Source organism: Anabrus simplex, chromosome 10, assembly GCF_040414725.1.
Source record: "Anabrus simplex isolate iqAnaSimp1 chromosome 10, ASM4041472v1, whole genome shotgun sequence".
Classification (NCBI taxonomy): domain Eukaryota; kingdom Metazoa; phylum Arthropoda; class Insecta; order Orthoptera; family Tettigoniidae; genus Anabrus; species Anabrus simplex.
Genome location: NC_090274.1, coordinates 77,319,079 through 77,390,054, shown reverse-complemented (window position 1 = coordinate 77,390,054; position 70,976 = coordinate 77,319,079). Strand labels below are relative to the sequence as shown.

General features: G+C 40.0%; 2 protein-coding genes across 2 annotated transcripts; one reads left to right on the top strand and one right to left on the bottom strand.

Annotated features, from left to right (window-relative positions):
- Nucleotides 1-12,328: 12,328 nt before the first annotated feature.
- LOC137502386 (transcription factor Adf-1-like) lies at nt 12,329-14,565 on the top strand. The gene is made up of 2 exons (XM_068229442.1): nt 12,329-12,473; nt 13,867-14,565. Exons 1-2 carry the CDS (start codon nt 12,329-12,331, stop codon nt 14,535-14,537), a joined length of 816 nt encoding a protein of 271 aa, XP_068085543.1. The 3' UTR covers nt 14,538-14,565.
- Nucleotides 12,488-35,235, bottom strand: LOC137502385 (putative nuclease HARBI1). The gene is made up of 3 exons (XM_068229441.1): nt 35,063-35,235; nt 30,979-31,106; nt 12,488-13,529 (listed from the first exon to the last, which is right to left on the bottom strand). The coding sequence occupies exons 1-3, from the start codon at nt 35,201-35,203 to the stop codon at nt 12,608-12,610; spliced, it is 1,191 nt and encodes a 396-aa protein (XP_068085542.1). The 5' UTR covers nt 35,204-35,235; the 3' UTR covers nt 12,488-12,607.
- Nucleotides 35,236-70,976: the final 35,741 nt, after the last annotated feature.

Sequence of the window (70,976 nt, the reverse complement as noted above, 5' to 3'; positions counted from 1 at the left end):
AGAGCACGTAGAAGTTTTCAAATTGCCGCCACCACATTTCAACTAAAGAGTGCAGCACTGTGCTCTCTTGATTAAAGATGGCTGCTGTCACGTGGAATTGCTGCCACCAGATTGCTGCACGGTGCTCTGTCGACTAAATATGGCTGCTATCAAAAAGCATTTTTCAAATTATCCGCCACCACATTTCAAAGATATGTAGCTAAAGAGGGCGGTATGGTGCTCTCTTGATTAAAGATGGCGGATGACAGCTGTAAAAAATAGCACGTGGATTTGTTTACCGATTCAAATCTCGCGCTAGTTAGGTTAAGTTGGTAGCACTGAGGTTTAGGCCCGTCAAGATGGCAGTACTGAGGTTAGCGATGCGTTGTTGTCTGTCAAAAAGTACGTGGCTGTCAAAAAAGCACGTGGCTTTGTTTACCAATTCAAATTTCCCGCGGGAGGTGGAGCAGGCCCCTGGGAAGGCCCCTCGGGAGGAGGAGGAGGAGGCCCCTGCGAGCCCGAGGAGTAGGAGGCGGCAGAATCCCTGTATTATACTACTCCGGCACATAACTCTGGTAGCTGTTTTCCTCGTTCATTCCTTTCGCCTAGGCCATAACGACCAATCACAGATCTGATGTCAGTGCCTACAGTGGTGTCCCCAATCTTAGCATTGAAGTCACCTTGGATTATTACTATTTCCCTCTTTGCAAGCAGATTGATGGTAGGTTCTAATACTTCACAGAACTCTTCTCTTTCAGCATCTGATGCTGTAGCTGTGGAAGCATAGACCTAGATAATATTAAGCCTGCAATGGGAGGCATTCAGTTTGATGATAACGATTCTATCACTGATGGGTTCATATCCTAGGAGAGTATCGTTCAGTTTTTCAGGAGCAACAATTGCAACACAATTTGGACTCATATCATCGCTTGCTGAAAAGTATACAGTATTCCTTCCATGAGTTACAAAATGTCCATGTCCTTTCCAATGAGTCTCACTAAGGCCACATCATGTGAACTCATTCCTCTTTTTATTATTGCAAGTTTCCCTGGCTGTACGGCACCACGGACGTTCCATGTTGCACTCCTACTAATAACTCTCATAGAGAATTTACTTTGACGGATGAAAGTAGGGGTAATCCTTTTTCCCCCGGAGATCCAACTGCGAGACTTACTCCGGAACATTTGGAATTAAGCAAAGCCATCATGGGGTTATACGGTTATGAAATGCTGCAGTTATGTAGGGATGGGAATATCGGATGAAGACAAGTATATGTGCAGAGTTGGGAGATGGTCCAAGGAGACGAGACCCCACAGGAGTTGAAACGCATGTAATTTTATGAAGCATTTTGTATATAACGTATATTATTATTTTGAGCATCCGGAGTCCGCCCCAATCCACCGCTCGTACTTCGAGCCAAGGACACTCATTTCCTTATTAGGTATTCTATACCACATAGACTCTCTGGAAGGTTGGACACCTATCAAAATAAAATAATGTATGAAAACCTACCTTAATGGGCATCCCTCCAAACTGAAATACTGGCTACGCTAGTTCTATTAGCATTTTGTATCCATTAGATCCCCTGGCCCGCCAACCCCATCGGCCGATCCAGGATACGCTACTGAGAAATTGGTACACGTCGCAAGGAAGCAGAAACGGAGGGAAAACAAATGATGATGAGATTTTTTTAAGAACTACTTATTTTCCATGAAAGTAAATGGCACAATTATTTGAAAGGTTACAAGTCATTAAAAATAATACTGTAATGTGGCCACTGTTTCGAAAACTGCGTGTTATTGTGTGAGTAGCATTGTTCCTGGGAGGAGGAAATTGAACATTCAAGGTTTAAAAAGACCGATCCGCCCGGGAATCGAACACGGCGCCGTATGAAACGACGATTACACTGACGATTCAACCAAACGGACATTGAAAATGATGGGAGCTAAAGATAATTTTGAATGTTCCAGTCTCACCTAGTGCTAAAAATAATATATTTCCGAGCGAACTTTGGTACTGTTACTATCAGTAACGTTCTGTAAATTAAGTGTAGTTCTAATTGAGTAAAACGTTCCTCAGCCCGATTACTGCCTCTATTATATCCGCTCTCTTTGCATCCACAGATTACCGTTCTTAATCTTGTATACAGGATTAAACATTTTTCGAGGGGTTGATTTTATCCACCCGCGTTATGTGACCTAAGATTTTAACTCTCCTGTTCCTGGTCCTATCAGACATCTTTTGAGTTTTCTGAGGTGCTTCATACTTCCTGTGACTGAACTCCCCATTTCAGTCCTTAATGCGCCCCACAATTTTCTTAGAATCCTTCTTACCTCTTCCTCCAGCTCTTCTGTTTCTGCTCTTTTCATCGAGAACATAGACTCTGCTTTAATTACCGTCTTGTAGTGCCTGATTTTAATTTTGATGGAGAGTCTCTTCGCATTACAGGTGTGCTTGGTGACACGGTTCTAAGTTAAAGTCCCCGATGTGTGGAGTTATGTTTCCCACCGAGCACGCTTCTCCTGCAAGCGGGGAAGTTGGTCTAGGCTATATTGCGTCAGCCGATGGAGTTTTCGATACTTTTCTATCATTAATTTTCTCTGAGTGAATTAAGATATGAAGAAGTGAAATACTTGAACGTGTTGCCAAATTTTTTGTAATCATGACTCCGAAGTTTGAAAGAGTTCTGTTGAAAATTATGGAAGATGTTAGCACTTACAATTTCAAGGGGAAACCGAATAAAAAGTCAGGCATTTCGCTTGTACCACAGCCGAGAACGGACGGCCGGCTGTTGGATATTCTGCTGCCATAATGTAAGTCGTCAGTTCGACCCTCCGCGAAAGATTAAGATCGCGTACTACGACGCATTATAAGACTATTTTCAGTGTCGTGCGTGTGGTGATAGAAACTGCGCCTAAGTTGAAATGTGAACAGTTGAGGAGTTTTACCATTTACGAGAACAGTGTGCATGAAACTTACATTTTCTAACCAATACGATGTTACGCTAATATAATCTGATATTCGTATTTGAACGACAATGATTAACTTCACAGAGTTATTTAACATTGAATACTGAAAGTGTTGAAACGTGATCATTATTGAAACGTCAAAACTGTCCATGATTTTATCTTAAATCTTGACAAATGATAAACTGTGCTAGTAGTGAAACATAATCCAATATTTTCAGACTGTTGAGGTTATTGAATTTACGGCAGTGAAGCATCGCATTGCATAGTTACTCAACCAAAGGTGTTGGAGCAGTTTTTTTCAAACTGTACGGCTATGTTACGAACGACTGATACAATTAATCGTATTTAACAGTGTCGTCGAACTTAGATTTTATTTTACAAGTGACCAGACTCTTAACTGAGCTTAAACTCAGTACTGTATTTAAACGACCTGGTGCATTTAGCCAAGGACGGTTCCAGGAAGGACATTATTTTCTTTTGCCATTTTCAATAGTGAACGGGACTAAATTCACGAAACTTATTCTTTTTCCTTTGATGTTGCGTGAAGTGTTAAAACGGGATTTCTGGTTTTCTACGTCGTTATTCGGACAATGTTCTCAGACTCAACTTTAATAAGGTGACATTTATTTTACGTGATTGATACACCACAAGTTTAATTTTGAGTTCATTTTAATCCATCAGTAATGACTGTGTTCTTCTAATTAATTAGTGAAATCCCTCTGTGAAGACAATTGATTGCCGTCCGTAACTCGTTAAAGATCGCTTCTAACAACAATCGCATTTGTGCAGATCAATTACTTTGAATCCATTTCGTTTCCCAGTGCAGTGTTACAACCATGACCACCAGTGCTCCTAGGTCATCCAGACCTACTAGATATTCTAGACCTTCTAGATATTCGAGACTGGCTCGGAAGATGGTGGCACCATTAAAAAACATTGCGACCCCGCAATGTACGCGGACCAGTTCAGTCCCAGGAGAAGTACTCATTGTAAGTCCTGTGCTGAGGTGATGTTAAAATCTGACTTTATTTTATGAATAAACCTTAAACGAAAATTAGCATTCCATTATACTTATTAAACTTCCCTCTCCGCTGCAACAAGTCAGATAGATACCGGACCCCCCTGTGCCGAGTCTCGTGTTCAGCTAGCCATCGAAACAAACTTTTACGGTTACAGTAGGCTTATTTCAATATCCTTGCTCTTGATTTATTTGCTTCATAGTATAGACCAGGGGTCGGAAACCCGCGGTCCACAGGGCTTACACAGATTTTGTCATGATATAATGAATAAAAGTAGCATGAATATTGCACTGAATAAAACACTTCAGATGCCCTGCGACGTCAGGGAATCAAAGAACATGTCTCAAACTCCACCAAATCGGCGAAGTTCAATAACTCAAGACTGTATTAAATATTTCATTACTTATCGAGTTTAAAATGTGATAGATTACCAGTGAGAAAGGAAACTGATGACTAATTTGGTACATATTCTCTTTCGCGGTGTTCATAAGAGCATGCGTGACAATTGCCTGGCATGTACAGACAGTGGCTGGAGGTTGTGTGAAAACAGCAGGTAATAAGGTGCCAACCCTAACAGAAGTAAGTAAGCCATCATCATTATTCTTATTCTTATTATGATTTAAGCCCACTAAGGAGCGCTGATGACTAGTTCTTCCTCGATGCTCTTCTTCGTTCCCAATATCTCTTGAGCCCTGCTGATAATTTCTCCTTTCTCTCCTGTGAAAGGGGCTTCCGATTTCTAGGAACTCTAGGTGGTGGGGTCCAAGACTGTACCATAGCACAAAATTTGGAACGATCTTCTATATCAATGTCTGAAATCCCAGCCGAATCCAAGTCCCTCTGTACTTCATTAAGCCACAAGCTACCAGTCTTGTAGCTTTTAACCAAAGAAAAGATCTTCTTGGTAAGCCTGTTGCGGTCCATTCGTTGTAGGTGTCCGTAGAACTTAAGCCTCCTACGTCGCATGCTGATATTGGCTGATTCTAACTGTCGATACAGCTCAGAGTTCGATTTAAGTCTGTAGGTTCCATCTGGGAGCAATCTCGGTCCATGAATTTTTCTGAGGATACGTCTCTCGGCTTTCTCTAGATCATCCATGGTACCTTTTTTGTTCATCAGGAGGGTCTCTGAGGCGTACAAAAACTGTGGTCTGACAACAGTTTTGTAATGACAAATCTTTGCATTTTTCGAAATGCACCTCTTATTATAATGGTCGTGGACTAGTTGGTACGCTGCATTGAGTTTGTTACACCTTTCTAGGATGGATGTACCGTCTCTACCATTGGGGTGGACCCATTCACCAATCGTTCCATGTATGGTCGTCAGAGGGGGGTTTCCGGGATGCCGAGTCTGAAAGTACTTAGTTTTGTCGTACGATATGTGTAATCCTGCCTTCACGGCTATCTCTTGCAGGGCTTCAATATCAATGACAGCATCCTTAGAGTTGTTGGTTAGGATTGCAACGTCATCTGCGAATGCTAGGCACCTGATTTCAATCTTTCGGGTCCCGGCTCCAATGGCAACTGGTTTGATTTCTAGATTCCTCAGTGTACATTCCCAGTTCTTGATGACTTTATCAAGCACTAGATTAAACAGAATGAGTGAGAGGCCATCACCCTGTCGTACTCCAGTTCTTATCTTGAAACTCCGAGATAGTTCTCCCCTGAACTTCACCTTAGATGTTGTATCCGTAAGAGTCTGTTGGATGAGGGTGCGTGTGTTGTAATCAACACCTCGTTCTTGCAGTACGGAGAAGAGTGTCTGGCGGTCGATGGAATCATAAGCTTTTTTAAAGTCGACGAAAACCACAGCGATGTTCATACTCCTTACTTGTTTTAGTTGGAGAATGGTTTTTAGGTTGAAGATCTGCTCGGTACAGGACCTTCCCCGTCGAAATCCTCCTTGATATTCACCAATCGTTCGATCACATTGGCTTTTTACATTGTCCAGTAAAATTATTATTATTATTATTATTATTATTATTATTATTATTATTATTATTATTATTATTATTATTATTATTATTATTATTAAACGTATGTTAGAAATAAGGCCTGCTAGGCAGGTTGAGGAGAATTTCGCAAACACAAGTTCTAAAATATGAAACATGTCATTCTTTGTCCGGCTCCATGGCTAAATGATTAGCGTGCTGGCTTTGGTCACAGGGTTCCGGGTTCGATTCCCCGCTGGGTCGAGAATTTTAACCATAATTGGTTAATTTCACTGTCACGGGGACTGGGTGTATGTGTCGTCTTCTTCGTTTCATCCTCATCACGACGCACAGGTCGCCTACGGGTGTCAAATCAAAAGACCTGCATCTGGCGAGCCGAAGTTGTCCTCGGACACCCCCGGCACGAAATGCCATACGCCATTTCATTTCATTTCATGTCATTCTTAGTTTAATAATGTGGTATGTCGTAGTGTAATATTTATATTGAACTTGACTGAAAAGATTTAGGTTACATTTAAAGCTGCACTTTTCATAAAATTCTTTTTTTTTTTTGCTAGGGGCTTTACGTCGCACCGACACAGATAGGTCTTATGGCGACGATGGGATAGGAAAGGCCTAGGAGTTGGAAGGAAGCGGCCGTGGCCTTAATTAAGGTACAGCCCCAGCATTTGCCTGGTGTGAAAATGGGAAACCACGGAAAACCATCTTCAGGGCTGCCGATAGTGGGATTCGAACCTACTATCTCCCGGATGCAAGCTCACAGCCGCGTGCCTCTACGCGCACGGCCAACTCGCCCGGTTCATAAAATTCAACTCACTCTTATATGTTAGATGTTTGTAAAGAAATTACTGATCAACTTGTAATTTATAGTTGACGTTAAGGATCTACATAACGTACCTTGGGGGAGAAACTCAGAAAATTCTTGCGACGAGCAGGACTTAACTCTATCTGTTACGAAATTTTTCAGTTCTCATGATGCTGTATTTTAAAAAAATTGAAGTCAGCCAGTACTTATCGTAAATTAAAACCAAAATCATACCCAGAACATTTCAGCGAATATACTTCTCAGTGAATGTGGTTGTTCATAATCCTAGTGAAAACTTGCTTTTCTTAAAGTCCAGCATTAAATGTACTAGGTAATAGATACAAGTGAAAAATATACGGCTTAGTTAATAGGAAGTTTGGGTATCTAATGCGGAGTACAGTCTACAGTGGTGGTGAGCTCAATGCCATTGCTTGTATTATACATCAGCAGCAAAACTGTTGTGGCATTTCTAGTGCCTCTTCATTTGGTTCATTTGAGTAAATTGTATCCCATACTCCCGTAAATAATTTCTCGGGTACAGACCTAAAATCCTGCACAACTGAAGCCTGTTGAAACATGAGAGTTTAAAATGTGTGTGATAATTGCAGACAATAACAGAGTGAATCCTGTAATGTCAATATCTGACAGTTATGAAGGTCATCACTCAAATTATTTCAAAACTTTTGTTTTTGACAGTGTATATATATCCTAAAAATTATCATAATCACCCGAGCTTAACCAAACAGACTCTGAAAAAGCTTCAATGTTTCCATCATTGTATTAACATGACAAAATAACAGTTGCCAAGTTCTCAGATATCAATAGCATATACCGTACCCAAAGAAAGTCCACGTTTGCTGAGAATGGCTCCCAAACTAAACCTTCGAACGGTTTTTTCACGTAAGCACACTTGAACAACAACTGTTGTACAGTTAATCTGTTCTAAGAAAGTTCATTAGCTGTGAGCAAAGAAGAGTGTAGTACTGATTCAAGAACTGCACATTTTCTGGAAATGGTTACTCACGAGTGGAAAATAACGAGTATTTAAAAAGTTATTAAATTCCTCTCTGGTAAAATCAAATGTTCATAAATATGCCTTTCAGTAAAATATTAATAGTAATCTAGCAACTGTGCAGGCTGTGATGTGAAGTATTGATGGAGAGCCATAACAAAGAGATCTATTGCTTGTTCATCCCTCTTTATACAGATCCATGGCCTGCATAACTCTCAAGGTAGCAAATTAACATAACGTCACCAATTTTGAGATGGAATTAATGTGCAGCAAAGCTTATGCAGTGGAGCAGTTGAGGAGTAAGCTATTGCTTCGGCGCCAGTCAAACCTATGATATGGTGGAGGTATGTTGATGATGCATTTATGGTCTGGACAGAAGGTCCTGAGAAACTTCATCTATTTCTAAACCACCTAAATCTGCAACATCCTTCAATTAAATTCTCTATGAGGACGGAGTCGGACGGATGCCTTCCTTTCTTGTATGTTCTAGTAAGAAAGAAACCGGACGGCTCCTTAGGACATATCGTCTTTCGTAAGCCTACCCACACAAATCGTTATCTTCATGAAGATTTTCACCCCCATCCAGCACAAAACATGGCATTCTCACGACACTCGCCAAGGGAGCGAGACGAATTCGTGAGCGATCAAATATCCAGGTGGAGATGGACACGCTCAATGTTCTGTTCAAGGGTATTGGTTACAGCGATTTGCAGATTCATAGAGCCCTGCATCCCAGAGAAACGACCAAGGAAAGCTCACAGAGGGAAGAAGTGAACGGAACTGCCTACTTGCCTTACATTCATAATACCACCGTCCGACTCGTTGGCTGAATGGTCAGCGAACTGGCCTTCAGTTCAGAGGATTCCGGGTTCCATTCCCGGCAGGGTCGGGAATTTTCACCATCATTGGTTAATTTCCCGGGCACGGGGGCTGACTGTATGTGTTGTTTTCATCATTATTCCTTCCTCATCACGACGCACAGGTCGCCTACGGGCGTCAGATAAAAGACCTGCACCTGGTTTTAGTCTGTCATTTCAGCATTTCCCCGGTCAGTCACCTTCTCTTGACCAGATACGCCTCACATACTTAGAAAGTCATGGAGACACGGCAGTAGACGTCCCACGATGAAGCTGAGGTGTACATTGTCGAAGAATTATTCATCTTGATGTGCACTGCGATCTCCGGGATGACTTCTGTCGCGTTCCAGACGTGTAAGCTGTAACTGAGACAACAAATATTAATATGTGCACACACACACACGCGCGCGCGCGCGCGCGCGCAGAATTACTTAATGTTCTCCTGGATAAATGCACTTAACTTGGGTTTTATAGGTTGAGTTTACTCCATAAGAGTTAGAAAATAATTTCCACTAAATTTTGGCAGAACGGACGTCTGCTCGTACGGCAAAGTTCTCTCCCACGTGGTCACGATGAACACCAGAGTAACGTAGATCAGCGTCGAGTAGAGTAGAGTAGCACAGGGAAGAGCATAGAGAGTGATTTACTTAGAACATGGCTTTTTATATCCTTGGCTTGGGAGGCGTGTACTCTCCGAAGACGATAATTGGTTACCGGGGTCTCTTATAATTGGTTCTGACGGTTCGAGGAGCTTGCTGGCAGTCAGGCCATTCTCGCGTGGCAGGTTAGCACACGGGCTCGTGACGTGATTTACCTTGCCCTGGTCGAAGTTGGATCAACACATCGCCCTTCTGAATGAAGAAGAAAACTGGTTCGCAGCTCGCCGACTGCTTCCCAAATGACAAAATACAGCTCCCAGCGGACAACAAAACTTTTAATATTAACTTCTTGTCAATATTCTCAAGATCACCAAATTTGAAGGGTACAATACGAAGTTGTTTTACGTCGCACCGACCCAGATAGCTCTTATAGCGACGATGGGATAGGAAAGGCCTAGGAGTGGGAAGGAAGCGGCCGTGGCCTTAATTAAGGTACAGCCGCAGCATTTGCCTAGTGTGAAAATGGGAATCTACGGAAAACCATCTTCAGGGCTGCCGACAGTGTGATTCGAACCCACTATCTCCCGATTACTGGATACCGGCCGCACTTAAGCGACTGCAGCTATCGAGCTCGGTTAAGCAAGAAAAGAAGTGTACGTCCGAAGAAACTGACCGCAAGAGAAGAAAGGTTCGTAGTAACCACAATTAAAAGAAACAACCACACACTACATCTTCGGCGATAGCATCGCAGCGGGCAGAATATTTCCATCATGCAGTGTCAAACAAAACAGCAAGGAGGGTCCTTCATTGTGCTGGGTATCGATCTAGGGTCCCAAGAAAGGAACCGCACATAACGAAAGTGAATCGACAGAAGAGACTACAATTCGCAAAAGAATATGTGACGAAAGGTAATGCGTTTTGCTCGACAGTGATGTTTACAGATGAGAGTAAATTTAATAATTTCCGAAATGATGGATGCATTTTAGTGTGGAGACGCCCTAACGCAGAGCTCGATGAGAAGAACCTCGTTACCACTGTAAAGCACGGCGGGGGTGGGGTTATTATGTGGGGCTCAATGGCCGCTTCATGTGACGGGGAGTTGGTATTTATGGACATATTTTAATATTTGAACATCCTGAAAGAAAACGTTCGCAAAGGCGCCGAAGTGCTTGGGATTGCTAATGAGTTTTTCTTGCAACACGACAATGACCTCAAACATATGGCGGAAATTTTTCGTCTGTGGGTACTCTACAACACGCCGCACACATTAAAAACACCTCCCCAATAGCCGGATACCAACCCCATCGAACATCTATGGAGTGAATTGGAGTCCAGACTAAGAAAACACCACATAACAAGTAAAGCACACTTGAAACAGTTACTACAACAAGAATGGGGGAACATTTCATCTGAACTAACACGGAAACTGGAGTTATCAATGCCCAGCAGATTAAAAGAAATTATATACAAGAAAGGCAAACAAATGCGCTACTGATCGAGTTGGTAATATCTGTTTCCTCATTGAGTTGTGAACTCTTCTGGAATACGGTATTAATACTTATGTCCGGATGAGTAGTGTCATGGACTACGAATTTGTTGCTTTGTTATGTACTATTTGCGCACTTTTTGGCGATAGATTTACACCCTAGTGCTGAATCGGTCGAGTTCGGTTATCTTCGAGATTCGTATTGGCAACCTTTGAAACACAAACTAAGAATCGCTTATCATCGCTGTGCGACATCTGGCGTACACTTTATGTACTCGTTCTATTGTTGTTTACACAGCAAAGCCAAACTATAGAATTCATGCTAGGACCAAATTTCACATCAAGAAATGTTGTATAGTATTATATATTGTGTGTGTGACACAGTTGTTTGCTTAAGATGATAAAGGTTTCGAAAATTCATATGGATCGATCATATTATCGATTCAATTCAGATGTCATTTCCATTCAGTTGGCAGTATTACTGAAACCGGCAGTGCTCCATTCTCACTCCTCCAACGAGTACAAAAATCTATCACTAAAAAGTGCGCATACTATACGGTTATTTACTTCCAGTTATTTTGTGCATTTTAATGCACACTCCTGTACAAGGTATACGTCGGTGTTTGTAATTTTGACCTGTACTCCGTATTGGCCCAGCAATAAAGCAGTTTGTTTTGGATGAGTTGGGTAGGAATACTTTTGTCCATGTCTGTATACACTGTGCATAACAATCTTGTTTGTGCACCAACTTGCCGCAATGAAATAACGGTTAAACTTTTGTATACAATTATTGTGTTGTATTTTATTGCTCATATCGAAATAGATACCCTAATAAACAATTTAAATAATTAAAAAAACAGATCTGTGATCTTACAATTCAACACAAATACAAGCAATGTACCAAAACCAGGCATTTCAACGCGCAACAATCTTGTTTGTACACTTACAGAAGTAAATGAAAAGTTAACAGAAAAACATTTGTTACCTTGGATTTAATACTCCGAAGAGTATTCTCTGGTCTCGAGAACTGCCTTGCACCTTCGCCGTATGGAATGAACCAGTCTCTCCCATCTTTTTGGGTCGGTTTTACCCGGTAGATATGATGAAGAGTTCGGTGGCCAAAACCGCCAACGGCTCTCGGCAGAGACCACCACCAACACACGATCTCGGGAGAGCCCTCCTCCTCACGCTGGCTAAGAGCGCGACCCTAACCTCACATCCGCCATCTTGGAGGGGCTTAACCTACCTTTTTATGCTTAAGAGAACTAGCCTAACCTCACGGAGGGGCTTAACCTTAGTTTTACAGCCAGATGCCCTTCCTGACGCCTAAGAGCGCGACCCTAACCTCACATGCATTATCCTGGAGGGGCTAAATCTAACTCCTTAGGCAGGCCGCACACCGGACGCGTCAAGTCACGTCAGCGACACAGAGACATGACGCATCAGAAAGGAGCACAGTGATAAGCAATGGAAAAACACAAATCGCCGCACACCGGTCTGCGTCTTGATGATATCATCAGCATCCTGCTGCAGACACGAGCGATAAGACACTGCATGTTCCATTTCTATGCGTCATGTCTTAAGCAAACACCTTCTCGTATAGTTCTGTTCCTGCTTTTTCTGAGCAGTGCCAGTGAACACAAGTGCCAGCATGAATGAAGAACAAATCAACATTAAATTAGTGCAATCCGTGGAGAAATATCCAATAATATATGATTATTCGCTACCAGGACATTCGAATAAGAACGAGGTGGATAAAGCGTGGCATGCAGTGTCCAAAGAATTAAATTTAAATGGTAAGTAACTTACATTCAGTAACATATTTATTAATTAGGTCCATGTACAGTAATTACATGTTTAATTATGTAAGAATAAACATTTCTTGCGCAACCAGAATTACTGATAATGTATAGTGCAGCTATATTTATATTTATTCTATAGCGTACTTATTCTGCCAAGAAAGGGCTACGTTTGGTTTCATAAAGTAAGAACACAAGTGATTTCTTAATTCAACAGCCTCAACTGTTGCTCTTCTGTTGCAGGGTTGCAATCTCTGCAACACACGCATCGTATTGTCAGTATTTTCATCCTTATCTGTTACACTCGGTTCACTAAAAACGCCGTCTTTTAGTCTAATGAAGTTATGCAGAACACAAATTGCTCGTATTATGTTGTCTATTTTATCAGGTTTGCAGGCTATAGCTGTACCGAGAACTCTAAATTTAGAAGCAAGCATTCCAAAACCACATTCTACACTCTTTCTAGCTCTGCTAAGCCTATAATTAAAAATCCGCCTTTCATTTGTAAGTTCTCTTCGCGGATAGGGTCTCATGATATGCTTCTGTAATGGGAAAGCTTCATCACCAACGAAAAAATAAGGAAATGGTGAACAGTGATCATCATCTTTCGGTAGCCTCTTGGGATCAGGTATATTCAGTGTGCCCTGCTGAAGGTTTCTTCCTAAAGCTGAGTTTCGCAACACGCCACCATCACTGTTTCTGCCATAGTCACCAGCTTCTATAACAATGAAAAGTCCATCTGCATCAACCAAAGCTAATAGAACAATAGAAAAATAGCCCTTGTAGTTATAGAAGGATGAGCCACTGTTTCTCGGACACTGGATACGAACGTGTTTCCCGTCTATGGCACCAATGCAGTTAGGCATATTCCAGAGTTCCAAATATCTTTCGGAAATATTCTCCCATAACTCCTTTGAGGGTGCAGGCATAAACTCAGGTTGAAGTGTTGTCCATACTGCCGAACACACTTCATCCACAATTTTGCCGATTGTTGTTTCTCCTCTTTTAAACTGAAAGCTCAAGCATCTGAAGCTGTTGCCAGTAGCTAAGTACCTGGAAATAAAGGACCATGAATACTATTACTGCAAAATTAAATTTTAAAAAGCTTGTAAAAAATTATTTTAGCCAAATTAAACTATTGACAATTGCACTCATATACACACATTCTATAAATTTAATATCATTGAACTGCACTGTTTTTGTTATAAAATGTTTGTTGTGAATTTATTTTTTATGTGTTAATAAGCATTCATTGGTATAGCTATTGTGTGTATAGTCCTACTATAGGGCTCTGGCCTCAAGGACATCCTTTATATGAAATAAAATAAATAATAATAATAATAATAATAATAATAATAATAATAATAATAAGTGTATTTTCTCATTGCAGTGGCCACCTGTAAAGACAAATGGAGAAACTGTAGGAACTGTTGGTCCAGATACTTAAGGCAAGCTCCTACCAGTGGTTCAGCAGCAGTAACCAAAAAGCCCTACTATCTTGCAGACTACTTGGCGTTTTTGACACCATTTACGAAATCAAGAAGACAAGTGGGAAACGTAGAAAATCCGTATGAAGAGGAGCAATCTGCTACAGAGGAACAACCATCATCAGTGGCCATGACAAAAGAAAACGACGAGGAGAATAGTGCTCAAGAAATTATGCAGCCGCTACCTCGAACACGTAGAAGAGATACAAAAAGAAGCGCCCTTAAAATGGATATTGACGAAGTTTTCTCTTCATATATTCAGATGAAAACAAAGCGTACGGCTGAAGCGGAGTGTAATAACCCTGATGAGTTGTTTTTCAAAAGCCTGCTACCAGATGTGGCTAAATTATCACCTGCAGCTAAAAGCTCATTTAAGTTGTTTGTGCAGCAAAAATTAAATGACATGCTGTACGGATCAGCCAGGAATGTTCAGTGTAGTGATACTCATTCCCATCCATCAACTTCCGTATTGCATTACGGTGGTCAGACGGGCTCCTCATATACTATCTCACCATTCTCGTATGCAGAGAATTTACCAGAAGAAAACGAGGAAGAACGTGATCACTCATACTGATAAGACGTAGTTACAAAGACAGCACTGTATGGTATGAAGTTATAAGTGAAAAAACCAAAACATTGCACACATATTATTTATATACTTTGTCAATATGAACAATTTCGCAGCTGTGTTCATCATCTAATAAATAATTTAAATATTTTAACAACAAATTATTATTCTAAGCTTTGAAATTACCTTAGTGTTATAAGTAGCTTTTCATCAGGACTTATAGCCTTACTGCAGTTTGTGTCTTGTTTTCTTAATAATGGAGAAATTTTCTGAAGAAGTTCTGTGTAGCTTTCGGGGTACATTCGGTAGTATGACTGGAATTTTACCGGATCTTTTAGTAAATCATGCGCTAAGGTATAAGCACCATGTTGAGCACACGACATATTAAAATCATGAATCCATTTTCTTTTCCTCTTGTTACGCAATTTCAACCACATGTACAGCAAAACATCATCTTCACTCGAGGAGGCCATGTTAACAGCTGATAATGCGTAGCGTATTGATGCAGACACATGCTTCTCCGGTGTGCGGCTACAAGTCTGCATCACGAGTGCGACAAACAAGCGAGTCGTTTTTCATGTTGCGTTGCAGATGTTGACGCGTCCGGTGTGCGGCCTCACTTACCCGTAAGAGAGCTAGCCTAACCTCATAGAGGGCTTGACGTCAGCTTTAGGCAGGCTGCCCTTCCTGACGCCTAAGACTGTGAGCTTAACCTTACATCTGCTATCTTGAAGGGGCTTAACCTAACTTTTGACGCACAAGACAGCAAGCCTAACCTCAAGGAAGGACCTAACCTCAGTTTTCCGCTGGATGCCCTTCCCGACGCCAATTGCACAATATGGCGGCTATACATGGCTCCTTATGAGACACCGCCTAGCCTCACATCCGCTATCTTGGCGGGACTTAACCTAACACAAGACAGCAAGTCTAACCTCATGGAAGGGCCTAACCCCAGTTTTACGGCCGGATGCCCTTCTCGACGCCAATTACACAAGATGGCTGCTATACATGGCTCCTTATGAGACACCGCCCAACCTCACATCCGCTACCTTAGAGGAGCTTAACCTAACTTTTAACGCACAAGGCAGCAAGCCTCACCTCATGGAGGGGGCTTAACCTCAGTTTTACGGCCGGATACACTTCCCGACGTCAATTGCACAAGATGGCGGCTATACATGACTCCTTACGAGACGCCTTAAGGGTGCTTGCGCAAGAAGGTGGCTGCAAGATGGCTGTTACACATAGGGTTTTATGGGACGCCCTTCGGATGCCTGCGCAAGATGGCGGCTATACATTGCTCCTTATGAGACTCCTTAATGGTGCTTGCACAAGATGGCTGCTGCTCTTATGAGACGCCGTAATAATGCTTGCGCAAGATGGTGGCTGCAAAATGGCTGCTGCTCTTATGAGACAACCTTGGGATGCTTGAGCAAGATGGCGGCTACAAGATGGCGGCTATACATGAGTCCTTATGAGACGCCTTAAGGGCGCTTGCTCAATATGGCGGCTGCTCTTATGAGATGGCTTAAGGGTGCTTCCACAAGATGGCTTGAGACGCCCTAATAATGCTTGCGCAAGATGGCGGACAAAAGATGGCGGCTATACACGGCTCATTATGAGACGCCTTAAGGGTGCTTGAGCAAGATGGCAGCTGTTCTTATCAAGAAATCTAGCTTAGAGGCTAACGTGCCGTACTGGTTAGATTTTTTAAATTTGAGGCTTGAATGCAAACTGTTAAATATCTCGAAAACGGTGCGTCGAAGAGCAAAACGGACAAAATATTTCTGCCAATTACCCAGGTTCGCAGTATGAGGAACATGATAGTATAAGAAAAAAGTAGTCTAATGATGAGATAACGGTTCGATTCTTTCTTAAGCCTTTTGGCATTTCGTCTGTTTTAGCTTGCATTGAAGCAAGTCTTCGTAACTTGATTAGGTCTTGCTATGTTAGAGAGTATAACGTACCGTGCTGGTTCGATTCATTAAATTTGGGACTTAAATGCAAAATGTTAAATATCTCGAAAACGGTGCGTCGTAGAGCAAAACGGGCAAAATTTTTCTGCCGAATACCGGGGTTCGCAGTATCAGCAACATAATAGCATAAGAATAAAGTAGTTTAATGATGAGATCAACGGTTCGGTTCCTACTTAGGCCCTTTGGCATTGACAGCTATCTAATTCTACAAGATGGCGGTTATACATAGCTTGTCATGAGGCAGCTTAAGGGTGCTTGCACAAGATGGCTGCTGTTCTTATGAGACTCCCTAGGGATGCTTGCGCAAGATGGCAGCGACCAGATGGTGGCTATACATAGCTCCTTATGAGACAGCCTAGCCCTGCTCGCACAAGATGGCGGCTACTCTTATGAAGAAAGCTAGCTTAGAGGCTACTTCGCTAGATGGCGGCTGCTGTTATGCAGGCGCTGGAGAGAAATTTGAAAATCCTCGTGCTTTTTATGACAGCGGCTATCTTTAATTAATAAAGCATCGTGCTGCCATCTTTAGCTACTACAATTGAAATGTGCTAGCAGGCAATTTGTGACAGCTCTCATCTTTAATCAACAGAGCATCGTGCATCTATCTTTACAGCACTAAAGCTCATACCTTTGAAATGTGGTGGTGGGTAATTTAAGAAATCCTTCGTGCTTTTTTGACAGCTATCAGCGGTTATCTTTAAACAATAGCGGTTATATATAAGCTGTTAAGGCCTCCTCCTATGTCAAGGCATAGCTCTATCGAACGAGTTTAAACCTGCCTCGCGAAGGCAAGAGTGTGCAGCGATAACATCATTATGCATGTTTAGACTTGCAGATGACAAAATAAGTGATTGGGACATAACAAGACTAGAATCAAACGCTGTACTCAATACAACATGTGTTTAGAACATTGTTTGATGTGTTCAGAACACTAAATAAGTGATCAAGACCAGAATAGAACACTGTACTCGATACAACATGTGTTTAGAACATGTCAGGGGATACCGTTGTTCTAAGAAGATCAGATTACAAAAGAAGTGATTGAAACATTACAAGACTAGAATCGAACACTGTACTCGATGTCGTTAACTTCAACATGTGATCAGAACTTTGATTGATGTGTTCAGAACACTAAATAAGTGATCAAGACTAGAATAGAACACGATACAACATGTATTCAGAACATGTCAGTGGATACCTTTGTTCCAGGAAGATGGATACGATGAGAGAAAAAAAGAAAATAATAAGACTCGAATTCTGAACAGCTTGTGCAAGATAGCGGCTGTTACAACGTCCTCCTCCACATCCCGCTCGATTAAGGCATATCTCTATCGAACATACGACACAATCTTATGCATAAAGCAGTGCACATACTGCGTAGCCACCTCACTCAGTAAACGATAATATGAATACAACAAAAGTACAACTTCAAATGATTTGCCTGCTATGATTTGTATTGTGCGAAAAGCAGTCGAACAAATTATCGCATAAACATGTAACGTGAAATATCAGTTCGAAAACATATTGTTTCAATCTGTTGGCATGTAGCTCATGCGGAAAGTAAAATTAAATACAACGCTTAGTGCTATAAGAAATACACTGCTTACGTGTAAGTCCCTAGCAGTTGAATAACTTATCGTATAAACATGTAACATAAAATATCGGTTAGGAAACATATTATTTTAATCTGTTGGCATGGGTTACAAGCATGTAGCTTGTGCAGGCGAGGGCTACTATGCAAAATACTGAACCGAAAATTAATCGTGCTACACACATGATACGGAATGGAACCCAGGGGTTACGTCTTATCATAAGGGCAAAAGAATGAAGGTACTGTCCCTCCACCTCCTCCTGACTGCGCCCTCCTCCTCCTCCTCATAGGGCTAATGCGCTAATGGGCTAAAGTGCTAATGGGTTAAAGGGCTAATGGGCTAAAGGGCCAAAGGGCTCCTCCACCACCTGACCAAGCCTTCCTCCACTCCGGAAAGAGTTAGCTGAAGTGCGTACATTTTTAACAGCAGCAATACCCACATTGTTGTTATAAGCAAGAACGCATCTACTTTGTTAAGTGTAGCAAATTAATCTTTATTGGTAAATAGTTTTGTGTTCAGAACCGAAGAAAAGCTACACATGACAAGGAATGGCTTGCAAGTTACTTCGGTTGAGCTGCTCGTCTTCGGCTTCTTCATGACTTTAGATCTTCATATTTGGATTGTGTTGTGACTTTGTGCCTGACGGTGTATGCAGTCTGGCTCATTTAACTGTTCTCTGCTTTTCGTGAACATTGTGAGACAGTGCCAAACATTGCGTGTGCCGTGCTGATGTTCGGAAGATTACGCATTACTTCTTTTAAGTGATTTACATTCCACTTCGTCTGAATTTTACAGTGCCTACCACCGTCATTTTTATATCGCCTCTTCAACTGATATTGTGTGGACTTGACCGTTAACTTCTTTCTTACTTATGCCTTGTTTTTAGAGTTATAATCCGCTGATGATGACCCAGACTGGGGTCGAATCCGATACCATTTCCACTTTTAATTAAATAAGAATGTAATTTCTACATCTCTTATTTACTTGTATTGAATAGGTTGAACTCCCATATTTATTATTTCAATTTAACTGTGATACTTTTCAATACGGAACAATGAAATTTTTATCTTCAAATGGATTCCCTAGCAGAAAAGCAGGTTCTCGTAGATGGTAGTGCTCCAGACCAACAAAATATTACTGAGGTGAAATACCTGGAAGAACTTGGTACTATTACAGGAAGTCCAAGGCCTGCACACTGATTACAGATTAAGGAGAAAGAATTCAGAGTGGGTGAGACAGAAGAAAACCTTTTCCTTAGGTGCATGAACCTTCAATAATGCTGTGGCTAATACTCTTAAATTTTGCAGTAATCTGGGTCTTGAAGTGTTTACTGAATGTGAAAGTACAGTTCAGTTTGCAATGTTCCTAAACCTTGCGTTTGATTTAATAAATTCATGCCATTTTACGTGTAAGCAAACCAAGGCTGCAAACAGATATTCCAACAAGGCCAAAATCTGTACTGAAATTGAAAAATGCATAAGTTATACTAATAACATTATGTTAACTGATGGTTCGTCCCTCTGTAACTCTAACAAAATAACTGCAATGAATGGTATCAATTCTGATTTGTTACATGTGCAAGGTCTTGCAGAAACATATGTCTGGGGAGAGGATTCTGTACTAAGATACTTCCTCACATGAAGTTTAAGCCAGAATCAACTGGAATTGATCCTCTCATGTGTGAGGAACAGAGATGGATATAAAATTCTGGTCAACTCAAAGCTGCATACAGGAAATGTCTCAATGGTCAGATTGTCCGACTCCATGACTAAATGGAGTCGGACAGGTGTCTCTGGTTCGATTCCCGGCAGAGTCGGAAATTTTAACCTTAATTGGCTATTTTAGCTGACATTGGGGCAGGGTGTATGTGTCGTCTTCGTCATCATTTCATCCTCATCAAGACGCGCAGGTCGCCTACGGGGGTCAAATCTAAAGACCTACATCTGGTGAGCCGAACTTGTCCTCGGACACCCCAACACGAAAAGCCACATGCTATTTCATTTTTTTTACCGGTCAGATTGACCTAGCTTGTAATTCTAATACGTGATTTTGAAATGTACTGTTTTGTTGAACCCTGGTCTTGTGCAGACAATTCAACAAGAAATTGATTTTGACAGTATTGATCAAGATTAAGTCACCAATTATGTAGTCCTTTCTTTATATAGTGGATATGTTGATTATATTGCAAGCAGTGTGTAAAATATTAATAGATAAGAATTTCATAGTGTTCTTCATTGAGGTGAGTTCACTATTAAGTTTAATTTTTACATTCATACTTAATTATAATTGGTACCCGTTTCCACCATTATTCTTGGTCATCATCAGCCGATCATAAATAAGTATAAAAGACAATGCACAGGTAAATAAAATGTGAAGTTTAAATAATTCTTTCAGTTATTGTTTGTGAAGCATTGAAACAGTTTAGGGAGCACTTAGCATTGAAATTTCAGCCGATCACTAAAAAGTATAAAAGACAATGCACAGGTAAACCACATGTGAAGTTTAAAAAATTCAGTCAGATGCAGTCTAAGAAGCAACTTAATTATTTAGGGAACAATGCGTGTTGGAAATTCAATCTTATGAAGAAGTCTAATATCAAATACGTATTTTTAGTTGTGGTTCGTGATGCACTATATAATTTTAGGGATCAGCGCTGCGTGTTGATGGTTCCAAAATCATGATGAAGTCATAGATCAAATATGTAAATGTAGTAAGGAGCAAATTCCTGAAGAGCAGCCAGACATACATGCAGATCGGCACTGTGCTTCATGAACTACAACTAAAAATACATATTTGATCCTAGACTTCTTTGTACCATTGAATTTCCAACACACAGTGAGCCCTAAAGTGCTATGGTGCTTCTTAGACAGCATCTGGTGGAATTTTTTAAAATTCACATTTTGTTTACATGTGCATTGCCTTTTATACATATTTGTGATTGCCTGAAATTTCAACATACAGTGCTCCCTAAAGTGTTTTAGTGGTTCACAAACATCAAGTGATGGAATTGTTTAAAATTCACATTTTATTCACCTGTGCATTGTCCCTCATAATTATTTGTGATCGGCTGATGATGACGAAGAATAATGATCGACAAGGGTACCAATTATAATTAAGTAGGAATGTAAAAATTACATTTCTCATTTCAATAGTGTTGAAAAGTTGAACAATCATATATCTTCTCTTAACGTAATAGTGTGTAAAATATACCACTACATCAATTAAATATGTGCAGTATTTGCATCTTTTGCAGTGTTACTTATCAGCTTCATATCCGTAATGGCAGTACTGAATTATACACCTACAAGACTTTATTACATCCTCTTAATCAACACAAACTTCTGGCTAACTTCACTGATAACTTCAGGCCATGCTGCCAATGGGCAAAGACACGGACTGCACTAATGCAATTTTTATCTTGTATTTTATATGATCCAATAGAGTCCTATAAAGGTATAATTCTTTTGAAGTGCACAAGCACCGACACATGTGGATTGGTGCAGTGTAATGAGTCTACAAGAAACATATCCTTTTCTTATGATCGTGGTTGAGATACAAAGTATGAAAGATACGACACATTCATTGTACTTTGCCTCAGTGCTTAGACATTCATGTTTTTCTATAGGTGTCAGTTCAAAAAATCTGCAACAGGCCATTATTATTATTATTATTATTATTATTATTATTATTATTATTATTATTATTATTATTATTATTATTATTATTATTATTATTATTATTATTATTATTTCTGAATGGCTAAATTAAGAGTACAAGGACAATTCCTTGAAAATTTTGTTTCATTCTTATTCTAATACCAACACTGTACCTTAATGGGGCTGACTGATCAAAAATCACCATCAAGGAGATGAAATAAAAGTGAACCAACACTCAAATCAGATAGCATTTTTGTATATCATATAATAAGGCAATGAACTGATGATCGTGTGTAAGAACGCATTCAGTGTTTTGTACTTATTTTGTCTTACCTAGTGACATCAATTTAGTCTTAGAAAGGCTGATTTGAATACCATACTCATTGTACCTATTTTCAAGTTCCAAGACAGCAGACTGCAGGCTTCAGGCAAAATCTGCCATTAAGAAAAAGTTGTCAGCATATGCCAGATTGCTTACCAAATTTTCACCTTACTGAACAACTTCCTGCCAGTTTATACCTTTTAGCAGAAGATTTATGTAAACTAAGAAGATATTCAAACATTCTGGCGAATAGAGGAAATACAATCCTGACAGCCACTTTATGGTCTGAAACCACACTGCTTTTCATTGTACTTCCTCTGAACCACTGATCTCACCCTCCCTCCCTCCCAAGATGACAGTGAACACCTTGCCTGGTATACTGATTATTAAGATTAAGATATCTTGATAAGAGTTACAAAAGTTCCTCTTTATCTGCTTATAGGTAGGTGCAATTACAGCTTCCATCCAATCTGAAGGTACCTTAATAACACTCCATGTTAATATTATTTCATTAAGCCATTTCAACCCTTCCTTCCCACTATACTTCATCATTTCAGGTCGAATTGCATTTATTCCTCCTGCTTTGTGACAATGGAGTATATCTACCATCCTTTCCTATTCCTTAAGAATAATTTCACCAACATCATTGCCCTCTTGACACAAAAGTTGAGAAACAATAGGGATTGCAAGTAATATATAAAACAGTGATGTTGCAGAAGGAAGACGGTATTCTATGCCTGAGAAAAATATTCGTGAGTATTAATTTGATGAGTATGATGCTGTAATGCAAGAATGGGCTAAAGATGGTATTGTTGAAGAGAGACATTATGAAGGGGCTAGAGGCAAAGGCTACATTCTACTTCATCAGGGTGTTTTAAGGACAGTGCAATGATGCAAATTAGGCACATATGCGAGGCATCCAGCAAAAGGAAGAGGGAGCTGTCACTGAATGATTGTATGACAAAGGTCCAAACTTAACGGAATGTATTCCCTCTGTTGTGGTCAGGTTTAGAGAGAGGTTAATGGGTGTTGGAATATTACACGTTGGCACTCGCATGTTACTGTTGCACTTGCATGAAACATTTTCAGTTACACAAGGTCGAAGGAGAAGCCAGACCATGCTATCAAGATGTGTGAAATGAAAAATGGCACAAAGCTAAGAAGGCGGATCCTGATTCTGGAACTCTATCGGAAAACAGAAAAAAGATGCTGTGGAATTTGAGGTGACAGATTTCGACCTTGCTGGACTCTTGATACTGAAATTAAAAAGGAAGGGGTGGATTATGTTCTTTACATTTGTTGTGTATAGGGCAGTGCACATGGAACTAGTCAGCAATTTCATTACGAATGGATTTTCACTGAGTTTTCGACGGTTCATCACTCAATGACAAAGACCAAAAGTGTTTGCAACAAAATTGGATCAAATTTCACTGTTACAGATAATTTGTTTTGAACTGTCGACTGAAACCACACAGAAAGAGAGTCCACAATGCAGTGAATACAGTAGAGGATTAACCCTCCCACAGCAGGATGGTGGGGTGGTTGGAGGCAAAAGTCAGATTCAGATAGTGAAAATACATTTGAGATGTGTCCTTGGGGCAGCTTCACTGTGTTGCGAAGAGATGATGACAATACTGCGCGAGTGTGAAACCATCGTTAAATCCCTTCCTCTTACCTACTTGCCTGAAGATCTCAACCAACTTTCACCTTCAAGTATTATGCAAGACGATATTTGCATGGGAATACTAGATTTAGATCAACTGGATTCTGTAAACTTATCACGGAGATTTTGATTTTTACAACAGATGCAACTAGAATAGTACCTATGTCAGTTTATCCAGAAGCAGAATAAGATGTCTATAAACACTGGAGAAGGGGATGTGGTGCTGGTTGCAGCTGATGGGTAGAACTAGATCGACGGGCCATTAACACGGGTGCTGGAAGTGTATCGTGGGAAAGAGTTGGAAGCATTGTGAGGTTGAAAACATTGTCAGGTGAGGTGATTAGTCTACATCAGTGACTTCTGAAACTGCAAAGAAGGATGCTCATGACTGTCCCAGTAGCTTTCACTCTCATGAACAGTCTGACTCATCACTCCTCAAAGTGGTATTTTGACGGCTCGTCTACTGTTTCATGTGAATATAAAAAATGACTAAATGTAAGTGACTTACAATAAATGTGAAGTTCCTCTCAGGTAGAAAGAAAATTTCTCACAGGCTATGTCCTTTAGGAATTAAGAATGTAAGGCATTCTGAAAAGATATCTGCCTCATGAATCCTCTTATCAAAATAGTGTACATGAGCAGAATAATTTCCAATAAGGTTGGGAGATTTCAAATTATTTTGGCCATGTATATTTTCTGGCAGAGTAAAATCACTGTTTCAGTCTTCACATAAATCTCCAGTCAATTCCTGGAAGCTGAAATGATATTAAACCTAAAAACTATCCACGAATAAGATAATTCTAAATGTGGGTTAAAATACATCCAGTATTTTTCAGTTACAAGAACTCAAACAACAACAGAAAGAAAGACAAGACCCCGAAGCTAAAAATATTTAGGTATCATTATTACACCTGAAATGGTTAATTAAAAGAAAATTCTGCCAAAATAATCAATATATAGATACACAGTTGATACAGATTATAAATACAGATTACAGTAATTACTAATATGCATGGCGTATCAATCCAGGGAGTAGAATGATGCAGCTTTCCATGTAAATTTATCCTGTCCTACCAGCCTAACTAGTGCAGTGTTCTCCCTATAAATTTTGTTAGCTGGGTATCAGGAATGAGTGGCTAGGTGGGGAATACTACGCACTAAAATGGATATGAAAAATTTAAATTTATTCCCCTCATGACATTCATATTAATAGATGGGTAGCAGTAACTGCAAAATTGAATTATTTTAGTATTTTTACCCTGAACAAGACAACAGCGGATTTTGAACTTCTAGTGTTCTACTGCTCATTCATAATCATTAAATACTGGGGATTACTATTCCATTGCTGTGGAGTGGCATATGGGTTTGTGACATCATTTAAAATTGCTAAACATTTTAACTCCTATGTAGTTATGCTGAAAATACTGATTGATCATTTAACTATACAGTTTCACACTATCTAATTAGCGCATATCTAGATCATGTTAGCTGGGCAGTCTGTAAACATGGCAGGCCACTTCAATCATTAAGAGGTCTTACGGAGAGCAATGTAGTTGATCTAATATTTACTACAATTCCTTTATCACATTAACATCGTGGCCTGCCCTATCACTCTAAACCTCTAGACTTGCTTCTAAACTAAATTAATGACATCCTGCAGGAAATTCTTTCTAAAAAGGTAACAATAATAAGGTTGTTTTAACATTCCTTCAGTTGTGCAAGATTTCATAGAACATTAATAAAGCTGGCCCCGTGGTTTAGGGGGTAACGTGCCCGCCTGTCACGTTCGGGTTCGATTCCCGGCTGGGTCAGGAGCTATTAATTGTAAATGATTAATATCCCTGGCCTGCGGACTGGGTGTTTGTGTCATCCTTAACGTTCCTTTTCCTCACATTCAACACTCCACACTTCCTCCATTTAAATTACATGCAGGTTCATATTACATGGTGCAAGTAGGGGCAAAGATCTCTATAGGTCGACGCCTCGAACACACAGCATTAAAAAAGTAATAAATAAAGCTGTTGCAGTACCTACAGCCACACAATCAGGTCAGGTGACACCAGTGTTGTAATATCATGGTGGGAAAAGTGGTGGTAACTCTTTTGCCATTAACTGGTTTTAGAATGCAGTATAAGGTGACCTTTCATTTCAATGGAATACTTAACCATATCACTATGCACATGAGTCCTGTAAATTCCTCACCCTAACAGCAAATAAGTATAGTGCTCCCCTAGATTTATCCCTCTGTGCAATCACAAAAGCAACACTTCATGCAGCTTTAAGAGTATTGTGACAGTGGAAAATCCAATTATCAAAGTTGACCAACAATGTTATAAAACATTTTCAATCAGGATAAAAGATGAGTAAAAATCATAAATGAGCAAGCTCTCCATATGAGCCTAAATTTTAATATGTCCATTCCAAAGAGGATAATATAGAATTATCAATACTGCATTAATGGACTTGATACCCTCATGAATTGAAATGAAAAGGAAGCGACCAGTCACAATCAGTAATTTTATTATGGACAGTGACCTAAATTTCACTACAGTAGTGTTACCTAATGAAAAAAGTCCATAACACTGATAGGACCCAGAATCAGCACTAAGTTTCAGGTACTGATATCTCAAGTTCATTGGAAATCTTACTGGGGCCTTGTAGGTAAGGCAGAGGTGCTCATTCATTAAAGAATAGTTAATTTACACTGAAAATAATTAGTGTTATGTAACCAATCATGAAACTATCCATGGGGAAAAAAACGAAAGCAAGGTTCCAATGCCAACAATTATCCACTATTTCCAATAACAATGAATGACATCCAGCACATAATATACTACAGGTGATGGTGTGGTCTGCCCTGAAAATATATTATCAGTTTTGAATTACGTACAATTATTTCACACATACATGTTTTGGGAGCCCCAACTTACTTCATCAGTGATTTCTTACATCATAAATCAATATTCCCCATATCTGAAGGTCTAAAATTATTCATCTATACATAAGTCATCATCAATATATACCATCATTTTTAACACACACACATAATGACCATTCCTTGATAATGTTTGTTGTAATGGAACACTTTAAAACATTCATAAAAAGTTCAACTATTTTTTCTTATGTTATGTAACACTTTAAAACATGTATTAAATCGTCAGATTGTTTTCTTAGAAAAATCAATCAGTGATAAAATGTTTCTTGCTACTGTTTGTTCTGTTGTAGCCCACATAAATGTAGGCCTATTAAAACATTAACTATTATACTACCAAAGATAATATTTTTTCCTTGTATTCTTAGAACACTTTCTAGAATGAACTGGTTCACCACTGAATTATTTGACTCCTTATGATCTAAACGTGTAATTCATTATATCGTGTCAGATGGCATCTTTCTATGTTGGTGTTGGGCTGGAATTTTGACAGAGCATATCAAACGTCCCATCATGTCCTTGAATTTATGGCTTTTATTTGCTCTTCAGCTGTAAATTATCGAAGCGGAGGAACACTATCTGCTCACTATCTGCTATCTGCTCACCAGCCTAACACTTATTGATTTCGAAGGTTTCGAAACACTAAGATGACGGAAATCCTTCCTGCAAGAGGCTAATATATTTGAGCACCTTCAGTACCATCAGGGTGATATAGGATTTAATATGCCAACTTGAAACGTGAAGGCAAGCCCTCCACAACCTGAGCTACTCAGACTGCCATTTTTCCTGACAATAACTACAAAGCAAACAGAGATGAAGAGAAACCCACTTCTTCTTCTCCTTTCAGATATGCTGTGGAAAATAGGGGGTTGATGTTGCTCACGTCCCTACACGTGACCTCTGGGTGGTGCTAAGCGAGCAACAAAATATTTGGCAGACAGTCTATCACTGCGATCTGGCAATTACATACAATGACATATCAAACACGTCTCAACAGCTCTTTTAAGAGCTCCCTAACAAGAAACATTGGACCAACGATTCGACTCCTCCAACTAAATGTCGAAAGTATCAGCAATGCAAAGTGTGACTATCTATCTAATCTTTTATTGGACAACAATATTGATATTGTCGCCATTCAGGAAACGCATGTTCCTAATGCAGATCAGTTTCGAAGCAGAGGTCGTGTCCCTGGTTATACTGCTCTTGGAGTGACATATCACGATGTGTATGGAATAGCCACCTACATCCGTAAGAACATAAATGAAGCCTCGCTTATTTCTGAAAATACAGATGGAAATATACATACAGTTGTCACACAGTTGCATGGCATTACTATAACAAATGTCTATAAACCACCTAACATTCTTTGTCCTGAACATGTCTTACATACTGCAAAACATTCTGCAATTTATGTTGGGGATTTTAACAGTCACCACGGACTCTGGAAGTACCCCAAAAATGATGAAAATGGTAGAATGCTCATGAAATGGGGAGAGGAAAATGACCTCCATTTAATTTTTGATGCTATAGACAAGGCCACATTTAGATCAGCTACATGGATCAAAGATACAAATCCAGACCTCTGTTTTGTAAGCTGTAATGAAAGTGGTTTTACTGAAAACATTACGAGAAAAGTGATTGGTGAATTTCCACATAGCCAACATAAGCCCATCCTAATTGAAATTGGTATCACAATCCCTGTAATTAGATTAACACCACATTCTCGTTGGAATTTTCGTAAAGCTGACTGGACCAATTTCACAGCAGAACTTGATTAGTGCATCCGATGGATTCCTCCTAAATATAACAACTATAGGCGTTTTGCTGGTGCAGTTATAGAAACAGCTAAGAAGTTCATTCCAAGAGGTTACCGCAAAGAATATATCCCTTGATGGAATGAAGAAAGTGAAGCACTATATCAAGACTTTCAACGATTTGGAGATCCTAACAGAGCAACCAAGCTTCTGTCCAGTCTGGACTCATCTCGAAGGCATAAGTGGATAGAAACAGTTGAGAGGATAGATTTTACTCGCTCTAGGAGAGAAGCTTGGAGTCTTCTCAGAAAATTAGGAGGAAGTCCACCAGTATGCAGTGAACAGCCTGAAGTTACATCAGATCAAATTGCCTCTCACATAATTGCAACGTCACGAGTTCCAGGTGACAAGAAACACGCCAAATATATTCGACGACAACTTCAAGTCTTGAAGTCAACAGCACCTCAGTCTTCAGAATATGCAAATCCCTTCACAGTACCCGAGATTGATACAGCACTGAAAGATGTAAAACAATTTAAAGCTCCTGGCTTCGATGGAATTCATCCCGAGTTCTTGATCAATCTGGGACAAAATGAAAAGAAATGGCTGGCAACATTTTTCACAGACATCTTACTAACTGGACACATGCCTTTGGAGTTCAAAAAAGCTAAGATAATTGCGATTTTGAAACCTGCCAAACCCAACAACAAGCCAGAAAATTTTCGCCCCATAGCGCTCCTTAGCTGTTGCTACAAACTGTTTCAAAGACACATATTTAACAGAATAAGCAGCACCATTTTACAGCACATTCCCATGGATCAGGCAGGCTTCAGACCAGGTCGCAGCTGTTGCGATCAAGTTTTGGCACTTACAACATTCATAGAAATGGGATTCCAAAGAAAATTGAAAACATCTGTTGCTTTTGTTGATCTCACTGCTGCATTTGATACCGTGTGGAGGGAAGGTATGGTCTATAGACTTCTCCGGGTCATACCATGCATAAAGATAGCAAGACTTATTAACAATATGTTGAGTGATAGGAGGCTTCAGGTTATCATCGGGAACAATGTGAGCAAGGAGAGGAAGCTTAAAAATGGTTTGCCTCAAGGTTCAGTCCTATCGCCACTCCTGTTCAGCTTATATATATATCTGATCTTCCTGAAGTTACATCATGGAAATTCTGCTACGCTGATGGTATGGCATTAGCTGTGCAACACAAAGAACTGGAGAGAACTGAAGAGATTTTAACAAGGGATTTTTCCATTTTGGAAACTTACTTCAGGAACTAGAGACTTAAGCCCAACACCAAAAAAACGGAGGTGTCTTGTTTCCATTTAAACAATCACTTAGCAAATACTAAATTGAATGTAAGTTTCTGTGGCAGGATACTTCACAACTGGAACCCAAAATATCTTGGAGTAATCTTGGATCGAACACTTTCCTACAAGCAACATCTGCTGGGCTCTGCACAGAAACTGAAAACACATAACAACATCATTCATAAGCTTTGTGGAACTACCTGGGGTTCTTCGGCAAGCGTTTTACGGTCTTCAGCTTTAGGTTTGGTATATTCAAGTGCTGAGTACTGTGCTCCAGTATGGATGAACAGTCATCACACAAAACTCATTGATACTGAATTGAATTCCACTATGCGCAAAATAATTGGCACAATTCGATCTACACCAACTCATTGGCTCCCGCTTCTATCTGGAATAATGCCATCTGATTTACGCAGATCCACCGCTCTTATCAAGGAATTCAATACAATCTTAAAGAACCCCGATCTACCTGTACATGGAGATCTACGAAATATGAACCAAAACAGATTACGTTCACGCCATCCAAATTTACATAACGCCTTAGACATGGTTGCTAGGAGCTACAACCCAACTACAGAGTGGAAAAGACGGTGGGAAGCAGCAACGGAGACGCACCTGCACAGTATGTTCTCGAATGCCAAACTTCCAAGTGGATTCCAACTACCACGTAAAACATGGTCTGCTCTGAACAGAATAAGAACAGGCCATGGCAGATGCAGTACATGCTGTTTAAATGGAACAAGATGCCGACACCCGCGTGTGACTGTGGAGCTGCACGACAAACCATACATCATATCGTCAGAGAGTGTGAAACGCGGGCATACACAGGCAGCAAAGTGGATTTCCAGATGGCAACTCCAGAAGCACTACAGTGGATCAGTGATTTTGACATTCAATTGTAGGGAGCCTTTTCTTGTTCATTGTTTTCTTGTTATGTAAATACGTATATAAATTATATCTGAACTCAACTTGATTGTATGGGCCATACGCTAAATAAATAAATGTGGCAAATAAGAGGTACATACCTGGAAATTCTGCATTTGTGTAATCATAAAAAGTATACTTAGTCAAATTGAGATTAGTATACAAATATACATGTGCCCTAAGAATAGACAGTACGATACTCATATATCTCTTGAACATCAGATAAAAGTTGAGTTATGTAAATAGTCCAACTGAGACGACTGCTAAGGGTTTAATTGTAATCACTATGAAGTTACCTGGAATGATACTTACGCATGAAGTATTTTAAGTTTCCTCAAAGCATATTGGTTCCTCTTTGATTTTTCCTCCCAAGTCCATTTTAAAGAGCGTGTGAAGGTACAGAAGGTTTTGCGATGTAGATTACTTCCACAGACCTTGCACTGAAACATGAGCAACAAACAGTATTATTGCTGTATTGTAGTCGAGTCTGTAGTTTAAGGTGACTGTTGATATTGTGCTCATAGCCACAGGACCTCCAGTTTTACCTGGAAACTGAACCTCAGGGATAAATATTTTCAATGAAAGAACATCCCACAGTCAAAGAATGGAATTAATTTGCACACCCCTTGTGAAAAGCTTGTGACTATGCAGCTTACATATTGCCCAATACACTGGAAGTCTAATAACTGGTTTGATGTACCTTGTTTTTTTACGATTTGCTTGCATCAAACTGACACAGATTAAGACTTACGGCATTATGGCTAGGAGTGGGAAGCAAGTGACTGTGGCCTTGAGTAAGGTAGAGTCCCAGCATTTCTTTGGTATGAAAATGGGAAAACACAGAAAACTGTCTCCTAGGGCTGCGACTTCATTCCCACTCCTAGCCATTTCCTATCCCATCATTGCCATAAGTCCTATCAGTGTCAGTGCAATGTAAAGCGAATTGTAACAAAAAATATATTCTACAACCAAACCTTCGAAACTATTCATTTCTTGCTCAACTTCCGGGGAATATGGTCCACTTTTAGCCACTGTGAAGACACAAACCACGCGCCCTGTACCTCCGCTTGCTCTATTGGCCATGTACATTTTGAACTACTCAATATAAACCTCACTCTTTTTACACTAGAGTCCAGCGGTGATTCAGATACAGTATAAAATTTGAAAGTCACTGTACGGAATGTTCGGATATGGAACATTTAGTTTTGTCTTCAATCTACAAACCTTCGGATAGTAAGTGGTGAGCCCAGTCTTATTCATCACACTTAGAAATTATGTAAATCATCCCGGATGTTAATGACAACTGTGGTAAGCCCTGCGCCTTTCGTACTTTAATAAGTCAATTTCTTACACAGATATAGCCATAGTTCTTCTCTCGACACACAGTACTCACCTGGGCTAGCAGAAGCAGTTTAGCCATTGATCAAACAAATTATTTGATAGAGTATCGCCAAGTACTCATTGGGAACTTCATCCAAAAAGTTGCAACCATTATTGATTATGCTTCATATATATATCCTGTATGTCCATTACAACAAACAGTTTCGAACTGGCTATGAACTCCTTTGTTACAACAAACAGTTCTGAACTGTTTAAGGAACCATCGTTACAACAGTTCCGAACTGGCTATTAACTATTTTGTTACTACAAACAGTTCTGAACTGGCTATAAACTACTTCATTCAAACAAACAGTTCCGAACTGACTATGAACTCCTTCAAAATGATCTTAATGAGCGTACATGAATCAGACTGCTTCCAGATCTGATTGTTAATAATGGTTTGTTGGAATCAGCAAATGGCATTTGTGAACTGTATCAACGCCATCTACGAATTGTTACAAAACCTTAAACAATGGATGATGGAAGACCTCACCATTCCAATGAGAAGTACTGCAGGTAGCCACACCATTTACTGGTCGAATTAAAAGTGCATGTATAGAAAATGCAGTCCCTGGTATTGAATGCGCACTGCTGGCATTGGCTCTGAAATGGTTCTAAATGTAGTTAGAACAGCATGAATTCAGAACTCACAGTTCAGAAGCAGTTCTGATATTCTGTTGGAACAGTGTGTACACTAGCACCAAGAAGTATTGGCACAGACACCTTTTCACATATAATACAATTGTATAAATACTATGAACATTATACTGTATATGTACCATTAACCCTTACTCAATACAGGAAATAATTTACATATTGAACTATTTTCTAAACAGAACATAAACACATGTAATCTATTAATTTAGGTTTTTCTCCAGCTCAGAAAAGTATTGCCACACTGTACGTCGTTTGTTATTGAGGTTTACAGACAGCGCTGCGCATACCAGATTTGTGCAATCGAAGTTGACAAACAGTACAGTATTTTGCCTGACGCCAGTGTGTAATATCAATTAAATACGTGCAGTATTTGCTTCTTGTGCTGTGTTACTGATAAAGCTAGATGACGTCCTTACCTATTAAGTCGTTTTCAGAAGGCTAAGTAAGGCCTTGAGTTTGTACCAGTGCACAGGATTATGTACACGCCCTGGGAGAGAAAGAATTACCAAGCTCTGTTTAAATTAGATGGATCCATTCGAGTGAATTCTGGTGCCTGTAATACGGACATTTTGAAATATTACTTTATTAACTTATTTATGTTAGTAATTTTTTCAGGAAGGTTTCATTGGCACCCATGCGTGTGGATTTTAAGTATTATATTCATATTTTGATTTGATTTTCATCATATTGCAATGGTTCATTATTAAGATTATATTACAGATGGCGCCCAACGTGAGGAGCTTAAGTATTTGAATTTATAATTTTAGTCATATGCCAATGGCTATTAATGATTTTAATTGTTATTCACATATATAACATTGTTTGTGTGTAAGATATTGTATATATTCACTTTGCACTCTTCGAGGAACTTCTTACCTCATCCATTACGCCCATGTGGGCGCTATCTATTAAATGCATAAATGTGTTGTCGAATATTAGATTAGGCTGAAATATGACCACGTTGAACACAATGATGTGGACGTATCTAATAACCGCTGTCTTTTTTCACGCAACTAATATATATATAAGCAAGTGCATATTCAACTCTGATTTTTCACCAAAACTGTTACACACGTCGTTTTCAACGAAGTGGGAGGGCTGCAATATATCTTGTGTTTTCGAAGACTGGACTTGGTAATTAAACTAAATATCGCATGGATTCCATGAACGTCCACGCTCCCCAGTGTGGTTCAGCTAATGTTGTCGAAACGCTTCCTTTTCAGAAAACGCGTTACCACATTGAACAAACAAATGTGGACGCTCACCAGTATGTGTAAACAGGTATTGACATAGATGCGACTTCATGAAAAACTTCCTGCCACATAGTTTACAGGAATGTGGACGCCCTACCAGTACGTGTAAGCATGTGTTGCCGCATTATTGACTTGTGAGCAAACTTCCGCCCACATTGGCTACATGAACGTCGACGCTACCATGTATGTGTAAGCAAGTGGTGCCGAAGGTTCGACTTCAACGAAAACTTCTTGCCACATCCTTCACAGCAATAGAGCGATCACCAGAATGTATAACCAGCTGTTGCCGAAGACCTGATATTTGAATAAACCTAAAAGCACATTGATCTCAGGAATCTGGACGTTCAGCATTATGTTCAAGCGAGTGACGCCTAAGACTTGCTTTTTTTTGTAAACTTATAATCACATTGGTCACACGAATATCGACGCTCATCAGTACGTGTAACCAGGTGTTGCCGAACACCTGACATTTGAATAAACCTACAAAACAGATTGGTCTCAGGAATCTTGACGTTCACCATTATGTTTAAGCAAGTGATGCCGTAAACTTGACTTTCGAGTAAACTTAGCAGCACATTGATTACAGTAATGTGGCCGCTCACCAGTATGTGTAATCAGGTGATGCCGTAAACTTGACTTTCGAGTAAACTTAGCAGCACATTGATCACAAGAATGTGGCCGCTCACTAGTATGTGTAACCAGGTGTTGCCGTAAATTTGACTTTCGAGTAAACTTAGCAGCACATTGATCACAAGAATGTGGACGCTCACCAGTATGTGTCAGCAGGTGATGCCAAAGACTTGCCTTGTGAATAAACTTACCACCACATTGATCACAGAAATGCTGACGCTGACCGGTATGTGTAAGGAGGTGTCTACGCAGAAGACTCTTTAGAGAAAACCTCTTACCACATTCTGTACATGAATGCGGACGCTCACCAGTATGTGTGAGCAGGTGTTGACGCAGATGTCCCTTTTGAGAAAACCTCTTACCACATTCCTTACAGAAATGCGGAAGCTCACCAGTATGTGTAAGCAGGTGACGCCGAAGATTTGCTTTATGAGCATACAAAGAACCACATTGATCACAGGGATATGGACGCTCACCTGTATGAGTAAGCAGGTGACGCCGAAGGTTCCACTTCTGAGAAAACTTAGAACCACATTCATTACAACTAAGTGCCAAATGGCTAGCGGGATGGATTGGACTGTGACCAGAGTCACAGAACATGTGTAGGTTGCATTCATTACGACTGGGCAAATTGCAAATTACTTCACCTCCTTCCTTCAATATCTTGCCCTTACTGTTACATGTACCCAATTGACTTCTGGTCAATAATGCAGCATTCCCAAATCTAGAAAACAGAAAAAAAAGTTATTAGATTTTACAATTAAATAAAAAAATCTTATACAATATCCAGAAGTGTACGCAATATATGTAAGGAGATTGCTTCTATCATATTACATAGCACTCCAAATCTCAATAATTTCAGAAAAAAGGCTATAACACATAAGCCCATATAATTTCCAATTGCCAAATAGAATACATGATGAGTTTGCATATAACCACAGCACATCAAAACAATGCAAAAGGGTCCAATATGGAAGCAATTATTGTGTGAATGCGTCTCTTAGTGATTTCCTTACGTGCATTTTCCAAGTTTATTTTAACTGAGACTCATCACATTTAGGATGCCAAATAACACCTAATGCTTTAATAGCTTCATCCTTAGTGAGGTTCATGTAGACAAGATTTCCCTGTCATTTACAGGGAAATTGGCCAGGGCTTCTGGACAATTTTATGTCCAATTTCTGAGATACACATATGTACTATAAAGCCGGAAAGAAATTTCTGACTAAAGCTCCTCACCTGCTTTAATTGAGCTAGTGCCTGTCAACACGACATCACCGTAAAAATATGCAGTAGGGTGAGATTCTGTGTGTCCGTTAGCAAGTTGAACTAGAAATCTCGGAGCAAGAAATGGGGCAGAACTTGTAAGAGTAGTAAGGTGCTAGTCCTTGATCTCTTCATCAGAGAATTCATACCATGCACTATTCTGAAGACGCTTGTGGTCGGGATGTATTAACACACATTTGTATATCTTAGGATTATCAGCTGAATGAGTAGCAAGATAGCTAATGAACCTTAAAACAATAGACAGGAAGCCAGGCTACCTTTCAGGGTCAACCATTTACAAAGAGTTCAAAGCTGTCCCATTTCAAGATTCACAACATCCGTCAAACACAACTCTTGGCTTGGTTGTCATGCTAGAATCTTTGAGCACACAATGATGGGGCATATGAAAGCTTGATGAGTTAGAAGTCACAAGGGGTACATTTTACATGTGTCCCATCTCACTGTATTCACACATAAAGATACATACAGCTGTTTCCAATCTTGAAATTTAATAAACTTATTTTCAATGTGTTCAAGAATGTTAAGAGCATTATGCTTACACTGAACTACCGGTGACACATCAGGACGATTAGGAAATTTGCCATTAAACTTGCCAGAATCATCCATTTGATAATTATTAGAGAAAATGTTCTTCACATGCCCTTTCTTCAGGAGTAAGAAATGGTTGATGGAGAACTTCAAGCTTTCAAAACCGTTGCAATTTTGTGTAAAGAGAATCAAGGTTTATAAGCCAGACACACCAAACCTTGGCATTATACCTAACATAAAACCCAGGGATGGTGCCTGACATTCCCCAACAAGGTGATATAACCTTACTTATACAAGGTAATAAAAGACAATGTATCATAGTAGACTTCAGCACTTAGCAAAATATAAATACCAGAACACTTAAAATGACATCACGAGCAATACACCAACTGGAACAATTCAATTTGCTGTGCAAGAACTTGTAACATTCATATCATTATTGAGAACTGTTTTTCTTTACAAACCAATAAGGTGTGGGATCCATTGTACCGGGGGCACTTGTGTCGCTTACACAGCATAGATAAATGAGAAGCAAAAAACATAGATACCAAAGTTTATTTTCCCTCATAAACTTGCAGTGATAATCAATGTTTGTTTGAAATTTCTAACATCAGAAATGCTATGATTATTAAGTTTTCAACACTTACAATTAAAGGAAATGCTCTTGTTGGTATTGTGAAATAAAACCTAAAACGAAAGACAATGACAAAATGGCCATGAATCAAATACAATCAGTGGATCCAATTCACAATGCCTTATTTTCAGAGATAATGCTTGTTGTACAAAAGGGTCCAAGATACATGTCACTGAACCTTGCAATAATATTAATTACTGAAAAAGCAGAACCATGGCCTCCCTCCTATAGTCGTAATAATCACAAGTATCGTACTCACGGGGTTCCTCTCATGGTGGTACTAATCACAGTTAATATAGACACATGACATGTCATACATAATGGCACCACTTACAGGTAACACAGACCAATGGTGTTACCCATATTATGATACTACTCACAAGCAATGCAGACCGATGGTGTTCCTCACATAGTGGGACTAAACACGTTCACCGACTAGATCAATGATGATGATTATAATTCTGGTTTAAGGGGCCTACCCGCTAGGCAACCAGACCCTATTGGTACGAGGTGCAACAACATGAAACAATATTTAAATAATCATCATGTATTCATTGACAAGAATCTAAAGTAAATGATGATGAAAAATTGGCATGACTTCAAAATAATCAGTGGATCCGATTGACAATACCTTAATGATGTCACTATGCAGGGTAGCATTAGAAAGAACTTTAGGATAAACCATACAACTTAGCTTGGAGTCCCAACGCTCAATGCTGTATCAGCCTGTTTGCATCCCAGAGTCAGCGTGCTTTTCTCCTCCACAGAGCGAGTTTGCTACATGCTCTTAGTTCCTATAGCCAGGAACATTCACTCGAGATATGGTACGTTCGAATCCGCAGTTAAGAAGAAAGTTTTAATGTGGTTTCACATTTTCATACCAAGCTGGCTAACATAACGTCACTATATTGTGAAACTTCTCCAAAAATACGTAGTAGCGCTTGACCTCCTCCTCAGTACTCACTTCTGTTACAAAATTGAGTAAACCTCAGATTTATCTCTCGCACCTCATAAGAGACAATCAAACTTATACTTTTTCGAATCGACCTAAATGAATTGCTGTTAAAATTTATACTTCATCCATTCAGATTGAAATAAGTGCCTTCCTCACCACGACCGTTAAGAAACAAACGCTGAATCTCTGAGTTCTTAGATAGAAATTTGAACCGCAAAAGCTACAACAAAAACTACACTCGTTTTCACTTAGCAAACTGGTATTGATATAATCTTTTATAGAGAATCGATTCACCATGAGATTCAAGTATTGAGTAGTATCACTGTTATAATTAAACTTATGTTTTAATGATCCACTTTTTCAATAATATATTATGCTATTTGCATAGACTATATAATATTGGAAAGGTGGACCATTAAAACATGTTTAATTATTATTGTGATCACATTTCAATACGGATCAAAACCATGAAGTTTATATCCTATGATATTGAGTAGTATGGCAAAGCAACTATGAGCTGCGACATAACTTCACCAGAAACCAACAGAGAGCACCATCAGTAAGAAATATACTACCTGCGGGAAATGCTTCTTCCATGTTTGTCTGGAAATTCTACACCATCTCCACCGCCATGAGGACAACAAATTGCGATGGAGGAGAATGCAGAGAAGCAGGCTAGGGGCCTTGAAGACAGTGATTTTCCAAGCCCAAATCACTGCCCGTAGCTTGCTATTGCTCCTGAGGAATAAATCCCACTTGCGTTGACTGGCAGAACATACACACTACTCTCAATCAGGCGGCACATCACATCTCAACTGCACCGAGCTCGATAGCTGCAGTCGCTTAAGTGCGGCCAGTATCCAGTATTCGGGAGACAGTGGGTTCGAACCCCACTGTCGGCAGCCCTAAAGATGGTTTTCCGTGGTTTCCCATTTCACACCAGGCAAATGCTGGGGCTGTACCTTAATTAAGGCCACGGACGCTTCCTTCCCACTCCTAGCCCTCTCCAGTCTCATCGTCGCCATAAGACCTATCTGTGTCGGCGCGACGTAAAGCAACTAGCAAAAAAAACATCTCAACATCAGTGATATTCTAGCACAGTTCAATTTACCAGCTGCGAACTGCTCATTGGTATTTATGCTATTAAATATCAGGAGCCAAGCATAGGCAGCAAAAATCCCGCACTGCTCGCACAAAGTACAATGCAGTGGCACAACAACAAACATTGGTCTTCCTGTCCGATTCTACAAAGTGAAGATGAGAAATCTGAACCCAGGTATCAACCACTCGCTCCAAATCTAGAATATAATCACCAAGCTTCTGCCCAATTCCACATGATTTTATCCCCTAGAGATTTAGTATAGCAAAGATGGCTACCCCATCAAAACTTCTAGAAATTTTTACACCATCCTAGTCAACAAAATAGGACTGGCACATTTTGGACAAACGCTGCAGCACAGAACGAGGCTCAACAATGCGGCATAACTACCCACCGTTTCGTCCAGCCTCCACCTGGTCAGGAGTGGTACATGGGGTTGATTGCAGCTACACGGAGGACATTATCACTGGCCATCTTCAGAAACAGGGATATCAAACATTCCGAGCCATTCGAATCCAGAATTCTAACGGACACACCTAGCTGATTCGTATGCTGTCCCGAATTATGGCAACAATTAACCAGCTCCTGAGGGATGGTTTTCTGATCTACATGAAGGAACATCAAGTGGAGGTCACTTGGACATCTAGACCACAGCACAGACACTGTGATCGCTGCGAATTCTATGAACATCCTACTACTGCTTTCTTCTAAATGTATGTGAGATTTGTAGAGGTCAACACTCGTCAAAATGCTTGCACAGGAAAGGGATCACCCAAATGCAACATTTGCAGTGAAAGTCATCCACCTTTCTCAGTTAAACGTAAGGGTAAACATCAACATTCTTCCACTCAGTCGAAAAAAGTGTTACTAATCACACCAATTGACATCCCTGACCCACCCTCCCCTTCCACTCTTCTCCTTTTCCACTCAGAGCTCCAGAATATTGTCCCATTGCAACGTCCTGATGTTCTGTATCAGATCCAGCTAGCGGCGGGATTGATCTTCCAGACTCACCTTGACGGAACTTTCTCTGGGACGTGAATGCACTGTGCATTATTTCTCCTTGATCCTAGTCCACAGTTGTAGCAAATGAATGTTTATTACATTAATGTGTGTTCTTTAAGGGTCAAGTGACTACTCCCCCAATTGATGTCGGGTAGTAATTAGTATTCATAAATCCATCCCTTCACAACAACATTATCATTCTTTAAATGAATATCTATCTGACAACACAAAAATAGAAATCACAATTGGAAATCAAATAATAGCTTTAGCAACAATTTATATACCTCTTGGCTAATCCCCACATCAGAAATTTGTAGAAAATACTGATCGTAAATACAGTACTTACATCACGATCACAGATTTTAAAATTACTTCATATACACAACAACAACAAGCTATTTACGACCAACTATTACATAATATACTTACCTTTCCCATCCCCAACCCGCCCTACATCAAATACAAGCCCTGAATTTCTCATCCTCAGCCCTAACCAAGCAATGAACCGTGATATCACCATGGTACCTTCAATGGGAAATGACCATGTCCCTGCCTTACTAACCATGAAAATGTACGAACAAACTCATAGCAACATAACCGACGTCCCCAAACAGTCATACGGTATACACGAACCTATTGGGTAGCACACAAACAATATCAGACATAATATGCAATACTGAACCACCCACTTCACAGCAAGAATTACAAGATAAAGTTAAGAAATTAGAATCTCCACTAACTATTGTCAATCGACTCCACATTCCTCACCACATCTCCCATCTATGCAAACCTCCGCTGCCTCCCTAAGCACTCCAAATATTCAAATATTCCCATGAACATGACAAGGCATACCTTCGAACTGTGACCCAAATATTCAGGAAGAGAAGAGATAGAACGTTTTTCTACTCTTCCTTCCGCGTTTGTAATTCCAAAATGACTAATTTGCCTTTCACCATTTTTTTCATTTTTTACATCAGGTTTCCACGGTCCAATATCGAATTGGGAATCAAGCATGGTTTCAAAATAAGATCTTCATATGACCATACTATTTCCTCTGGAACCACCTGAATTAAGACCGTCGAATGCCACACTTTATACAAACAAGAGTTATTGTTCACATGAATGACATATGTTTTGCAAATTTTATTTAAGAAGACGAAGATGTAAACATCTTATGACACATGCTTCAAGCTGGATCACCTTTCATGTGTGTACGGACTTAACAACTGAGTTTCTCACCTTAGATTTTAAGGAATTTTACTTCATGGTCTGACGCGCCATAATCCCATTCCATATTTTTGTACCATAATTTTAACTTATTTTTAATCACTATTATATGTGTGTGCCATGTGTTTCATACTGTTTTTTGGATGCTTCATTTTGTGAAATTGTATCACTGGCTAATGGTGACACGAAATTAGTGTCGAAGCTAGTACCACTATTTTATGAACCGCATGTGATAAAATTCACATCAATAAATTAGTACTGAAAAGGTGGACGCAAAATAGCTTTATTTCACCGACCAATATACAGCAATCCTACCCCTAGTATCTAATAATGCATAACAAATCTGCACTAAGTGATAATAAAACAATGGCCGATATTTTTGCAGATCATTACATACATACATACATTATCATTATGGACTGTTATGCCTTTCAGCGTTCAGTCTGCAAGCCTCTGAGAATTTACTAAACGTCGCCACAATCCTCGATTTGCAACTAGTGTTGTGGCCTCATTTAGTTCTATACCTCTTATCTTTAAATCGTTAGAAACAGAGTCTAACCATCGTCGTCTTGCTCTCCCTATACTTCTCTTACCCTCCATAACAGAGTCCATTATTCTCCTAGGTAACCTATCCTCCTCCATTCGCCTCACATGACCCCACCACCGAAGCCGGTTTATGCGTACAGCTTCATCCATCGAGTAAATTCCTAAATTAGCCTTTATCTCCTCATTCCGAGTTCCCTCCTGAAATTGTTCCCACCTGTTTGTACCAGCAATCATTCTTGCTACTTTCATGTCTGTTACTTCTAACTTATGAATAAGATATCCTGAGTCCACCCAGCTTTCGCTCCCATAAAGCAAAGTTGGTCTGAAAACAGACCGATGTAAAGATAGTTTCGTCTGGGAGCTGACTTCCTTCTTACAGAATACTGCTGATCGCAACTGCGAGCTCACTGCATTAGCTTTACTACACCTTGATTCAATCTCACTTACTATATTACCATCCTGGGAAAACACACAACCTAAATACTTGAAATTATCGACCTGTTCTAGCTTTGTATCACCAACCTGACATTCAATTCTGTTGGATTTCTTACCTACTGACATCAATTTAGTCTTCGAGAGGCTAATTTTCATACCATACTCATTGCACCTATTTTCAAGTTCCAAGATGTTAGACTGCAGGCTTTCGGCACAGTCTGCCATTAAGACCAAGTCGTCAGCATAGGCCAGGCTGCTTACTACATTTCCACCTAACTGAATCCCTCCCTGCCATTTTATACCTTTCAGCATATGATCTATGTAAACTACAAACAGCAAAGGTGAAAGATTACAGCCTTGTCTAACTCCTGTAAGTACCCTGAACCAAGAACTCATTCTACCATCAATTCTCACTGAAGCCCAATTGTCAACATAAATGCCTTTGATTGATTTTAGTAATCTACCTTTAATTCCATAGTCCCCCAGTATAGCGAACATCTTTTCCCTCGGTACCCTGTCATATGCTTTCTCTAGATCTACGAAACATAAACACAACTGCCTATTCCTCTCGTAGCATTTTTCAATTACCTGGCGCATACTGAAAATCTGATCCTGACAGCCTCTCTGTGGTCTGAAACCACACTGGTTTTCATCCAACTTCCTCTCAACGACTGATCGCACCCTCCCTTCCAAGATGCCTGTGAATACTTTGCCGGGTATACTAATCAATGAGATACCTCGATAGTTGTTGCAATCCTTCCTGTTCCCTTGCTTATAGAGAGGTGCAATTACTGCTTTTGTCCAATCTGAAGGTACCTTACCAACACACCACGCTAATTTGACTACTCTATGAAGCCATTTCATCCCTGCCTTCCCACTATACTTCACCATTTCAGGTCTAATTTCATCTATTCCTGCTGCCTTATGACAATGGAGTTTATTTACTATCCTTTCCACTTCCTCAAGCATAATTTCACCAACATCATTTTCCTCCTCCCCATGAGCTTGACTGTTTGCAACACCACCATGATGATTTCCTTTTACATTGAGAAGATGTTCAAAATATGCCCTCCACCTCCCCAGTGATTCCCTGGGATCTGTTATGAGTTCACCTGAATTACTCAAAACACTGTTCATTTCCTTTTTCCCTCCCTTCCTAAGATTCTTTATTACTGTCCAGAAAGGTTTCCCTGCTGCTTGACCTAGCCTTTCCAGGTTATTACCAAAATCTTCCCATGACTTCTTTTTGGATTCAACAACTCTTTGTTTCGCTCTGTTTATTTTATGTACGTACAAATCCCTGTCTGCCTCGGCCCTTGTTTGGAGCCATTTCTGATAAGCCTTCTTTGTACGTTTACAGGCTGCTCTCACTTCATCATTCCACCAAGATGTTCGCCTTTTCCCATCTTTACACACAGTTGTTCCTAGGCATTCCCTTGCTGTTTCTACTACAGCATCCCTGTATGCCACCCATTCACTTTCTATATCCTGAACCTGCTTACTGTCTTCTGTTCGAAACTTCTCACTAATCATATCCATGTACTTCTGTCTAATTTCCTCGTCCTGGAGATTTTCTACCCTTATTCGTTTGCAGACAGATTTCACTTTCTCTAACCTAGGCCTAGAGATACTTAGTTCACTACAGATCAGATAATGGTCTGTATCATCGAAAAATCCCCGAAAAACTCGTATATTCCTAAAAGATTTCCTGAATTTAAAGTCTGTTAAGATATAGTCCATTATGGATCTGGTACCCCTAGCCTCCCATGTGTAGCGGTGAATAGCCTTATGCTTGAAGAATGTATTCGTAACAGCTAAACCCATACTAGCACAGAAGTCCAGCAAACGCTTCCCATTCCCATTAGCTTCCATATCTTCCCCACATTTACCAATCACCCTTTCGTATCCTTCAGTTCTATTCCCAACTCTCGCATTGAAATCGCCCATTAGCACTATTCTATCCTTGCTGTTGACCCTGACCACGATGTCACTCAATGCTTCATAAATCTTGTCAACTTCATCCTCATCTGCACCCTCACATGGTGAATACACGGACACAATTCTTGTCCTAATTCCTCCCACTGACAAATCTACCCACATCATTCGCTCACTTACGTGCCTAACAGAAACTATGTTGCGTGCAATGGTATTCCTGATAAAGAGCCCTACCCCAGACTCTGCCTTTCCCTTTCTAACACCCGTCAAGTACACTTTATAATCTCCTATCTCTTCCTCCTTATCTCCCCTTACCCGAATATCACTTACTCCTAGCACATCCAGATGCATCCTCTTTGCTGACTCAGCAAGTTCTACCTTCTTTCTTCCATAAGCCCCATTAATATTGATAGCTCCCCATCGAATTCCATTTCGTTCGCCAAGTTGTTTCCAAGGAGTCCCTCGCCTGACAAATGGGAGTGGGACTCCATTACTCCCATATGTCCGAGGCTTGCTTAAAGTGTTCTGAGCTCGGTAAATTCATGAAGCAGGATGCTGCCCTACTTGCACATAGTCCAAGTGAGGATCTCTCCTCTAACGTGTTATGGACCACCGGTGAATTGTGTAGTCCTAGCCGCCTGAGCACAAGGAGGGCCACGACTCAGAATATGTCCGAGATGCCCACTCCCATTCCATAGCAACTGGTATCCCGACTCTCAGGACCACTTACTAGGCCACTCAGCCGTTGCCCATGGTATAAAGTAATTTTCTCACCACCTTCCGATCCCATTATCTACCATCCTGACCACGATGCAATATCGGAATATTCAGGTATCACACAAAATTCTCTTCACCTTACCTATGAATCCGCTCCAGCTCTTGACTCCCAACATCCCCTAAATGCTCCTATTAAAGTCTGAGATATAAAAAGTGCGCTCAGGACTAAAAAGAACACTGCCCCTGGACTAGATAAAATTACTTACTGACACATAACAGTAGCTCCACATCCCTTCCAACAACTCCAAAATGAAGTATGCACCATAAATCACCATACTGGATTCTTCCCCACCTCTCCCCAAATTGGGTACGTGCCAAAAATATGTCATTTTGAAAACCCCAAAAACTACCATCCCTATGAACTTCATATTGTCTTATAAATCTTCTAACAGAGTGTTCTAAAATCTTAGAAATCTTAGCTCACTGTATTACACCTATCTCGACACCCTTCATCCCATACCTCAATAACACGCCAGTTTATGTCCTCAGCACTCCGTATATGACCATGTCATTCATATCTCTGTATTTGTCACAAAATATTTACCTACAAAAATATGCGCAGCCCTTACCAGTCTTGATGTTGAGAATGCCTTTCAAGGAACTGATATATGAATTCCATCACCTTCCAGTTCCAATTACAATCACCAAATTCCTAGCCCAAAATCAGTATCCAAAACACACTTACCTACACCTCTCCAATTAAAGCAGGAGTACCACAAGGTATCCCACTGTCACCACTTTTGTATATCCTGTTTTGTATCAATATTGCCCAACCTATACTCCCATTTTCATTGTGTCAGCTTGCTGAACACACAGCAATACTGGCTGTAGAATCCAATAGCTGATCCTTGCAATCCCATCACTAAACCAATTTAAACGAACTCGAACAATAGCTCAATCTCTGACAAATCAAAAGTAATGTCAGCAAAAAATGAATAATTCTTTTCCTAATCGTAAATGTAGATGCCGTCCTCTAACAAACCCGTTCTATCCTTAAATAATCAACTCCTTGCTGTAACGACCACACTTACCTACCCAGGCATAAAGTTTCAATATAATTTTCAATGGAATGTACATTGGGACCGCATTTATAAAAAGTATCCCACAGGATTCACCTCATCCTCTGACTGTTAGTAAAAACCTGGGGATTAAAAGCCATACAAATCACACCTCCTACCAAGCATCACATCCCGCTTCCGAGTCAGATCATAGATAGATTTAAACTCAAAATGGAATTATGGTCAAATACAGATCGCACATCTATGGGCGAGGTTCTCCTTGTAATTTTTCCTTAGAAATTATGACAGCTTGGCTTATTCACATGGAGAAGAATTCATTAATACGTTACGTCATCGATTGTATACTGAAACTTAAAATATATATAAATGTATCTAAGTAAAACATAAAGTGAATATATTTAACATTGTTTCTCATCGAGAAAAACAATGTTTTTGTTCTGTTATTATATTTGTAGTGATTCAATACTTTAAAAAGAAAACTATTTTTATTCCTGACAACGTGTTTTACAAAAGCAGAAGTAAGGTTTTTTAATTTACTTCCATGAAACACGTGAAATTAGCACACAACCATAACTGAAACAAATATCTGTGGCCAAAGAGTCCATTTGTTAGATTGATGGCTCAATCCCGTAGTGGGGAGAATGAAATAACTATTAAACTAAAATGACTGGTTCATCTTTCTTTGCCTCTCTCTGTCTTTAGGAAAATATCTACCATGAAAAATTCTACCCCGGGTTATATTTGCAAAGATTGTGGAAGTACCTTTCTCTGGGGATGCAACAGGAGTGCCATAAGATGTCGTGTAGTGCAATTTTGTGGTGCAAACACTGTAAAAGTCTGTTGTACAACCCTTCCAACGGCAAACATCATGAAGAAGCTTGTAGTGTGGCATCATCGAGATAGATGTTTAAAGAGCTCAAACGTATTCTACCAGATAATTATTTACTTATGAATAGTAAAACTTTACAAATTATTTCAAACTCTACTTCATTGTCTAGATTTACAACAAGTTCTGTTCCTATGCTCACATCTCAAGAGGAAGAGAAGCAAAAAAAATAAGAGGAAGAAAAAGATGATCTCAATGGTATTTAACATCGGAGTTTTAAATTTTATTTCATTGCCTAAGCCTACTACATGTTCTATCACAGTGCAAACATCTAAAGAAGGAGAGCAGCAGGATGAGGTAAAAAATGAAGAAGGCGATGAAAAAGAAGATAACCGAGAAGGTCTCAACGCGTTTTTACCAAAACAGCAAGTTAAATACAGTTTTCGACATATCAACTGTCAGCATGTAGTCCGAAATGTTAACAACAAGCTTCTGATACCGAATGTAGATGTAAGATCCCAACCTACTCGTAGAACGCTTGTAACTGATAAGAGCCGATCTGTATTCTCATTACACAAAGCATGAAGCAGAGATTATAGAAATAGGGAAAGAATTACATTGTGTGCGTTTTACTGAGTAATAGATTTTACGGTACAGTCAGTACAGTACCTTTATTTGTAACATACAGTACACTATAATGTTGCAGACTCTTCAATAACCTACATCTCTTAGGGTGTTATCTCCAACTCTATCTCTAGAGCAGGTCTCAAGCCTGGATAAAGCAAGAGAGACACGCGAAATAGTAAGCTAGCTAAAATGGTAGTTTAGTGGAAGTATAAAATGTAATTCTTGTATAACTGCGTTAGTAGTCGTTCTACAATAAATGCTAAATAACATAACATTTCTAATAATTTCTGGCCGAACTTCAGTTTTGAAGTTTTTGTACAGGCTATATTCACACAGATATTCATGAATATAAAATTAACTGAGTTGTAAGGAGATAGCTGCATAATATGTAAAAAAACTTGTAATGCACAATTCATTTATCCACACTGCTCATTAGACCGCACTCATTATTAAATGCTAATATGCCCTTGCTCAACCGCCCCCTTATCTTTTGCAGTTGCTCATTAGACCCTGCTCATTAAGTCATGCTTAACTGACCCTTGCTCATTGCCGATGACCACGCCGTTTTAAGTAGTCTTACACCTCACCTATGCATTTTACCAAACTTGGAAGATGGATGGGTGTTTGTACCATTTAGAATTAGAAGACATCTTCGCAGCCTAGGTCAGTCTATACAAACTAGATATGGCAACATGGCAATGGCTGAGTAGTGGGGGGTGTGACGGTAGTGCTCAGAGCAATATTTTGAGATTTTTGTTGTACCTAAATTGAATGACGAAGTGAAACTGTGTGCCACTGGATTACTAAGGTTTGAAGAATTGATGTACGTATTGGATTATTATTACATATTGATTAGTGATGTATTACCGGTCACGTTTAAGTCATCTGAGTAAGAATATGTGTATATAAACATTGAGGTGAAGTGCTACCTACTTGAACATATTTCCAAAGTATAGTGAAGTGCAATTACCCTGAGCCTACACAATCGATTTCTATATCGATCGTGATACCATTCTTCACCATCATGAGCTCTTGTGTTGTATGTCAGAAGGCTGTTCCTACACAAGATATAAATTCCACGAATCAGAACAGTAACTGTTAAGGTTGGCTCCATTGCAAATGTGTTAATATACGAGACCTTGAAATAAATTTCTTAAAATCTGAAAATCAAGTTTGGAGGTGTTCTCGTTGTGAAAAGGAAAGACGAAATAGTGTACATGGCTTGGAACTAGCAACAACACCATCTATTGGGTACATCTATCAGCTCTTACTTGAGGTGAAGAAAGAAATCGCTGAGGTTAACAAATCAAGTGTAGAGGTTAGCGAGAGTCAGGCAAAACTTTGGAGTTGTATGAGAATGCAACATTTATTAAAACAGTCAGAAATAATAAATAAATGCATGGAGAAAATGGAGAAATTGAGAGAAGAAAATTTAATCTTAAGAAGCAATAAAAAGACATACAAATACAGTTAGATGAACTCGATCAGTATGTTCGTCATGACACTGTTGAAATTTTAGGCATACCTGAATGAGTTAATGAGGATGTTTATGAAATTCTGAAGCATGTAGGTCGAGTATTCAATGTAGATATCATGAATGAATCGATTGATGCATGTCATAGGTTGATGGCATCAAGCATCAGGTGCCATTGTGGTGACGTTTGTTCACCGTAGTGTCACGAATGAACTCATTCAAAAACGCAAGGTTAAAAAGGATTTTAATGTGTCTCCTTTCGGATTTTCCGAGTATGAGACGGTGTATATAAACCGTAGTTTGATGTCCCTACGAAGAAAGGTTCTTGGCCAAGGTCGAAAAATTATGAACGAGAGAAATTATGTTTTTCTATAGCTAGATCATGGAGGTAACATTAAACTCAAAAAAAGAGAGGGTGTTTAATCTAAAAGCCCTTGACGATGTGAATGGAATATATGAGTCTGTGTAGCTGTTGTATGTTCAGAAAAATGATTTTAAATGTAATTAATATTTACTACCGGAACGTAAGAGGGTTAAACGGTAAAATTTTGGAGTTTTATGATAACAATAGTGAATCAGAAAACGATATTCTGTTGATTAGGGAAACATGGTTACAATCTCATGTTGCTAACAGCGAACTGTTTAGTAGGGATTTTAATGTGTACAGAAAGGATCGTAGAGGTACAAGGAAAGGAGGAGGGGCATTAGTAGCTGTTAAAGGTTCTATAGTATCAAAGCAAAAACAAACAGATTTTGGTGATAATGAAGCAGTTTGTGTAAAAATTTTATTTAATGGTCACAGTTGTGTAGTAAAATCTGTGTATTTTCCACCTGCAACCAAATTGGAAACATATTTGGGCTTCTATAGATTGTTTGAAGTTAATAAGGACCATTTAAATTTAGATCTTAAATATCTGGTGACTTTAATTTGACATTAATTATTGGTGAGTAAAATAATCTTGTAAATTTTGGACCTGCACATAGATCCTTAGCTGAGTTTATGTCATTCTATCAGTTGCACTTGGTCAATAATATTCTTAATGCAAATGGAAATACACTTTATCTTATTATTAAGAATGTTAACACATTAACAGTATATAGAGATGAGTGCCTCATAGTTAAGGAGGATAGTTATCATCCTGATCATCCTGCTATTGTAGTCATACTACTATTTAACAGAGGGCGTAGCCATCTTTAACCACAACCTAAACAATCTAAGCATTCATTTGACTCTAGAGGGGATAGTTTCTTTCAAATGTATAAAATGTTTGAGCAAATGGATTGGTCTAAGATTGTAGAATTTACAAACGCTGACCAGGCTGTTGAGTATTTTTATGCTCAGGTACACTCCGTATTTTGTGGAACGGTACCAATGAAAAATGTTCACACAAAGAAAAAAATATCCTCCATGGTTTTCTAAAGACATAATAAATAACCTGATACTGAAGGAAATCCAAAGAAAGCGAGGGAAATATTCAGAGTATAGTAAGGTAATATTTGATCAGTTAAGGAGAGTAACGAAATATTTGATCAATAACGCATAAAAGAATTATATTTCTAGACTTGAAGAGAATATCAAAGTGATATCAATCAGTTCTGAAGCTATATGAAATGCAAAAGAAATACCAAGAAAAGTCTTTAACAGGACATGAAATTTAACATTGTGGTAAAAATGCAAACCTTGCCAAAAGTATCGAAGATAGCAAACGTGTGTCCAGTTTTTAAATGCGGGGGCAGTAAAAATATTTAAAATATTTAAAATATTAAAAAAACTATTGCCCTGATTGTATTTTATATGCACTGGCTAATGTATTTGTGCAAATAATGTACGCGCGTATATTTAATCAATTACGATTAATCTATTAAAATTCATACAATATGTGTATGGCGTTTTAAATAATCAAGGACAGGTCGACGTAACATACACAGATTTTTCAAAAACTTTCGACAAATTAGATCATTACATTACCTAGCCAACATTGGAAACAATCTTCGAGAATGGGACCACTAAATTAAGAAGAAATTGAGAATGCTGATATTCTATAAAATTATAATTCAACGGCATTTTCCCATCACTTATCACATGCATTTCATCTGGCACATTGTCTCCTCTCAAACTTGGTTTCTCAAGTTTTCTCACTCCCCTCCTAGCCATTCATGGTGTTGGCATTTCTGCAAAAAAACGCACTGTCAGCCTGAATTTTCAATACAGTGTTTTCATCCTTTATTTGGATTGTTATCAAACCAGAAGTTTTAGACTAAGAGGTCCGGAACTTCACCACAAGCACTTATTGGCCGTTTCTGTCTGTATCATTTGTTTTATTTTCATTTGTTCTTAGGCTAGGACACTTTTTGGATTCAATTATGTTTTATATTAAACTTTTTTCACTGAACTTGTCTCAGAGAGTTAATTATTGCTCCTTCTAAATATAAATATTGTACGGTTTATTGTTATTGTTTTTATTTCCGTCACGTCTCGTTGGCTTTCATTTATTCTTTCACTATGTTTTAGCACATTTTTAGCTTGTATTGTATAGATTACTTTAACCCGCCGCTCTCATTTCACTGAAAGTGGCTCCAATGAGCCGAAGCATGTTTGAATTTTATTGCTCCATCTAATGATGGAATTATGTTTTGTATTGAATTAGGAGGAACATTCAATTATTTCCTTTTTAACTTAGATCATGGCATATTAATGATAAAATTGTCGTGTTTTGGTCTGAGCCTTCCTTGGTTAAAACTGCTTGCATCTTATCTTAGTGTAATATATTAACGATTTGCCCACTAGAAATAAATTTCCTCAATGTTTATTATATGCTGATGATGCCAAACTTTATAAAGAGATAAAAAATGTTGATGATATATGGAAATTACAATATGATTGGGATTACTTACACACATGGAGTACTGAAAACTGTTTGCGACTTAATATAAATAAATGCTGTTTCCTTCATATTTCAAATAAGAGAAATACATTGATCATAAATATAAAATTACAAACGAAGAATTCAAAGTTGCTCACTCTGTTAATGACTTAGGGGTAATTGTTAAAAGAAATTTGTCTTTCAAGGAGCAATTAATACCATGGTAAATGACTCCTATAAGAATTGGGTTTTTAATTAGAAATTCAAGAGATTTACCGAACATGTATGCACTCACCTTAGCGTTCAATAGTTCTGTCCGATCAAAACTTGAGTATTCATGTATAATTTGGTCACCACGTTATAAATATTTTAAAATCAAGTTGAAGGAGTGCAGGAACGCTTTTTAAGATATCTTTCTTATAAAAATATAAGATATTCCCTTTTAGAAAATATGTTTCATATGAATTTTTCGTGAATGAAAATGTATCGCTAGCTAGTAGGCGTATAATAGCTCGACGAATTCATCTCTATAAGATTGTTAATGCATTAAGTGACGATAATAGTTTGCTTCACGAGTTATGCTTTAATGTTAGAAAAGGAAATTTACTATTTCGGCAATTGTTCATAACTCTAGTCTCCAAATCGGTACTTTTTAAGAACTGAGCCACACCCCCTCCCATCGTGGAAACAAACCCAGCACAAATAGATACCGTGAGAGATTAGAGGCGTAGATCGCGACTAGGAAAGGCCAAAGAAAACAGCCTTGAACTAAAAAAGGGCCACATTATCAGTAGAAAATACTACAGAAACAAGATTAAAATGTAAATTTAGGTGACCGATACGTCATTATTTCGCTCCCCTCTCATACCAAGATACGTGCACACATTCAGACACACCCGGGGTTGGCAACCAATACGAGCACCAGCGCCGTTTAAACGGCGAACTCAATTTCATATAGCATGACTCAAAGGTCACAAACGAGGTCTCATTAATATCAGAAGTTGCGTGCACAGCCCAAAGGAATTTAGCTGTGGGATCAGAGAAATCCCGTAGTCATGCACAAACCCATCAGGGTTCGCACTTCGTACGACACGAGTGGAAGCTCGCGCCGACACGAGGGCAAACAGTCATTAGGTGGCGAATCACATTAAAATGCAGTACACATGAAGAGAAGTAATATGAGGCCCAAGTATCAACAGATCATAATCGCAATAACCACAAGAAAACATGCAGCCCATTCAGACTGCGGAGCGAAAAGACGCATATCAATCAGCTATGAATAATAGAACAAATATTACGAAAGAACAGTCGAACAAATAATAATATGAAAGAATTACCATACCTGGAATATATTAACTAGCAAGGTAAGAAGAAGGATGGTAGTATAGACTAAGTTTGAATCGACTAAAAACCCTTCTGTAAGTCAAAAACGCTACTCCGATCTGCGTGGGGACCATTTTTATTCTTCTCTCTAAACCAAAACAAGGTTTCGAGTCAAAGAGATAAAATTAGTATCTCGTCGGAAAGACCGATCGTCCGTGTTCACCATCGAGGGAGCTGCCCTCCCTAGTACAATCATGGAAATAGTTAAGTCATTTAAGGCGAGGCCGAAAGAGGCCATTAGCAATAACAGAATAGTTACAGTTATGAATCTGCATGCAGACATGGCTCATCATCACACTGGCCCCTTTTTAAAATGTGTCTTTTCTTGTCGATCAGATAAGGAGACACATTTTAAAGTGAGGTTCAAAACCTTAAACCTAAAGTGCGCGCACTGTTAAATACTACGGATCTAAAATCTAACTAACAATAGTAATATACAGGTTTAAACTTAATCATAACCGTGAGTTACGACTATGCACAATAAAAAGCAGTCCACCTCGATCTGAGGTTCGTACGCTATTAAAAAATATCTCGCGGAAATAATCAGTCCATTTTATATAATTTGTTCAATGTGTTCGCGAATTACCAGTCAGATAACCAAGGGAACGATAACATCGCCACGTACTCAAGGGATTCCGAATTTATTTCGTCCCATCTTCAGTGAGCAACATCGATATTCCCTTCCTTCCCCCCTTTTTATATTCCCTGAAAGTAGTGTAAATAGGACAGTTCGGCCGCCACCTCCACCTCTGGCTCTCGGGAGAGGCCTCCACCTCCCGCGGGAAATTTGAATTTTGGCGCGAGATTTGAATTTGTAAACAAACCACGTGCTTTTTGACAGACAACAACGCATCGCTAACCTCAGTACTGCCATCTTGGCGGGCCTAAACCTCAGTAGTACCAACTTAACCTAACTAGCGCGAGATTTGAATTTGTAAACAAAGCCAGTGCTTTTTGACAGCCACGTGCGATTTGACAGACAACAACGCATCGCTAACCTCAGTACTGCCATCTTGACGGGCATAAACCTCAGTGCTACCAACTTAAACTCACTAGCGCGAGATTAGAATCGGTAAACAAAGCCACGTGTTTTTGACCGCCACGTGCTTTTTGACAGACAACAACGTATCGCAAACCTCAGTGCAGCCATCTTGACGGGCCTAAACCTCAGTGCTACCAACTTAACCTCACTAGCGCGAGATTTGAATTTGTAAACAAATCCACGTGCTTTTTAACAGCTGTCATCCGCCATCGTTAAACTACAGTGCACCGTGCTGCCCTCTTTATCGCAGTAGCTGCAAATTCGTCACCTGTCATCCGCAGTGTTGCCATCTTAACGGGCCTAAACCTCAGTGCTACCAACTTAACCTCACTAGCGCGAGGTTTGAATCGGTAAAGAAATCCACGTGCTTTTTTGACAGCTGTCATCCGCCATCTTCAATCTATAGAGCACAGTGCTGAACTCGTTAGCTACTTACCTTTAAAATGTGGTGGTGGATAATTTGAAAAATGCTTTTTGACAGCAGCCATCTTTAATCTAGAGAGCGCCGTGCTGCCCTCTTTAGCTAGATATCTTTGAAATGTGGTGGCAGACAATTCGACGTGACAGCAGGCATCATTGAGCACAGTGCTGCCCTCTTTGTGGTGGCGGCAAAATCCGCGTGCTTTTGTTTGGAAACAAACTCTCGTGCTTTTTTCTGACAGCTGTCGTCCGCCATCTTGCATCACAAACCTCAGTGCTGCACTCTTTAGCTAGATACCTTTGAAATGTGGTGGCGGCAATTTGAAAAATTCTACATTCTCTTGTTTGGAAACAAACCTATGTACTTTTTTGACAGCTATCATCCGCCATCATTAATCCAGAGAGCATCGTGCTGCACTCTTTAGTTGAAATGTGGTGGCTGCAAATTCCACGTGCTCTTGTTTGGATAAAAACTCACGTGCTTTTTTCTGACAGCTGTCATCCGCCATTTTACATCATAAACCTCAGCGCTGCACACTTTAGCTAGATACCTTTGACATGTAGTGGCGGCAATTTGAAAAATTATATGTGCTCTTGTTTGGAAACAAAGCCACGTGCTTTTTTCACAGATGGCATCCGTTACTTTAATCAATAGAGCACTGTGCTGCTATCATGCGGGTAGTTTCGTCAGCTTCATCCGCCATCGTCAATCCACAGAGCACGGTGCTGCCCTCTTTATGACATGTAGTAGCGGGCAATTTGAAAAGTTCTGTTAGCTGTCATCCGCCATCTTTAATCAAGAGAGCACCGTGCTGCCATCTTTAGCTAGATACCTTCGAAATGAGGTGACGGCAAATTGAAAAATTCCACGTGCTCTTGTTTAGTAAACAAACTCACGCGCTTTTGTCAGCTGTCATCCGCCATCTTACATTGCAAACCTCAGTGCTACACTCTTTAGGTACATACCTTTGAAATATGGTGGCGGATAATTTAAAAAGAAAAATTCTACAGCAGCCATTTCTCGACGCTAATTGCACAAGATAGTGGCTTTACATGAGTCCTTAAAGGTGCTTATACAAGATGGCCGCTATACATAGGTTCTTACGAGACTCCCTTGGGATGCTTGAGCAAGATGGCGGTTATACAAGGCTCCTTATGAGACTCCCTAGGGATGCTTGCGCAAGATGGCGGTTGCTCTTATGAGGCGGCTTAAGGGTCCTTGCACAAGATGGCTAGAGACGCCCTAAGGATGCTTGCGCAAGATGGCGGACGCAAGATGGCGGCTATACACGACTCCTTATGAGACGCCTTAAGGGGGCTTGCGCAAGATGGCTGCTGCTCTTATGAAGAAAGCTAGCTTAGAGGCTAACGTGTCATGCTAGTTCGATTCATTACATTTGGGGGTTGAATGCAAAATGTTAAATATCTCGAAAACGGTGCATCGTAGAGCAAAACGGACAAAATTTTTCTGCCCAATACATCGGTTCGCAGTATAAGCAACATGATAGCATAAGAAAACATAGTCTAATGATGAGATCAAAGGTTAGGCTCCTACTTAGGCCCTTTGGCATTGGCAGCTATCTAATTCTACAAGATGGTGGCTATACATAGCTTCTTATGAGACAGCTTAAGAGCACTTGCACAAGATGGCTGCTGCTCTTATGAGACTCCCTAGGGGTGCTTGCGCAAGGTAGCAGCGACAAGACGGTGACTATACACAGCTCCTTATGATACGGCCTAGAGGTGCTCACACAAGATGGTGGCTGCTCTGATGAAGAAAGCTAGCTTTGCATCGTGCAGGTATCTTTACAGCAATAAATCTCATGCCTTTGAAATGTGGTGGCGGGTAATTTGAAAAATTCTACGTGCTTTTTCTTAACAGCAGCTATCTTTAAACAATAGCAGCTATACATAAGCTGTTAAGGCCTCCTCTTATGTCAAGGCAGCGAACAAGTTTAAACCTGCATCGGGATAGCTAGAGAAACACGTGCTGCAGTGATGACGTCATTATGCATGTTAAGACTTGCAAATCACAAAAGAAACATAACAAGACTAGAATCGAACACTGCACTCTATGCCGTTAACTTTATCATGTGATCGGAACATTGATTGAAGTGTTTAGAACACTAAATAAGTGATCAAGACTAAAATAGAACACTGTACTCGATACAACATGTGTTTGGAACATGCCAGGGGATACCTCTGTTCTAAGATCATGATTATGATAATAAGGATAATGATGTTGATCAAAACAGTAGTAAAGGGAAAGTAGAAGAAGAAGAAAATCTTAATGTTTCATTGCCATTACAGCTTGATAATTTTACTTCATTTCCTAAGCCTACTACACGTTCTGTCGCAGTGCAAACATCTCAAGAAGAGATGCAAGGTAAAGAAGAAGGAAATTTCAACGCTTCATCGCTATCGCAACAAGTTAAGTTTGTACCTAGAAACGCTACTGCTGATGCACGTATTACATCAAAACAAGCCCCTACATACCAACTGTCTGCATATAGACTCAAAGATCACAACAAGCCTCTGTTACCCTATGTAGATATAAGATATTGCAAAGACCCCAACGTACTCGTAAAATGTTTACAACTGCTAAGAGCCTATCATGATGCTGGTTACACACAGTACAAAGAAGATATTTTTGAAATAGAGCATGAATTACGTCGTTTAGGTATTGTTAAGTAAGCCCTTACCTTCACCTAAGTCATCCATCTTTAGTATATAGTCGATCGAGTAGCTATATTCGTATAGATTATTTCCCAAAATTCTCCCTCCCTTAGGGTGTTAACTCCGCCTCTAGTTGTAGAGCCGGTCTCAAGCCCGGATAAGGAGAGGAGAGGCACCCTAGCCCTTTAGCCCATTAGCCCTTTAGCCCTTTTGCCCATTAGCCCTTTAGCCCTTTTGCAAATTAGCCCTTTAGCCTATTAGCCCTACAAGGAATGTGCGGTAATCTAATCTTCTTAGAACAGAGGTATCCCATGACATGTTCCAAACACATGTTGTATCGAGTACAGTGTTCTATTTTAGTCTTGATCACTTATTTAGTGTTCTAGACACTGCAATCAATGTTCCGATCACATGATAAAGTTAACGGCGTAGAGTGCAGTGTTCGATTCTAGTCTTGTTATGTTTCTTTTGTGATTTGCAAGTCTAAACATGCATAATGACGTCATCACTGCAGCACGTGCTTACTCTAGCTATCGCGATGCAGGTTTAAACTTGTTCGATAGAGCTATGCCTTGACATAAGAGGAGGCCTTAACAGCTTATGTATAGCCGCTATTGTTTAAAGATAGCTGCTGTTAAGAAAAAGCACGTAGAATTTTTCAAATTACCCGCCACCACATTTCAAAGGTATGAGATTTATTGCTGTAAAGATACCTGCACGATGCAAAGCTAGCTTTCTTCATCAGAGCAGCCACCATCTTGTGTGAGCGCCTCTAGGCCGTATCATAAGGAGCTGTGTATAGTCACCGTCTTGTCGCTGCTACCTTGCGCAAGCACCCCTAGGGAGTCTCATAAGAGCAGCAGCCATCTTGTGCAAGCGCTCTTAAGCTGTCTCATAAGAAGCTATGTATAGCCACCATCTTGTAGAATTAGATAGCTGCCAATGCCAAAGGGCCTAAGTAGGAATCGAACCGTTGATCTCATCATTAGACTATGTTTCTCTTATGCTATCATGTTCCTGATACTGCAAACGTAGGCATTGGGCCGAAAAATTTCGTCCGTTTTGCTCTACGATGCACCGTTTTCGAGATAATAAAATTTTGCATTTAAACCCCAAATTTAATTAATCGAACCTGCACGGCACGTTAAACTCTCTACCATAGATAGACCTGATCATGTTCAGAAGACTTGCTTCAATACAAGCTAAAACAGAGCGAATGCCAAAGGGCCTAAGTAGGAGCCGGACCGTTGATCTCATCATTAGACTATGTTTTTCTTATGCTATCATGTTGCTCATACTGCGAACCGAGGTATTGGGCCGAAAATTTTTGTCCGTTTTACTCTACGATGCACCGTTTTCGAGATATTTAACATTTTGCATTTAACCCCCAAATTTTATGAATCGAACTAGCATGACACGTTAGCCTCTAAGCTAGCTTTCTTCATAAGAGCAGTAGCCATCTTGCGCAAGCACACTTAAGGCGTCTCATAAGGAGTCGTGTATAGCCGCCATCTTGCGTCCGCCATCTTGCGTCCGCCATCTTGCGCAAGCATCCTGAGTGCGTATCTAGCCACCTTGTGCAAGGACCATTAAGCCGCCTCATAAGAGCAACTGCCATCTTGAGCAAGCATCCCTAGGGAGTCTCATAAAGAGCCTTGTATAACCGCCATCTTGCGCAAGCATCCCAAGGGAGCCTCATAAGAACCTATGTATAGCGGCCATCTTGTCTAAGCACATTTAAGGAGTCATGTATAGCCACTATCTAGTGCAATTAGCGTCGAGAGATGGCTGCTGTAGAATTTTTCTTTTTAAATTATCCGCCACCATATTTCAAAGGTATGTACCTAAAGAGTGTAGCACTGAGGTTTGCAATGTAAGATAGCGGATGACAGCTGACAAAGCGCGTGAGTTTGTTTACTAAACAAGAGCACGTAGAATTTTTAAATTGCTGCCACCACGTTTCAAATGTATCTAGCTAAAGAGTGCAGCACTGAGGTTTGTGATGCAAAATGGCGGATGACAGCTGTCAGAAAAAAGCACGTGAGTTTGTTTCCATACAAGAGCACGTGGAATTTGCCACCGCCACAAAGAGGGCAGCACGGAAACTCTTGATAAAAGATGGTAGATGACAGCTGAAGAGCACGTAGACTTTGTTTCCAAACAAGAGCACGTGGAATTTGCCGCCACCACATTTCAACCAAAGAGTGCAGCACGATGCTCTCTTGATTAAAGATGGTGGATGACAGCTGTCAAAAAGCACGTTGATTTGTTTCCAAATAAGAGCACGTGGAATTTGCCGCCAACACATTTCAACTAAAGAGTGCAGCACTGTTCTCTCTGGATTAAAGATGGCGGATGACAGCTGTCAGAAAAGCACATGGGTTTGTTTCCAAACAAGAGCGCGTAGAATTTGCCGCCACCACATTTCAAAGGTAAGTAGCTAAAGAGGGCAGCACGGTGCTCTCTGGATTAAAGATGGCGGATGATAGCTGTCAAAAAAGCACGTGGCTTTGTTTACTAAACAAGAGCACGTGGCTGTGACGTCACGGTCACGTGGTGTGCTGCGTCAGCATGCAAAGTTCAATGTCTACACCTACGTAGTTAACACACTGCTATGTTCACAATAATTTTTACACATAACTATTCTTTAAACTTTAAGTTCGTGTACATAAGTTATGTTAAGATAGCAGCAGATACAAGCGATGGTCACACGCTCTAGTAGAAGATGCATGCATTATCAAAAGGTGGTGTGTACAAGCTTTTTAAACCTTGCTATTCTTACCGCTGCCATGTTCGCAGGATTTTTAAACATCGCTATCCTTCGTACTTTAAATTCATGCACATAGGCTATGCTAAGATAGCAGCACAAACACATGCGAACTTTGTACAGTCTAGTGGAATAAGTTTAGTACGGCGTGCATCATGGATACATGATGTGTACACGCATTTAAACATGGCTATACTTAATGCTGCTGCTATGTTTTCAAGATTTTTATACATTGCTATTCTTTATGCTTTAAGTTCGTGCACACACAAGCGATAGTCGTACGCTCTAGCAGAAGAAGTTTAGTACGATAGTCGATACATACATTATCGATATGTGATGTGTACACGCTTTGGAACATAGCTCTTCTTTGTGCTTTAAGTTCGTGCACATGGGTTAGGGATACACAAAAGCGATTGCTACATGCTCTAGCAGAAGAAGCCTAGTACGATAGTCGATGCATGTAAAATCGATAGGTTATGCTAAGATAGCAGCACACTTGCACGATTTTAGCACAATCTAGTGGAAAAAGTTTAGTATGATAGTCGTTTCATGCAAAATCATTAGGTAATGTGTACACGCTTTCAAACATAGCTATTCTTTGTACTTTAAGTTCATGCGTATTAGTTATGCTAAGATAGCAGCACAATCTAGCGGAAGAAGTTTCGACTCGATATTTGTTGCATGCAAAATCGATAGGTAATGTGTACACGCTTTGAAACATGGCTATTCTTTGTACTTTAAGGTCATGCGTATAGGTTATGCTAAGATAGCAGGACAAACTAGCGGAAGAAGTTTAGTACGAGAGTCGATGCATGCAAAATCGACAGGTAATGTGTACACGCTTTGAATCATGGCTATTCTTTGTACTGTAAGTTCATACGTATAGGTTATGCTAAGATAGCAGCACGATCTAGCGGAAGAAGTTTAGTACAAGGGTCGATGCATGTAAAATCGATAGGTGAAGTGTATACGCTTTGAAACATGGCTATTCATACTGCTACTCTGTTCCCAAGATTTTTAAACGTAGCTAATCGTAAAGCTGCTCTTAACGACGTAGAGCTAAGGATTGATTACGTGACCGTGACGTCACAGCCACGTGCTCTTGTTTAGTAAACAAAGCCACGTGCTTTTTTGACAGCTGTCGTCTTGACGGACCGTAACCTCACTTTAAAGGACAATAGAGCGTCGCTAACCTCACTGCTGCCATCTTGACGGCGGTAAACCTCATGCATGTTATAGTGCGGAATTTAAAATCCAACAACAGAACATTGCTAACTTCACTCTTGCCATCTTGATGGGCTTAAACCTTACTGTTGCTACCTTGGTTATACGCTTTTGTGTTAGTTTACTGTTAATCGCTAAGCTGTTCGCATCATCGAAGTAGAGAGTAACAAATGTCAAGTAGATTTAAAGAAGAATCTGTTAGCAGAAGATAAAAGTCCGTCATGGAAAAACCTATTTCTAGGTATATTTGCGAAGAGTGTGGAAAAGCATTTTCCCGAAGCTATCAAAAGAGACGTCATGAGATATCATATAGGACAATTTTTCAATGCAAACAGTGTAGAAGAGAGTTCAAGAACGCATATAACGCTCAACGTTATGAAGCCACGTGTAATGTAGCTTCATCGGGAACAAAATACAAAGAGCTCAACCATATTCAAGCGAACACTGATTTATGTTTAAAAAGTACACCTCTGCGAGAGATTTTTAATTATCCCTTGTTGTCTAGGCCTGCTGCAAGTTCTGTTACTAAGCACAAACTTCAAGATAAAGAGAGGCAAGATCATGATTATGATAATAAGGATAATGATGTTGATCAAAACAGTAGTAAAGGGAAAGTAGAAGAAGAAGAAAATCTTAATGTTTCATTGCCATTACAGCTTGATAATTTTACTTCCTTTCCTAAGCCTACTACACGTTCTGTCGCAGTGCAAACATCTCAAGAAGAGATGCAAGGTAAAGAAGAAGGAAATTTCAACGCTTCATCGCTATCGAAACAAGTTAAGTTTGTACCTAGAAACGCTACTGCTGAAGCACGTATTACATCAAAACAAGCCCCTACACATCAACTGTCTGCATATAGACTCAAAGTTCACAACACGCCTCTGATACCCTATGTAGATATAAGATACTGCAAAGACCCCAACGTACTCGTAAAATATTTACAACTGCTAAGAGCCTATCATGATGCTGGTTACACACAGTACAAAGAAGATATTTTTGAAATAGAGCATGAATTACGTCATGTAGGTACTATTAAGTAAGCACTTACCTTCACCTAAGTCATCCATCTGTAGTATATAGTCGATCGAGTAACTACATTCGTATAGATTATTTCCCAACATTCCACTTTCCTTAGGGTGTTAACTCCGCCTCTAGTTGTAGAGCCGGTCTCAAGCCCGGATAAAGAGAGGAGAGGCACCCTAGCCCTTTAGCCCATTAGCCCTTTAGCCCTTTTGCCAATTAGCCCTTTAGCCCTTTTGCCCATTAGCCCTTTAGCCTATTAGCCCTACAAGGAATGTGCGGTAATATAATCTTCTTAGAACAGAGGTATCCCCTGACATGTTCCAAACACATGTTGTATCGAGTACAGTGTTCTATTTTAGTCTTGATCACTTATTTAGTGTTCTGAACACTTCAATCAATGTTCCGATCACATGATAAAGTTAACGGCATAGAGTGCAGTGTTCGATTCTAGTCTTGTTATGTTTCTTTTGTGATTTGCAAGTCTAAAAATGCATAATGACGTCATCACTGCAGCACGTGCTTACTCTATCTATCCCGATGCAGGTTTAAACTTGTTCGATAGAGCTATGCCTTGACATAAGAGGAGGCCTTAACAGCTTATGTATAGCCGCTATTGTTTAAAGATAGCTGCTGTTAAGAAAAAGCACGTAGAATTTTTCAAATTACACGCCACCACATTTCAAAGGTATGAGATTTATTGCTGTAAAGATACCTGCACGATGCAAAGCTAGCATTCCTCATCAGAGCAGCCACCATCTTGTGTGAGCACCTCTAGGCCGTATGATAAGGAGCTGTGTATAGTCACCGTCTTGCCGCTGCTACCTTGCGCAAGCACCCCTAGGGAGTCTCATAAGAGCAGCAGCCATCTTGTGCAAGCGCTCTTAAGCTGTCTCATAAGAAGCTATGTATAGCCACCATCTTGTAGAATTAGATAGCTGCCAATGCCAAAGGGCCTAAGTAGGAATCGAACCGTTGATCTCATCATTAGACTACGTTTTCCTTATGCTATCATGTTCCTGATACTGCAAACCTAGGCATTGGGCGGAAAAATTTTGTCCGTTTTGCTCTACGATGCACCGTTTTCGAGATATTTAACATTTTGCATTTAAGCCCCAAATTTAATGAATCGAACCTACACGGCACGTTATACTCTCTACCATAGATAGACCTGATCATGTTACGAAGACTTGCTTCAATACAAGCTAAAACAGAGCGAATGCCAAAGGGCCTAAGTAGGAGCCGAACCGTTGATCTCATCATTAGACTATGTTTTTCTTATGCTATCATGTTGCTCATACTGCGAACCGAGGTATTGGGCCGAAAATTTTTGTCCGTTTTACTCTACGATGCACCGTTTTCGAGATATTTAACATTTTGCATTTAACCCCAAATTTAATGAATTGAACTAGCATGACAAGTTAGCCTCTAAGCTAGCTTTCTTCATAAGAACAGCAGCCATCTTGCGCAAGCATCCTTAAGGCGTCTCATAAGGAGTCGTGTATAGCCGCCATCTTGCGTCCGCCATCTTGCGCAAGCATCCTTAGGGCGTCTCTAGCCATCTTGTGCAAGGACCCTTAAGCCGCCTCATGAGAGCAACCGAAATCTTGCGCAAGCATCCCTAGAGAGTCTCATAAAGAGCCTTGTATAACCGCCATTTTGCGCAAGCATCCCAAGGGAGCCTCATAAGAACCTATGTATAGCGGCCATCTTGAATAAGCACCTTTAAGGAGTCATGTATAGCCACTATCTTGTGCAATTAGCGTCGAGAGATGGCTGCTGCAGAATTTTTCTTTTTAAATTATCCGCCACCATATTTCAAAGGTATGTACGTAAAGAGTGTAGCACTGAGGTTTGCAATGTAAGATGGCGGATGACAGCTGACAAAAGCGCGTGAGTTTGTTTACTAAACAAGAGCACGTAGAATTTTTAAATTGCCGCCACCACATTTCAAATGTATCTAGCTAAAGATGGCAGCACGGTGCTCTCTTGATTAAAGATGGCGGATGACAGCTAACAGAACTTTTCAAATTGCCCGCTACTATATGTCATAAAGAGGGCAGCACGGTGCTCTGTAGATTAAAGATGGCGGATGATAGCTGACGAAATTGCCCGCATGATAGCAGCACAGTGCTCTATTGATTAAAGACGGCTGATGACAGGTGTCCAAAAAGCACGTGGCTTTGTTTCCAAACAAGAGCACATAGAATTTTTCAAATTGCCGCCACCACATTTCAAAGGTATCTAGCTAAAGAGTGCAGCACTGAGGTTTGTGATGCAAAATGGCGGATGACAGCTGTCAGAAAAAAGCACGTGAGTTTGTTTCCAAACAAGAGCACGTGGAATTTGCCACCGCCACAAAGAGGGCAGCACGGTGCTCTCTTGATTAAACATGGTAGATGATAGCTGAAGAGCACGTAGAATTTGTTTCCAAACAAGAGCACGTGGAATTTGCCGCCACCACATTTCAAACAAAGAGTGCAGCACGATGCTCTCTTGATTAAAGATGGTGGATGACAGCTGTCAAAAAAGCACGTTGATTTGTTTCCAAATAAGAGCGCGTGGAATTTTCGCCAATACATGTCAACTAAAGAGTGCAGCACCGTTCTCTCTGGATTAAAGATGGCGGATGACAGCTGTCAGAAAAGCACATGGGTTTGTTTCCAAACAAGAGCGCGTAGAATTTGCCGCCACCACATTTCAAAGGTAAGTAGCTAAAGAGGGCAGCACGGTGCTCTCTGGATTAAAGATGGCGGATGATAGCTGTCAAAAAAGCACGTGGCTTTGTTTACTAAACAAGAGCACGTGGCTGTGACGTCACCGTCACGTGGTGTGCTGCGTCAGCATGCAAAGTTCAATGTCTACACCTACGTAGTTAACACTCTGCTATGTTCACAAGATTTTTTCACATAACTATTCTTTATGCTTTAAGTTCGTGTACATAAGTTATGTTAAGATAGCAGCAGATACAAGCGATGGTCACACGCTCTAGTAGAAGATGCATGCGTTATCAAAAGGTGGTGTGTACACGCTTTTTAAACCTTGCTATTCTTACCGCTGCCATGTTCGCAGGATTTTTAAACATCGCTATCCTTTGTACTTCAGTCATGCACATAGGCTATGCTAAGATAGCAGCACAAACACATGCGAACTTTGTACAGTCTAGTGGAATAAGTTTAGTACTGCGTGCATCATGGATACATGATGTGTACACGCATTTAAACATGGCTATACTTAATGCTGCTGCTATGTTTACAAGATTTTTATACATTGCTATTCTTTATGCTTTAAGTTCGTGCACACACAAGCGATAGTCGTACGCTCTAGCAGAAGAAGTTTAGTACGATAGTCGATACATACATTATCGATATGTGATGTGTACACGCTTTCAAACATAGCTATTCTTTGTACTTTAAGTTCATGCATATTAGTTATGCTAAGATAGCAGCACAATCTAGCGGAAGAAGGTTCGCCTTGATATTTGTTGCATTCAAAATCGATAGGTAATGTGTACACGCTTTGAAACATGGCTATTCTTTGTACTTTAAGGTGATGCGTATAGGTTATGCTAAGATAGCAGGACAATCTAGCGGAAGAAGTTTAGTACGAGAGTCGATGCATGCAAAATCGACAGGTAATGTGTACACGCTTTGAATCATGGCTATTCTTTGTACTGTAAGTTCATACGTATAGGTTATGCTAAGATAGCAGCACGATCTAGCGGAAGAAGTTTAGTACGAGGGTCGATGCATGTAAAATCGATAGGTGATGTGTACACGAATTGAAACATTGCTATTCATACTGCTACTCTGTTCCCAAGATTTTTAAACGTAGCTAATCCTAATGCTGCTCTTAACGACGTAGAGCTAAGGATTGATTACGTGACCGTGACGTCACAGCCACGTGCTCTTGTTTAGTGAACAAAGCCACGTGCTTTTTTGACAGCTGTCGTCTTGACGGACCGTAACCTCACTTTAAACGACAATAGACCGTCGCTAACCTCACTGCTGCCATCTTGACGGCGGTAAACCTCAAGGCTGCCACCTTATGCATGTTATAGTGCGGAATTTAAAATCCAACAACAGAACATTGCTAACTTCACTCTTGCCATCTTGATGGGCTTAAACCTTACTGTTGCTACCTTGGTTATACGCTTTTGTGTTAGTTTACTGTTAATCGCTAAGCTGTTCGCATCATCGAAGTAGAGAGTAACAAATGTCAAGTAGATTTAAAGAAGAATCTGTTAGCAGAAGATAAAAGTCCGTCATGGAAAAACCTATTTCTAGGTATATTTGCGAAGAGTGTGGAAAAGCATTTTCCCGAAGCTATCACAAGAGACGTCATGAGATATCATGTAGGACAATTTTTCAATGCAAAAATTGCAGAAGAGAGTTCAAGAACGCATATAACGCTCAACGTTATGAAGCCACGTGTAATGTAGCTTCATCGGGAACAAAATACAAAGAGCTCAACCATATTCAAGCGAACACTGATTTATGGTTAAAAAGTACACTTCTGCGAGAGATTTTTAATTCTCCCTTGTTGTCTAGGCCTGCTGCAAGTTCTGTTACTAAGCACAAACTTCAAGATAAAGAGAGGCAAGATCATGATTATGATAATAAGGATAATGATGTTGGTCAAAACAGTAGTAAAGGGAAAGTAGAAGAAGAAGAAAATCTTAATGTTTCATTGCCATTAGAGCTTGATAATTTTACTTCATTTCCTAAGCCTACTACACGTTCTGCCGCAGTGCAAACGTCTCAAGAAGAGATGCAAGGTAAAGAAGAAGGAGCTTTCAACGCTTCATCGCTATTGAAACAAGGTAAGTTTGTACCTAGAAACGCTACTGCTGAAGCATGTATTACATCAAAACAAGTCCCTACACATCAACTGTCTGCATATAGACTCAAAGTTCACAACAAGCCTCAGTTACCCTATGTAGATATAAGATACTGCAAAGACCCCAACGTACTCGTAAAATGTTTACAACTGCTAAGAGCCTATCATGATGCTGGTTACACACAGTACAAAGAAGATATTTTTGAAATAGAGCATGAATTACGTCGTGGAGGAATTATTAAGTAAGCCCTTACCTTCACCTAAGTCATCCATCTGTAGTATATAGTCGATCGAGTAGCTATATTCGTATATATTATTTCCCAACATTCTCCCTTCCTTAGGGTGTTAACTCCGCCTCTAGTTGTAGAGCCGGTCTCAAGCCCGGATAAAGAGAGGAGAGGCACCCTAGCCCTTTAGCCCATTAGCCCTTTTGCCCTTTAGCCTTTTTGCCCATTAGCCCTCTAGCCTATTAGCCCTACAAGGAATGTGCGGTAATATAATCTTCTTAGAACAGAGGTAGCCCCTGACATGTTCCAAACACATGTTGTATCGAGTACAGTGTTCTATTTTAGTCTTGATCACTTATTTGGTGTTCTAAATACGTCAATCAATGTTCCGATCACATGATAATGTTAACGGCATAGAGTGCAGTGTTCGATTCTAGTCTTGTTATGTTTCTTTTGTGATTTGCAAGTCTAAACTTGCATAATGACGTCATCACTGCAGCACGTGCTTAATCTAGCTATCCCGATGCAGGTTTAAACTTGTTCGATAGAGCTATGCCTTGACATAAGAGGAGGCCTTAACAGCTTATGTATAGCCGCTATTGTTTAAAGATAGCTGCTGTTAAGAACAAGCACGTAGAATTTTTCAAATTACCCGCCACCAAATTTCAAAGGTATGAAATTTATTGCTGTAAAGATACCTGCACGATGCAAAGCTAGCTTTCTTCATCAGAGCAGCCACCATCTTGTGTGAGCACCTCTAGGCCGTATCATAAGGAGCTGTGTATAGTCACCGTCTTGTCGCTGCTACCTTGCGCAAGCACCCCTAGGGAGTCTCATAAGAGCAGCAGCCATCTTGTGCAAGCGCTCTTAAGCTGTCTCATAAGAAGCTATGTATAGCCACCATCTTGTAGAATTAGATAGCTGCCAATGCCAAAGGGCCTGAGTAGGAATCGAACCGTTGATCTCATCATTAGACTATGTTTTTCTTATGCTATCATGTTGCTAAAACTGCAAACCTAGGCATTGGGCGGAAAAATTTTGTCCGTTTTGCTCTACGATGCACCGTTTTCGAGATATTTAACATTTTGCATTTAAGCCCTAAATTTAATTAATCGAACCTGCACGGCACGTTATACTCTCTACCATAGATAGACCTGATCATGTTCCGAAGACTTGCTTCAATACAAGCTAAAACAGACGAATGCCAAAGGTCTAAGTAGGAGCCGAACCGTTGATCTCATCATTAGACTATGTTTTTCTTATGCTATCATGTTGCTCATACTGCGAACCGAGGTATTGGGCAGAAAAATTTTGTCCGTTTTACTCTACGATGCACCGTTTTCGAGATATTTAACATTTTGCATTTAACCCCCAAATTTAATTAATCGAACTAGCATGACACGTTAGCCTCTAAGCTAGCTTTCTTCATAAGAACAGCAGCCATCCAGCGCAAGCACCCTTAAGGCGTCTCATAAGGAGTCGTGTATAGCCGCCATCTTGCGTCCGCCATCCTGCGCAAGCATCCTTAGGGCGTCTCTAGCCATCTTGTGCAAGGACCCTTAAGCCGCCTCATAAGAGCAACCGCCATCTTGAGCAAGCATCCCTAGGGAGTCTCATAAGAGCCTTGTATAACCGCCATCTTGCGCAAGCATCCCAAGGGAGCCTCATAAGAACCTATGTATAGCGGCCATCTTGTATAAGCACCTTTAAGGAGTCATGTATAGCCACTATCTTGTGCAATTAGCGTCGAGAGATGGCTGCTGTAGAATATTTCTTTTTAAATTATCCGCCACCATATTTCAAAGGTATGTACCTAAAGAGTGTAGCACTGAGGTTTGCAATGTAAGATGGCGGATGACAGCTGACAAAAGCGCGTGAGTTTGTTTACTAAACAAGAGCACGTGGAATTTTTCAATTTGCCGCCACCACATTTCAAATGTATCTAGCTAAAGATGGCAGCACGGTGCTCTCTTGATTAAGGATGGCGGATGACAGCTAAAAGAACTTTTCAAATTGCCCGCTACTACATGTCATAAAGAGGGCAGCACGGTGCTCTGTAGATTAAAGATGGCGGATGATAGCTGACGAAATTGCCCGCATGATAGCAGCACAGTGCTCTATTGTTTAAAGATGGCTGATGACAGCTGTCCAAAAAGCACGTGTCTTTGTTTTCAAACAAGAGCACATAGAATTTTTCAAATTGCCGCTACCACATTTCAAAGGTATCTAGCTAAAGAGTGCAGCACTGAGGTTTGTGATGCAAAATGGCGGATGACAGCTGTCAGAAAAAAGCACGTGAGTTTGTTTTCAAACAAGAGCACGTGGAATTTGCCACCGCCACAAAGAGGGCAGCACGGTGCTCTCTTGATTAAAGATGGTAGATGACAGCTGAAGAGCACGTAGAATTTGTTTCCAAACAAGAGCACGTGAAATTTTCCGCCACCACATTTCAACTAAAGAGTGCAGCACTGTTCTCTCTGGATTAAAGATGGCGGATGACAGCTGTCAGAAAAGCACATGGGTTTGTTTCCAAACAAGAGCGCGTAGAATTTGCCGCCACCACATTTCGAAGGTAAGTAGCTAAAGAGGGCAGCACGGTGCTCTCTGGATTAAAGATGGCGGATGATAGCTGTCAAAAAACGCATAGGTTTGTTTCCAAACAAGAGAATGTAGAATTTTTCAAATTGCCGCCACCACATTTCAAAGGTATCTAGCTAAAGAGTGCAGCACTGAGGTTTGTGATGCAAAATGGCGGATGTCAGCTGTCAGAAAAAAGCACGTGAATTTGTTTCCAAACAAGAGCACGTGGAATTTGCCGCCACCACAAAGAGGGCAGCACTGTACTCAAAGATGGCTGCTGTCACGTGGAATTGTCTGCCACCACATTTCAAAGGTATCTAGCTAAAGAGGGCAGCACGGCGCTCTCTAGATTAAGGATGGCTGCTGTCAAAAAGCATTTCTCAAATTATCCGCCACCACATTTCAAAGGTAAGTGGCTAAAGAGGGCAGCAGTGTGCTCTATAGATTGAAGATGGCGGATGACAGCTGTCAAAAAAGCACGTGGATTTGTTTACCGATTCAAATCTCGCGCTAGTGAGGTTAAGTTGGTAGCACCGAGGTTTAGGCGCGTTAAGATGGCAGCACTGCGGATGACAGGTGACGAATTTGCAGCTACTGCGATATAGAGGGCAGCACGGTGCTCTGTAGTTTAAAGATTGCGGATGACAGGTGTTAAAAAGCACGTGGATTTGTTTTACAAATTCAAATCTCGCGCTAGTGAGGTTAAGTTGGTAGCACTGAGGATTAGGCCAGTCAAGATGGCTGCACTGAGGTTTGCGATACGTTGTTGTCTGTCAAAAAGCACGTGGCTGTCAAAAAACACGTGGCTTTGTTTACCGATTCAGATCTCGCGCTAGTGAGTTTAAGTTAGTAGCACTGAGGTTTATGCCCGTCAAGATGGCAGTACTGAGGTTAGCGATGCGTTGTTGTCTGTCAAAACGCACGTGGCTGTCAAAAAGCACTGGCTTTGTTTACAAATTCAAATCTCGCGCTAG

Excerpts from the sequence above, each read along its gene's own strand:
- LOC137502386 (XM_068229442.1), top strand. The coding sequence starts at position 12,329 with ATGAATGAAGAACAAATCAACATTAAATTAGTGCAATCCGTGGAGAAA. Across the intron at positions 12,474-13,866 it reads CAAAGAATTAAATTTAAATG|TGGCCACCTGTAAAGACAAA; the intron begins GTAAGTAACTTA and ends TTCTCATTGCAG.
- LOC137502385 (XM_068229441.1), bottom strand. The coding sequence starts at position 35,203 with ATGAATGCAACCTACACATGTTCTGTGACTCTGGTCACAGTCCAATCC. Across the intron at positions 31,107-35,062 it reads TCACCTGCTTACTCATACAG|TGCAAGGTCTGTGGAAGTAA; the intron begins GTGAGCGTCCAT and ends CTCATGTTTCAG. Across the intron at positions 13,530-30,978 it reads AAACTTAAAATACTTCATGC|GTACTTAGCTACTGGCAACA; the intron begins GTAAGTATCATT and ends CTTTATTTCCAG.